At 38.5% G+C, this 72,089-nt stretch overlaps 1 protein-coding gene, 1 long non-coding RNA gene and 1 pseudogene across 2 annotated transcripts; 2 read left to right on the top strand and 1 right to left on the bottom strand.

The window, feature by feature from the left end:
- Positions 1–17,247: 17,247 nt before the first annotated feature.
- On the bottom strand, positions 17,248–23,533 carry LOC129639860 (uncharacterized). The gene is made up of 4 exons (XR_008708637.1): positions 23,435–23,533; positions 22,595–22,705; positions 21,471–21,636; positions 17,248–18,038 (listed from the first exon to the last, which is right to left on the bottom strand). It is a non-coding gene; the product is annotated as an uncharacterized LOC129639860 (long non-coding RNA).
- Positions 23,534–31,419: 7,886 nt separating this feature from the next.
- On the top strand, positions 31,420–34,436 carry SPIN3 (spindlin family member 3). Its single transcript, XM_055564059.1, is given in 3 exon segments — positions 31,420–31,667; positions 31,669–32,126; positions 32,129–34,436. Coding segments are annotated over 3 exon segments (771 nt in total). The 3' UTR covers positions 32,194–34,436.
- A 23,264-nt stretch (positions 34,437–57,700) lies between these two features.
- On the top strand, positions 57,701–61,693 carry LOC129640147 (dnaJ homolog subfamily C member 10-like; annotated as a pseudogene).
- The last annotated feature ends 10,396 nt before the right edge of the window (positions 61,694–72,089 follow it).

The following is a 72,089-nucleotide window of genomic DNA, read 5'->3' as shown; positions in this document are numbered from 1 at the left end:
GGAGTGGCCATCATGGTCAACAAAAGAGTCTGAAATGCAGTACTTGGATGCAATCTCAAAAACGACAGAATGATCTCTGTTCGTTTCCAAGGCAAACCATTCAATATCACAGTAATCCAAGTCTTTGCCCCAACCAGTAACGCTGAAGAAGCTGAAGTTGAACGGTTCTATGAAGACCTACAAGATCTTTTAGAACTAACACACAAAAAAGATGTCCTTTTCATTATAGGGGACTGGAATGCAAAAGTAGGAAGTCAAGAAACACCTGGAGTAACAGGCAAATTTGGCCTTGGAATACAGAATGAAGCAGGGCAAAGACTAATAGAGTTTTGCCAAGAAAATGCACTGGTCATAACAAACACCCTCTTCCAACAACACAAGAGAAGACTCTATACATGGACATGACCAGATGGTCAACACCGAAATCAGATTGATTATATTCTTTGCAGCCAAAGATGGAGAAGCTCTATACAGTCAGCAAAAACAAGACCAGGAGCTGACTGTGGTTCACACCATGAACTCCATATTGCCAAATTCAGACTTAAATTGAAGAAAGTAGGGAAAACCACTAGACCATTCAGGTATGACCTAAATCAAATCCCTTATGATTATACAGTGGAAATAAGAAATAGATTTAAGGGCCTAGATCTGATAGATAGAGTGCCTGATGAACTATGGGATGAGGTTCGTGACATTGTACAGGAGACAGGGATCAAGACCATCCCCATGGAAAAGAAATAACTATCATAGGACCTAGCAATTCCACTCCTAGGTATTTGTCTACATAGAATGAAAATAGTTATTCAAAACTATATATTTACCCTGATATCAGTAGTAGCTTTATTTACAATTGTCAAGATATAGAAGCAACCTAAGCTTCCATCAACATATGAATAGATAAAAGAGATATGATTATATGTATATATAGATGTGTGTGTGTGTGTGTACACACAATGAAATACTGTTCAGCCATAAAAAATAATGAAATTTTGCTATTTCCATCAACATGGATGATTGTGGATGGCATTTTGTTAAGTGAAATAAGTCACTCAGAAAAAGACAAATAGTGTATGCTATTGTTTAACTGTGGAATCTAACATATATAACAAACTAATAAATCTAACATAAAATTAGCAGACTCACAAATGTAGGAAAAAAAACTAGTGCTTACCAATGGCAAGAGGTGGAGAGGGACAATATCATGATAGAGGAATGTGTGGTACCAACTAATGACTGTAAGCTATGCTACAAGGATGTATTTTTCAACAAGGGGAATTTTGCCAATATTTTTCATAACTGTAAATGGTGTATAATCTTTAAAATTATATTTAAAATGCTTAAAAACAAAGATTTTCAGAAGATAGAAGGATAATGTGTCTACAGAAGTAAAGGAAGTCTGTGAACAATGATTAATTACAGATATAAATGAAGTGATACAAACTATTAAAAAAAAAAACAAATTGAAATTCTAGAGCTCAAAAGTACAATAACTGAAAATTAAAATTCACTTAAGGGGCTCAATAACAGACCTGAACAAGACAATGTAAAAGCCAACACACTTGGAAATAAATAAGGTTATTGATTCAAAGGAAAATTTAAAAAAAAAGAAAAGAAAAGAAAAACGAACAGTTTGTCAGAAATCTGTAGAAACAAACATCATTATATGTATAAAGAAAGTCACAGAAAGAAAAGAGGAAGAGGTCAAAAAGTACTTTTAAAAAAGGTCCCAAATCCCAAATCTGGTAAAAAATAATAATAATAATTCACACGTCCAAGAAAATCAAGTAAGTATGATTAATTCAGAAATCTACATTTAGCCAAATAGAAATCAAACTGTTAAAATACAAAACCAAAGAGAAAATTTTGAAAACAACAAGAGTAAGTTTCCATTAGGTACAAGAGATCTTCAATAAGAATACCACTGATTTCCCTTCAGAAAGCATACATGCCAGGAAGCAATTCAATGGCATATACAAAGTTCTGGAAAAAGAACTGTCAAAGACAAATTCTTTCATCAGTAAAGTTGTTCTTCATGTATGTAAAATAGATGACCAGTGCAAGTTCAATGCATGAAGCAGGGCATCCAAAGCCAGTGCTCTGGGACAACACAGAGGGATATGGTGGGGAGGGAGGTGGGGAGGGGGGCGGGTTTTGTATACCTGTGTCCAATTCATGTTGATGTATGGCAAAAACCTTCACAATATTTTAAAGTACTTTTTATCCAATTAAACTTAACTAATTAATTTTAAAAAAAAAGAAAAATAAAGCAAAAGGACAAGTGGGGCATCAAAAATAAATAAAGGAGAAAAGAGTGACATAAACAAATGGCAGACCAATAATCTCCAAGCTCTCATTCTCCCATTGAAAACATCAAGAAAGCAATGAGAAGCTATATGTTCCAAGGTTTACAGCATCCAAGCTACAAACCAAACAAGAAAATGCCACCTTTATAATGCTAGGAAAGTTTTGTGGCATTTTTACATGCACTTGCTCCACCCTTACCTAGTAGCAGTGGACAAGATCTTGAGCAGTCAGCATCTTATTTCCCCATACACCCCTTGAACAAGAAGGACCCTATTTGCAAAGTATTCTATATGTTTGCTCCAACCAGTATGAGGAATGTCTGAAGGATTCTTGCAAGGTACTTGATCAACATAGCTCAAAGTGGAAGCAAGGGAAATAGTGGACAATGACTGTAAAATCCACAAGACAGACTACAAACCTACAGACGCTTGAAGTAAAAGGTTGTAGATGGAGATACATATAGGCTATCAAAAGCCTGAGTAAAAAGTTAGGATGAGGCTCTGGAAAATCAGATAATTTAAAAGTAACGGTGACTATGGTGGAAGTTGGAAATCCATGCATACGTCCAGGCAAGATACATGTTTAGGAAAAATTTCATAAACTCTTTAGCTTTTAACTCAGACTGGTCCTTAAGGCATAAAGCAAGACTTCCTAATCAGTGAAGGACTATTCCAGAACAGAGACAGTTAGCAAATACTGGGATAGGTGCATATTGTATCTGGTTGCTAATTTTTTTTTTGGGTTGGGAGGAGGTGTCTGCTTTTAAGTTTATTTTAGCTCCTGGCACTTAAGAAATTCATGCTTAGTTGCTCAGTCATGTCCGACTCTTTGCAACTCCATGGACTATAGCCAGCCAGTCTCCTCTGTCCATGGAATTTTTCAGGCAAGAATTTAAGAGTGGGTTGCCACTTCCTCCTCTAGGGAATCCTCCCAACAGTGATCTATTGGTTCTCCTGCATTGGCAGGTGGATTCTTTATCACTAGCACCATCTGAGAAGCCTGGCATTTAAGAAAATATTTGCTAATATATTGAGTGCACACTAAAAGGAAATAAACAGCAGTGATCATATACAGTAGTGATCATATACAATAACTAATAGCCCTTGCAAATATAGTTTTAGAAAAGTCTCAAAAGTAATGAAAAACCTGAGTATTTAACAATTAAAAAAATAAAACCTTGGTAAGGGAGAGAGTCTAATTTCCATAGGTATCACATTATAATAAAAAAACAGTGATCCAATTTTCAACAAAGGATTACAATGTATAGAAAGAAATATGAAAATGTGGCCCATACAAGGGAAAAAATAGTGTCAGAAACCATTCCTGAAGAAACTAAAGCATCATATTTAGCAAAAATGCGTTTTAAAAATGTTTAAATGTGTTCAAAAGGAAAGGGAACTCATTAACAAGAACTAAAGATAGGAAACTGATACAGAAATTGGGAAAATGCTATATAATGAGAATGAGAAGATCAACAAAAAGATACAAATTATACAAAGAAAACAAGCATAAATTCTAGAGCTCAAAAGTAAAATAACAAATACAGTAAATACTAGAGGGGATCAGCTTCCTGGTGACTCAGTGATAAATTCACAGGAGACTTGAGTTTGATCCCTGGGTCAGGAAGATCCCCTGAAGTAGGAAATGGCAACTCACTTCAGTATTCCTGCTTAGAAAATCCCATGGACATAGAAGCCTGGCAGGCTATAGTCCATAGGGTCACAAAGATTTGGATATTACCGAGTGACTAAACAACAACAACAGAGGGGATCAACAACACATTTGAAATTTCAAAAGAAAGAATTAAGAAAAATGAAGACAGGAAATTTGAAATTGTTGTTTATAAGTAGAAGGAAGAATAATAATAAATTGCACAGGGCTTAATGAAAGGTGGGAAACCATAAACTGGACAAAAAGACACATTATTGGGGGGGTGGCAGTCACTTAAAGAGAAGAGAAATAGAAAGGGGTAAAAAAAGCTATTTGAATAATTGATAGCTGAAATCTAATCAATTTGATAAATGATACAAATCTACAAATTCAATACGCTAAATAAACATTAAGTATGAAAAACCCAAGGAGACTGTTAGAAGACATATGATAAGCAAACTTCTGAAAGACAAAGATAGAATCTTAACAGCAGCAAAAGTAGCTTGACACATAAAAAGGAGCCTCTAACAGGAATATAAATGGATTTGTTCAGCAGAAATTTTGCTGCACAAGGTAGTGAGGAAAATATTGTCAACTGATAATCCAATATGATCACATGGACCACAGCCTTGTCTAACTCAGTGAAACTATGAGCCAATCCATGTAGGACCAGCCAAGATGGACAGGTCATGGTAGAGAGTTCTGACAAAATATGGTCAGCTGGAGAAGGGAATGGCAAACCACTTCAGTATTCTTGCCTTGAGAACCCCATGAACAGTATGAAAAGGCAAAATGATAGGATACTGAAAGAGGAACTCCCCAGGTCAGTAGGTGCCAATATGCTACTGGAGAACAGTGGAGAAATAACTCCAGAAAGAATTAAGGGATAGAGCCAAAGTGAAACCAATACCCAGTTGTGGATGTGACTGGTGATAGAAGCAAGGTCCGATGCTGTAAAAAACAATATTGCATAGGAACTTGGAATGTTAGGTCCATGAATAAGTGCAAATTGGAAGTGGTCAAACAGGAGATGGCAAGAGTTAACGTCAACATTCTAGGAATCAGTGGACTAAAATGGACTGGAATGGGTGAATTTAACTCAGATGACCATTATATCTACTATTGCAGGCAGGAATCCCTTAGAAGAAACGGAGTAGCCATCATGGTCAACAAAAGAGTCCTAAATGCAGTACTTGGATGCAATCTCAAAAACAACAGAATGATCTCTGTTCGTTTCCAAGGCAAACCATTCAATATCATGGTAATCCAAGTCTATGCCCCTACCAGTAATGCTGAAGAAGCTGAAGTTGAATGGTTCTATGAAGACCTCCAAGACCTTTTAGAACTAACACCCAAAAAAGATATCCTTTTCATTATAGGAGACTGGAATGCAAAAGTAGGAAGTCAAGAAACACCCCAAAACACATATCAATCAAATTAACAAAGATCAAACACAAAGAACAAATGTTAAAAGCTGCAAGGGAAAAACAACAAATGACACACAAGGGGATTCCCATAAGGATAGCAGCTGATCTTTCAATAGAAACTCTTCAGACCAGAAGGGAATGGCAGGGCATACTTAAAGTGATGAAAAAAGATAACCTACAGCTCAGATTACTGTACCTAGCAAGGATCGCATTCACATATGAAGGAGAAATCAAAAGCTTTACAGACAAGCAAAAGCTGAGAGAATTCAGCACCACCAAACCAGCTCTCCAACAAATGCTAAAGGATCTTCTCTAGACAGGAAACACAAAAAGGGTGTATAAACTCGAATCCAAAACAATAAAGTAAATGGCAACGGGATCATGCTTATCAATAATTACCTTAAACATAAATGGGATGAATGCCCCAACCAAAAGACAGAGACTGGCTGAATGGATACAAATAAAAGACCCCTATATATGTTGTCTACAAGAGACCCACCTTGAAACAAGGGACACATACAGACTGAAAGTGAAGGGCTGGAAAAAGATATTCCATGCAAATAGAGACCAAAAGAAAGCAGGAGTAGCAATCTTCATGTCAGATAAAATAGACTTTAAAACAAAGGCTGTGAAAAGAGACAAAGAAGGACACTACATAATGATCAAAGTATCAATCTGAGGAGAAGATATAACAATTATAAATATATATACACCCAACATAGGAGCACCACAATATGTAAACAAATGCTAACAAGTATGAAAGCGGAAATTAACAATAACACAGTAATAGTGGGAGACTTTAATACCCCACTCACATCTATGGATAGATCAACTAAACCAAAAGTTAGCAAGGAAACACAAACTTCAAATGATACAATAGACCAGCTAGACCTAATTGATATCTATAGGACATTTCATCCCAAAACAATGAATTTAACCTTTTTCTCCAGTGCACACGGAAGCTTCTCCAGGATAGATCACATTCTGGGCCATAAATCCAGCCCTGGTAAATTAAAAACAATTGAAATCATTCCAAGCATCTTTTCTGACCAAAATGTATTAAGATTAGATGTCAATTACATGAGAAAAACGGTTAAAACTTCCAACATATGGAGGCTGAACAACACACCGCTGAATAACCAACAAATCACAGGAGAAATAAAAAAAAAACATCAAAATATGCATAAAAATGAATGAAAATGAAAACACAACAACCCAAAACCTGTGGGACACTGTAAAAGCAGTGCTAAGGGGAAGGTTCATAGCAATACAGGCATACCTCACGAAACAAGAAAAAAGTCAAATAAATAACCTAACTCTACACCTAAAACAACTAGAAAAGGAAGAAATGAAGAACCCCAGGGTTAGTAGAAGGAAAGAAATCTTAAAAATTAGGGCAGAAATAAATGCAAAAGAAACAAAAGAGACCATAGCAAAAATCAATAAGGCCAAAAGCAGGTTCTTTGAGAAGATAAGTAAAATTGACAAACCATTAGCCAGACTCATCAAGAAACAAAGGGAGAAAAATCAAATCAACAAAATTAGAAATGAAAATGGAGAGATCACAACAGACAACACAGAAATAGAAAGGATCATAAGAGACTATTATCAACAACTATATGCAAATAAAATGGACAACATGGAAGAAATGGACAAATTCTTAGAAAAGTACAACTTTCCAAAACTGAACCAGGAAGAAATAGAAAATCCTAACAGACCCATCTGAAGCACAAAGACTGAAATTGTAATCAGAAATCTTCCAACAAGCCAAAGTCCAGCACCAGATGGCTTCACAGCTGAATTCTACCAAATATTTAGAGAAGAGATAACACCTATCCTACTCAAACTCTTCCAGAAAATTGCAGAAGAAGGTAAACTGCCAAACTCATTCTATGAGGCCACCATAACCCTGATACCAAAACCTGACAAAGATGCCACAAAAAAGAAAACTACAGGTCAATATCACTGATGAACATAGATGCAAAAATCCTTAACAAAATTCTAGCAAAGAGAATCCAACAACATATTAAAAAGATCATACATCATGACCAAGTGGGCTTTATCCCAGGGATGCAAGGATTCGTCAATATCTGCAAATCAATCAATGTAATACACTACATTAAAAAAATTGAAAGATAAAAAACATATATTATCTCATTAGATGAAAAGAAAGCCTTTGACAAAATTCAACATCCATTTATGATAAAAACCCTCCAGAAAGCAGAAATAGAAGGAACATACCTCAACATAATAAAGCTATATATGACAAACCCACAGCAAATATCATCCTCAATGGTGAAAAATTGAAAGCATTTCCCCTAACGTCAGGAACAACACAAGGGTGCCCACTCTCACCACTACTATTCAACATAGTTTTGGAAGTTTTGGCCACAGCAATCAGAGCAGAAAAGAAATAAAAGGAATCCAAATTGGAAAAGAAGTAAAACTCTCACTGTTTGCAGATGACATGATCCTCTACATAGAAAACCCTAAAGATTTCACCAGAAAATTACTAGAGCTAATCAATGAATATAGTAAAGTTGAAGGATATAAAATCAACACACAGAAATCCATTGCATTCCTATACACTAATAATGAGAAAACAGAAAGAGAAATAAAGGAAACAATTCCATTCACCATTGCAACGAAAAGAATAAAATCATTAGGAATATATCTACCTAAAGAAACTAAAGACGTCTATAGAGAAAACTATAAAACACTGGTGAAAGAAATCAAAGAGGACACAAATAGATGGAGAAGTATACCATGTTTATGAATCGGAAGAATCAGTATAGTGAAAATGAGTATACTACCCAAAGCAATCTATATATTCAATGCAATCCCTATCAAGCTACCAACGGTATTTTTCAGAGAACCAGAACAAATAATTTCACAATTTATATGGAAATACAAAAAACCTCGAATTGTCAAAGCAATCTTGAGAAAGAAGAATGGGACTGGAGGAATCAACCTGCTTGACTTCAGGGTCTACTACAAAGTCATCAAGACAGTATGGTACTGGCACAAGGACAGAAACATAGATCAATGGAACAAAATAGAAAGCCCAGAGATAAATCCACGCACTTATGGACACCTTATCTTTGAAAAAGGAGGCAAGAATATACAATGCAGAAAAGACAATCTCTTTAACAAGTGGTGCTGGGGAAACTGGTAAAAGAATGAAACTAGATCACTTTCTAACACCGTACACAAAAATAAACTCAAAATGGATTAAAGATCTAAACATAATACCAGAAACTATAAAACTCCTAGAGGAAAACAGGTAAAACACTCTCTGACATAAACCACAGTAGGATCCTCTATGACCCACCTCCCAGAGTATTGGAAATAAAAGCAAAAATAAACAAATGGAATCTAATTAAAATTAAAAGCTTCTACACAACAAAGGAAACTCTAAGCAAGGTGAAAAGACAGACTTCAGAATGGGAGAAAATAATAGCAAACGAAGCAACAGGCAAATAATTAATCTCAAAAATATACAAGCAACACCTGCAGCTGAATCTCAGAAAAATAAATGACCCAATCAAAAAGTAGGCCAAAGAACTAAACAGACATTGCTCCACAGAAGACATACAGATAGCTAACAAATATATGAAAAGATGTCAACATCACTCATTATCAGATAAATGCAAATCAAAACCACAATGAGGTACCATTTCACGCCAGTCAGAATGGCTGCTATCCAAAAGTCTACAAGCAATAAATGCTGGAGAGGGTGTGGAGAAAAGGGAACCCTCTTACACTGTTGGTGGGAATGCAAACTAGTACAGCCACTGTGGAGAACAGTGGGGGAGATTCTTTAAAAAACTGGAAATAGAACTTCCATATGACCCAGCAATCCCACTGCTGGGCATACACACTGAGGAAACCAAAATTGAAAGAGACACGTGTACCCCAATGTTCATCGCAGCACTGTTTATAATAGCCAGGAAATGGAAGCAACCTAGATGTCCATCAGCAGACGAATGGATAGGAAAGCTGTGGTACATATACACAATGGAATATTACTCAGCCATTAAAAAGAATACATTTGAATCAGTTCTAATGAGGTGAATGAAATTGGAGCTTATTATACAGAGTGAAGTAAGCCAGAAAAAAAAAAAAAAACCAATACAGTATACTAACACATATATATGGATTTTAGAAAGATGGTAATGATAACGCTTTATGAGTGTCAGCAAAAGAGACACAGATGTATAGAACAGTCTTTTGGACTCTGTGGGAGAGGGCAAGGGCGGGATGATATGGGAGAATGGCACTGAAACATGTAAATTATCACATGTGAAACGAATCTCCAGCCCAGGTTCGATGCATGATACAGGACGCTTGGTGCTGGTGCACTGGGATGACCCAGAGGGATGTGATGGGGAGGGAGGGGGGTTCAGGATGGAGAACACATGTACACCCATGGTGAATTCATGTCAATGTATAGCAAAACCAATACCATATTGTAAAGTAAAAAAATAAATTAATTTAAAAAAAGACTGAATCAGGAAAAAATAAAAACTATAAACAAATTAGCAATAGTAACATTGAATCAGTGATTTAAAAAGTAAGTGAAATACAAAGTCCAGGAAAAAATTAATTCACAGGTAAATTCTACCAAACATTTAAAGAAGAGTTGACACATATCTTTCTTTTGTTTTCAATTTATTTTTTACCTGGCAGAAAAATACTTTACAATGTTGTATTGGTCTCTGAAGTACAACACAAATCAGCCATATTTATACATATATCCCCTCCCTCGTGATCCTCCCTTTGCTTCTTGCATCCCACACCTCTAGGGCACCACAGAGTACCAAGCTGGGTTCCCTGTGTTATATACCAACTTATCACCAGCTATGTGTTTTACACATGATAGTGTGTGTGTATATGTGTGTGTGTATATATATATATATATATATATATATATATATATATATATAACAATGCTACTTTCTCCACTCATCCCAGTCCCTCCTTGCCCCACTGTGTCCATGAGTCCATTCTCCACACCTAAGTTTCCATTCCTTCCCTGCAAATAGGTTCATTAATACCATTGTTTTAGATTTCATATTTAAAACTCAAAAATAAAAAAACTAAGATCATGGCATATGGTCCCACCACTTCATGGCAAATAGATGTGAAAACAATGGAAACAGTGACAGACTTTATTTTCTTGGGCTCCAAAATCACTGCAGATGGTGACTGCAACCATTAAATTAAAAGATGCCTGCTCCTTGGAAGAAAAGCTATGACAAACCTAGACAGCATATTAAAAAGCAGAGACATTACTTTGCCCACAAAATTCTGTATAGTCAAGCTATGGTTTTCCCTTAGTTGTGTATGGATGTGAGAGTTGGACCATAAAGAAAGCTGAATGCTGAAGAATTGATGCTTTTGAACTGTGGTGTTGGAGAAAACTCTTCAGATTTCCTTGGACTGTAAGATCAAACCAGTCAGTCCTAAAGGAAATCAGCCATGAATACTTATTGAAAGGACTGATGCTGAAGCTGAATTTTGCATACTTTGGCCACCTGTTGCAAAGAGCCAACTCACTGGAAAAGACACTGATGCTGGGAAAGATTGAAGGCAGGGGGAGAAGGGGATGACAAGGGATGACATGGTTGAATGTATAGCATCACTGAATCAATGGACATGAGTTTTAGTAAACTCAAGGAGATCGTGAAGGGCAGGGGCACCTGGCATGCTGCAGTTCATGGGGTCACAAAGAGTCACAACTTAGTGAGACAACTTAGCGACAGAACAAAACTTTCTCTTAGATGATTCTGGGGAAAGAAGTTTTTAAAATTCACTGCCTTAAGGGCCTCCCTAAGGCTACTCTGAACTTTCCAAAATCATTATTTAAGTAAATGATTAAATACATAGTTAGCTTTCTTATGACACATCAATAGATTTTGTATAAAACTTTGAAATTTTATGTAATCTTTACTTGCATTATAAGCATTGCCTTGGGTCATGAAAGATTCTGCCTCCTTTAATCTTTTAGTAGATGGGCAGCTCTGATTGGCTGTTAGGATTACTTCACACTATTCAATAATTCTCTTCTGGAGAAGTGTCTTGTGTGGAGTGCATGATAAAAAGCACATTTTGTTTGCGGGATGAATGATGCCAATACATTGTACCCAGAGGGACTCCATACCTTTTGATGTACTAAAGGTTTCTACAGGTTCGTTTTGGTAATGACATCAGAGTTAGAGACCAGTTGTTGTTCACAGGAAATGCCACGTGGACTATAGGTCTGGAGGATGGATAACCGCACTGAAGAGTCAAAACTTTAAAACTTCCCTCATGTTTCTAAGATACTTGTCTCATTATCATTTCAACTCCTTATCCAATGTGTTATTTCCCTGAATTCAGAGGAACTTGGGGATGGTAGGAACAAGGAGAACTTAAGACTCAGAATTACAGGATTGCAAGCAAGAATACCCAGAAGAACTGTGCAAAAAAGATCTTCACGACCCAGATAATCATAATGGTATGATCACTTACCTAGAGCGAGACATACTGGAATGTGAAGTCAAGTGGGCCTTAGAAACCATCAAAACAAACAAAGCTAGTGGAGGTGATGGAATTCCAGTTGAGCTATTCCAAATCCTGAAAGATGATGCTGTGAAAGTGCTGCACTCAATATGCCAGCAAATTTGGAAAACTCAGCAGTGGCCACAGGACTGGAAAAGGTCAGTTTTCATTCCAATCCCAAAGAAAGGCAATGCCAAAGAATGCTCAAATTACCGCACAATTGCACTCATCTCACACGCTAGTAAAGTAATGCTCAAAATTCTCCAAGCCAGGCTTCAGCAATATGTGAACCCTGAACTTTCTGATGTTCAAGCTGGTTTTAGAAAAGGCAGAGGAACCAGAGATCAAATTGCCAACATCAGCTGGATCATTGAAAAAGCGAGAGAGTTCCAGAAAAACATCTATTTCTGCTTTATTGACAATGTCAAAGCCTTTGACTGTGTGGATCACAAAAAATTGTGGAAAATTCTGAAAGACATGGGAATACCAGACCACCTGACCTGCCTCTTGAGAAACCTATATGCAGATCAGAAAGTAACAGTTAGAACTGGACATGGAACAACAGACTGGTTCCAAACAGGAAAAGGAGTATGTCAAGGCAGTATACTGTCACCCTGCTTATTTAACTTATATGCAGAGGACATCATGAGGAAAGCTTGGCTGGAAGAAGCACAAGCTGGAATCAAGATTGCCAGGAGAAATATCAATTACCTCAGATATGCAGATGACACCACCCTTATGGCAGAAAGTGAAGAGGAACTAAAAAGCCTTTTGATGAAAGTGAAAGAGGAGAGTGAAAAAGTTGGCTTAAAGCTCAACATTCAGAAAACGAAGATCATGGCATCCGGTCCCACCACTTCATGGGAAATAGATGGGGAAACTGGAAACAGTGTGAGACTTTATTTTTCTGGGCTCCAAAATCACTCAAGGTGGTGACTGCAGCCATTAAATTAAAAGACGCTTACTCCTTGGAAGCAAAGTTATGACCAACCTAGATAACATATTGAAAAGAAGAGACATTACTTTGCCAACAAAGGTTCGTCTAGTCAAGGCTATGGTTTTTCCAGTGGTCATGTATGGATGTGAGAATTGGACTGTGAAGAAAGCTGAGCACTGAAGAATTGATGCTTTTGAACTGTGGTGTTGGAGAAGACTCTTGAGAGTGCCTTGGACTGCAAGGAGATCCAACCAGTCCCTTCTAAAGGATATCAGCCCTGGGTGTTCTCAGGAAGGAATGATGCTAAAGCTGAAACTCCAGTACTTTGGCCACCTCATGCGAAGAGTTGACTCATTGGCAAAGACTCTGATGCTGGGAGGGATTGGGGGCAGGAGGAGAAGGGGACGACAGACGATGAGATGGCTGGATGGCATCGCTGACTCGATGGATGTTAGTTTGAGTGAACTCCGGAAGTTGGTGATGGACAGGGAGGCCTAGCATGCTGCAATTCATGGGGTCGCAAAGAGTTGGACACGACTGAGTGACTGAACTGAACTGAACTGAAACCCTTTTAAACTCTTATTAAACCAAGAGAGTGACCAGAATCCCAGAGCTCCAACAAGAAAAGCCAGTTAGAGGCATTCTAGATCATCAGATTTCCTCACCTCCTTGATGCTCTGCCTTGCCATTATCAGTGTAACTTCTTATGTCTGCTGTCTTAGTCTCTCTCCACCTAGAATCCAAGGTATTATTGGTTCACTACTTTTATAATGTTGAATCCATTTATGGTTATTGTGTCATTTCAACATTGATTGGGTGTAGCTATGCATAGCTGTTTGGGCATGCTCCTACCCAGGGGTTAATGGTTAATGTTGCATATTCTAGGGTTTTTTCACCTCTAATGCCAACAAACTTCAAGTTCAAGCCTTCCTTACCACTGTGTGAATTTAAAAAAAAAAAAAATCTCATAGTGAATCTTTGTCTGGTTCAGCTCCTAAGGCATTTTCTGCTAGAGAATATCATTACTCTGCACTGAATTTATTTTTCATTATTTAATTTTTTTGCTGAACAATGTGCATATAATATCCTTGTTCCCCAGCCAGAGATAGAACCCATGTCCTCTGAAGTGGACACATGGAGTCTTAACCACTGGACCACCAGGGAAGTTCCCTACACTGAATTGAAAATACAATGTAGTTCAGTTCAGTTCAGTTCAGTTCATGGGGCTCACTCTTTGCGACCCCATGAATCTCAGCACGCCAGGCCTCCCTGTCCATCACCAACTCCCAGAGTTCACTCAGACTCACGTGCATCAAGTCACTGATGCCAACCAGCCATCTCATCGTTTGTTGTCCCCTTCACCTCCTTCCCCCAATCCCTCCCAGCATCAGAGTCTTTGCCAATGAGTCAACTCTTCGCATGAGGTGGCCGAAGTACGGGAGTTTCAGCTTTAGCATCATTCCTTCCAAAGAAATCCCAGGGCTGATCTCCTTCGGAATGGACTGCTTGGATCTCCTTGCAGTCCAAGGAATTCTCAAGAGTCTTCTCCAACACCACAGTTCAAAAGCATCAATTCTTCGGTGCTCAGCTTTCTTCACAGTCCAACTCTCCCACTGGAAAAACCATAGCCTTGACTAGATGAACCTTTGTTGGCAAAGTAATGTCTCTTCTTTTCAATATGTTATCTATGTTGGTCATAACTTTGCTTCCAAGGAGTAAGCGTCTTTTAATTTCATGGCTGCAGTCACCATGTGCAGTGATTTTGGAGCCCCCCAAAATTAAGTTTGACACTGTTTCCACTGTTTTCCGTTCTATTTCCCATGAAATGATGGAAACAGTTGCCATGATCTTAGGTTTCTGAATGTTGAGCTTTAAGCCAACTTTTTCACTCTCCACTTTCACTTGCATCAAGAGGCTTTTTAATTCCTCTTCACTTTCTGCCATAAGGGTGGTGTCATCTGCATATCTGAGGTTATTGATATTTCTCCCGGCAATCTTGATTCCAGCTTGTGCTTCTTCCAGCCCAGAGTTTCTCATGATGTCCTCTGCATGTAAGTTAAATAAGCAGGGTGACAGTATACAGCCTTGACATACTCCTTTTCCTATTTGGAACCAGTCTGTTGTTCCATGTCCAGTTCTAACTGTTATTTCCTGACCTGCATATAGGTTTCTCAAGAGGCAGGTCAAGTGGTCTGGTAGTCCTATCTCTTTCAGAATTTTCCACAGTTTATTGTGATCCACACAGTCAAAGGCTTTGGCATAGTCAATAAAGCAGAAATAGATGTTTTTCTGGAACTCTCTTGCTTTTTCCATGATCCAGCACATGTTGGCAATTTGATCTCTGGTTCCTCTGCCTTTTCTAAAACCAGCTTGAACATCTGGAAGTTTGCGGTTCACGTATTGCTGAAGCCTGGCTTGGAGAATTTTGAGCCTTACTTTACTAGCGTGTGAGATGAGTGCAATTGTGCAGTAGTTTGAGCATTCTTTGGCATTGCCTTTCTTTGGGATCAGAATGAAAACTGACCTTTTCCAGTCCTGTGGCCACTGCTGAGTTTTCCAAATTTGCTGGCATATTGAGTGCAGCACTTTCACAGCATTATCTTTCTGGATTTGGAATAGCTCCACTGGAGTTCCATCACCTGCACTAGCTTTGTTTGTAGTGATGCTTTCTAAGGCCCACTTGACTTCACATTCCAGGATGTCTGTATCTAGGTGAGTGATCACACCATCATGATTATCTTGGTCATTAAGATATTTTTTATACATTTATTTTGTGTATTCTTGCCACCTCTTCTTAACATCTTCTGCTTCTGTTAGGTCCATACCATTTCTGTCCTTTATCGAGCCCATCTTTGCATGAACTGTTCCCTTGGTATCTCTAATTTTCTTGAAGAGATCTCTAGTCTTTCCCTTTCTGTTGTTTTCCTCTATTTCTTTGCATTGATCACTGAGGAATGTAGTTAGATGCATATTTTCAAGTCTGGAGTTCTCTTGCAAAAATTTAAAGATACTACTTTATTTTCTTCTTGCATCAGTTTTCAAAAATCTTCTGATATTAGCCTTTACATGATGATTTGTAAGTGTAATGCTTTTCCCTTTGGAGGGTGTTTTAATTTTTTAATCAAAATTTTATTTTATAAATGTATCAAATAAGCAATACATTTATATGATTAAGACATCTCAAAGTTAAAAAGTGTAACTTCTTTTTTGCCTTCTCTCCCCTTTGCTTTTCTCTCATGTGACTAGTGATCAGCAAACGTTGCTCAGTCGTGTTCAACTCTTTGCGACCCCATGGACTATACAGTCCATGGAATTCTCTAGGCCAGAATACTGGAGTGGGTAATATTTCTCTTCTCCAGGGGATCTTCCCAACCCAGGGATCAAACTCAGTCTCTCGCATAGCAGGCAGATTCTTTACCAGCTGACCAAACCTAATATATATATATATATATATATATATATATATATATATATTATCCCACTTACCCCGGGAGAATAGTTTTCTTTCCTTTGTATGCTCTTAGGCTCCTGATATTTTTCCAAAATTATTTTATAAAGAATTATTATACAAAAAAACCTTCCCTACAGGAGAGGAATTCCTGTGCCTCCTAGTTATACTTGGGTGCTGGTATTCGGTGATGGCTTTTATATTACAATTCCCCTACTTTCCTTACTTGAATTCTGAACCAGAATGGAAGTATGTTCTTGCTGTTTCACTGTTGCGTCTCATCTCCTCTGCAGCATATTTCACCTCACTTCTCCCACATTACTTCTATCTACATATAATCATAAATACACTACAAATATTAATGTTAAGCTTCTCTACACTTGATTCAACAAATACAAGACTAACAACTATGAAATGCTTATGTTCCATCTATTTTAATGTTTACCTGAACCTCTCTCTAAATCTTCTTTTGGAGGTCTCATCATAAATTTACATCTATACTTACTTAGTTGTTTTGATTCTTTTCTACAGGACAAGATTTCCTCACATCCAAACAACACACATGCTGGCCATATGTTTCAGGCTACAGATTGGACTCAAGGTAACTCATGTGATCAAAAAGACAAAATGTGTGAAATCAAGCCTATGTCTGAAAATATGGATACATGCTACAGTCACTGCAGTGTTAAGAAATTCAACAGAGATATCTATACCTAGATTGTGCAAAGGTGAGAACTACATTAGTGGTACAGAAATATTCAACAAATCCAAAATTACAAGAAACATCATATCATCTTGTTAAAATCATAAAAAAATTGACTCTGATTCCATCTTGTTTTTGTTGTTTATGCAAATTATTTATTTATTATTGAAGTATAGTCAATTTAAAATATTGTGTTAGTTTCAGGTGTACAGAAAGCTAACTCAGATATATATGTATATGTATGTATATATATAGTAACATGCTGCAGATTATTACCCATTATAGAGTATTACAAGATATTGAGTACAGTTCCTTCAGCTATCAGAAAACCTTTTTTATGCTTTTCTCTTTTTCATTTTATAATTTATGAAAGTATAATAACATATTACAAAAGACTTGGAAAAATATAGAACAAAGTTACACATGAAAGTGAAAGTGAAGTTGCTTAGTCATGTCCAACTTTTTGCGACCCCATGGACTGTAGCCTACCAAGCTTCTCCATCCATGGGATTTTCCAGGCAAGACTACTTGAGTGGGTTGCCATTTCCTTCTCCAGGAGATCTTCCTGACACAGGGATTGAACCCGGGTTTCCCGCACTGTAGGCAGATGCTTTGCCATCTGAGCCACCAGGGAAGTTACTTATAGTTCCAATATATATTACATTTATTTTTTAAGTACATAAATTAAAATGTTTAGTCAGAGTTTAGATATCAAACTCTCAAAAATTAATAGAATGAATATACATAAAATTAGAAGGATACAGTAGACCTGAAAAGAACTTTGAACCAATTCAACATAATTAAGATTTATATAAATTTTCACACAACAGTGGAATACAAATTATATTCACGTTCCCATAGAATGTGCTCTGAACTGCTGCTGCTGCTGCTAAGTCGCTTCAATCCTGTCCGACTTCAGTCGTGTCCTACCAATCTCCTCTGTCCATGGGATTGTCCAGGCAAGAGTACTGGAGTGGGTTGACATTGCCTTCTCCGTGCTGTGAACTAGGAGACACTGAAATATATCTGGGGGCATAAAATAAAATACAAAAATTTCATGGCCTTAAGGTATTGGTATCATACAGGGTCTTTTCTCTTATCACTATGGATTTATGTTAGAAATCAATATCAAAAGATATTTGAATATAACTGACATATTTTAAAGTGAAATGTGACATTTACCAAGAGAAATCTTGGACTGAGCAATTGAAAGCCTCAATAAAGTTAGAAGATTGAAAAAACACAGAGGGTGATCGCAGAGAAGAAAATATTTAAATGAGAATTTAATATCAAAATGAGAAATTAATATCAAAGATACTTTAAACACCCCATGTATTTGACTACTAAATATCCACTTTTAATTGATGGGTGTAACTCAGAAGCCATAACAAGGAAAATTATAAAATATTTATAACTAAATAAAAATGAAAAGAAAATTTGCCAGAATTTGTTGCAAGTAGCTAAAGCTGCTCAGTGCAACTAAACACAACGTGGAATCTCGAATAAAGCATGCAAACAGACAATATATATTATATAAAATTTTGTGAATTTTAAACAAAATCTGGACTTTAGTTAATAATACTGTATCACATATTAATTTCCAGGGTTTTTTTTTTCTTTTTTTTTTTTTACAACAGGGCATTTCTTTATATTCTCAGAATTGGATTAGAAGCTTCAAACTCCATTCAATTTTTTTTTTTTAAAATCACTAAGAAAATAAACTTTCTAGACTTTTACCAGTAATACTAGATGCCAAAATACATGGAAATACATCAAAGTTTTGAGGGAATATTAATTTGAAATCTAGCATTCTATTCATATTATGTTAAACAATTGGAATCAAAATCAAAGTTTTTATCTTGGCAAAAATTCATAAGTTTTCTAAAATATATATATATATTATACATACTATATATTATATATATGTATATAATATATATTATATTATATACTATATATATAATATATTATATATATAATCAGTTCAGTTCAGTCGCTCAGTCATGTTTGGCTCTTTGCAACCCAATGGAGTGCAGCATGCTGGGCTTCCCTGTCCATCACCAACTCTGAGAGCTCGCTCAAATTACTATCCATCACTTAAGTTGGTGATGCCAACCAACTATCTCATCCTCTGTCGCACCCTTCTCCTCCTGCCTTCAATCTTTCCCAGTATCAGGGTCTTTTCCAATGAGTCAGTTCTTTGCATCAGGTGTTCAAAGTATTGGAGCTTCAGCATCAGTCCTTCCAATGAATATCGGGGACTGATTTCCTTTAGGATTGCCTAATTTGATCTCCTTACAGGCCAAGGGATGTTCAAGAGTCTTGACCAACACCACAGTTCAAAAGCATAAATTATTTGGCACTCAGTTTTCTTTATGGTCCAACTTCACATCCATACATGACTATTAGAAAAAAAATATAGCTTTGACTAGATGGACCATTGTCAGTAAAGAAATGTCTCTGCTTTTTAATATGCTGTGGAGGTTGGTCATAACTTTTCTTCTAAGGAGCAAGTATCTTTTAATTCCATGGCTGCAGTCACCATCTGCAGTGATTTTGGAGCCAAGAAAATAAGGTCTGTCACTGTTTCCATTGTTTCCCCATCTATTTGCCATGAAGTGATGGGGCCAGATGCCGTGATTTTCGTTTTTTTAATTTTGAATTTTAAGCCAGTTTTTTGACTCTCCTCTTTCACTTTTATCAAGAGGCTCTTTAGTTCCTCGTCGCTTTCTGCCATAAGGGTTTCATCTGCATATCTGAGGTTATTGATATTTCTCCTGGCAATCTTGATTCCAGTTTGTGCTTCATCCAGTCCAGCGTTTCTCATGATGTACTCTTCATATAAGTTAAATAAGCAGGGTGACAGTATACAGCCTTGATGTACTGCTTTCCCAATTTGGAACCAGTCCACTGTTCCATGCCCAGTTCTAACTGTTGCTTCTTGACCTGCATACAGATTTCTCAGGAGGCAGGTGAGGGGATCTGGTGCCCATCTCTTGAAGAATTTTCCACAGTTTATTGTGATCCACACAATTCAAAGGATTTTGTGTAGTCAATGAAGAAGTAGGTGTTTTTCTGGAATTGTCTTGCTTTTTCTATGATCCAACAGATATTACCAATTTGATCTCTGATTTCTCTGCCTTTCCTAAATCCAACTTAAACATCTGGAAGTTCTCAGTTCATGTACTGTTGAAGTCTCGTTTGGAGAATTTTGAGCATTATGTTGCTAGCATGAGAGATGAGTGCAATTGTGTGGTAATTTGAACATTCTGTGGTATTGCCTTTCTTTGGTATTTGAAAGAAAACCGATATTTTCCAGTCTCATGGCCATTGCTGACTTTTCCAAATTTGCTAGCATATTGAGTGCAGCACTTTCACAGCATCATCTTTTAAGATTTGAATAGCTCCACTGGAATTCCATCATCTCCACTAGCTTTGTTCATAGTGATGCTTCCTAAGGCCCACTTGACTTCACATTTCAGGATGTCTGGCTCTAGGTGAGTGATCATCAGATCAGATCAGATCAGTCGCTCAGTCGTGTCCGACTCTTTGTGACCCGATGAATCGCAGCACGCCAGGCCTCCCTGTCCATCACCAACTCCCGGAGTTCACTGAAACTCACGTCCATTGAGTCAGTGATGCCATCCAGCCCTCTCATCCTCTGTCGTCCACTTCTCCTCTTGCCCCCAATCCCTCCCAGCATCAGAGTCTTTTCCAATGAGTCAACTCTTTGCATGAAGTGGCCAAAGTACTGGAGTTTCAGCTTTAGCATCATTCCTTCCAAAGAAATCCCAGGGCTGATCTCCTTCAGAATGGACTGCTTGGATCTCCTTGCAGTCCCAGGGACTCTCAAGAGTCTTCTCCAACACCACAGTTCAAAAGCATCAATTCTTCAGCGCTCAGCCTTCTTCACAGTCCAACTCTCACATCCATGATACCATCGTGGTTATCTGGGTCATTAAGATCTTTTTGTATAGTCTTTCAGTGTCTTCTTGTCACCTCTTCTTAATGTCTTCTGCTTCTTTTAGGTCCGTATCATTTCTGTCCTTTATTCTGCCCATCTTTGCATAAAATGTTCCCTTGATATCTCTAATTTTCTTGAAGAGAACTCTAGTTTTACCATTCTATTGTCTTTCTTTATTTCTTTGCATTGATCTCTGAGGAAGGCTTTCTCATCTCTCCTTGCTATTTTTTGGAACTCTGCATTCAAATGGGTATCTCTTTACTTTTCTCCTTTCCCTTCACTTCTCTTCTTTTCTCAGCTATTTGTAAGGCCTCCTCAGATGATCATTTTGCCTTTTTGCATTTTTATTGGGGATGGTTTTGATCACCACCTCCTGTACAATGTTATGAACCTCCATCCATAGTTCTTCAGGCACTCTGTCTATCAAATCTAATGCCTTGAATCTACTTGTCACTACTACGGTATAATCCTAAGGGATTTGATTTAGGTCATACCTGAATGGTCTAGTGGTTTTCCTTACTTTCTTCAATTTCAGTCTGAATTTGGCAATAAGGAGTTCATGATCTGAGCCACAGTCAGCTCCCAGTCTTGATTTTGCTGACTTTATAGAGCTTCTCCACATATGTATACAAAAACTTTTATACTATGCTTTGATAATGGCTTGAGGAAAAAAAAAGAGACAGAAAAATTGGAAAACATAAAATAAATGAAATGGGAACACTGAATATGTAATAGAAAGAGTAGAACAAAGTAATTAAAGATAAAAGGTCATCATATAGTTCAGTTGTTTTTAAACATGGAAGTCCATTAGAAACACATCAGAAACTTTGGATGAAACACACAATACCTGGTAATTTGTACTTCTCAAAAATTTCCACGATAATTCTGACATGTGTCTGGACTTTAAAAAATTATTACAAGTGTTTCTATTGAAAGGTTGTTGCTGAACCACACAGAGACACCAGGATTCTTGGCCTCTGGAGGAGAAGAATTCAATCCGTGGCCAGAGACAAGGCTTGATTACTCAGAGCTTTTGTGTAATAAAATTTTATTAAAGTATAAAGGAGATAGAGAAAGCTTCTGACATAGGCATCAGAAGGGGGGCAGAAAGAGTACGCCCTTGCTAGTGTTAGCCATGGAGTTATATACTCTCTAATTAGTTTTTACAGTGAATCAAAAGAATGTCTGGAGGTTGAAAGACCTCACTAGACCTACTCCCATAATTTACACCTTAAGATAACAGGATTAGCAAGAAGGTTTTTTTTTTTTTTCCGGAGACTATCCTGAAGCAGGATACATTATTGTTATATAATCTTAAGGAATGTAGAGGGACAAAAAAAGTTTGTCTTTTCTTCCCCCTTGAGAATTCCAGACCCCTCTCTCCTTGGGGACGCCTGGACTTCTTATCAATCTGCCCAGGATTTGACTCTCTCACTATTAAATGATAATTTTAGTGATATACAATTCTATTATTTACTGTTGACCAAAGGCTTTCCAGGTGGTGCTAGTGGTAAATATTCCACCTTCCAATTCAGGAGACAAAAGAGTTGTGGGTTCAATCCCTGGATAGAGAAGATCCCCTGGAGTAGGAAATGGCAACCCACTCAAGTGTTCTTACCTGGAAAATTGTGTGGACAGAGGAACCTGACGGGTTACAATCCATGAGACCACAAAGACTGACTGAGCACATACAATCATGATTCACTGGTGTTATGTGAATAACAGTTACCTAATTACAAAAGTAAAAAAAAAAATTAGTTAGTTTTCACAATCAATAGCCAGTCAAAAATAAAAGATAATTACAATTGCATGCCATAAAGGAAGCATGATTAAACTAACAGTATAAAATAGTTACATACAATTTGGGGCATTAAATAGAGTGATATGGTAAGTGGAAGTGAATACATGCACATATATTCATCTGCCAGCAAGTCTATGTCATTTTTTTTAATTCACTTATTTATTTTAATTGGAAGATAGTTACTTTACAATATTGTGATGGTTTTTGTTATACATCAGTATGAATCAGTCATAGGTATACATGTGTCCCCTCCATCCTGAACCTCCCCTCCCACCTTCCTCCGCAACCTATCCCTCCAGGTTGTCAAAGAGCACTGGCTTTGGGTGCACTGTATCATACATCAAACTCTCACTGGTTATCTGTTTTACATATGGTAGCGTGTATGTTTCAATGCTGTTCTCTCAAGTCATATCACCCTCTCCTCCCACTGAGTCCAAAAGTTTGTTCCTTACATCTGTCTCTCCTTTGCTGCCCTATACTTAGGATCGTTGGTACCACCATTTCTAAATTCCATATATATGTGTTAATATACTGTATTTGTCTTTCTCTTTCTGACTTAAATCACACTGTATAATAGGCTCTAGGTTCATCCACCTAATTAGAACTGACTCAAGTGCATTCCTTTTTACAGAGTAATATTCCATTGTGTATATGTACCACAACTTCCTTATCCATTCATCTGTCAATGGACAGTCTGTAAGTATCCCTAGGTCTGAGGTGGTTCTCTTGTAAACAGAATATATACTGGTCTTGTTTTTGTATCTGCCCAGCCTATGTCTTTTAGTTGGTGCATTTAATCCACTTACATTTAAGGTAATTATTGATATGTATGATCCTATTACCATGTTCTTAATTGTTTTGGATTTATTTTGTGTAGATCTTTTCCTTCTCTTGTGTTTCCTGTCAAGAGAATTTCTTTATCATTTGTTGTAAAACTGGTTTGATGGTGCTGTATTCTCTTAACTTCAGCATTTCTGGAAAGCTTTTGATTCCTCCATCAAATCTGAATGAGAGTCCTGCTGGATACACTATTCTTGATTGCAGATTCTTCCCTTTCATCACTTTAAATATAACATGACATTCATTCCCTTTTGGCTTGTAGAGTCTCTGTTGAGAAATCAGCTGATAACCTGATGGGAATTTCCATGTATGCTGTTTGTCATTTTCCCTTGTTGCTTTTAGTATTTTATCTATGTCTAATTTTCTTCAGTTTGATTACTATGTGTCACATTTTGTTCCTCCTTGGGTTTATCCTGCCTAGGACTCTCTGAGCTTCCTGGACTTGATTGACTATTTCCTTTCCCATATTGTGCTGTGCTTAGTTGCTCAGTTGTGTGTGACTCTTTGCGACCCCATGCACTGTAGCCTGCCAGGTTCCTCTGTCCATGGGGATTCTTTAGGCAAGAATACTAGAGTGGGTTCCCATGCTCTCCTCCATGGGATCATCCCAACCCAGGTATCGAACCCAGGCCTGCATTTCAGGCTGATTCTTTACCATATGAGCCACCAGGGAAGCCCAAGAATACTAGAGTGGGTAGCCTATCCATTCTCCAGGGGAACTTCCTGACCCAGGAAACGATCTGGCATCTCCTGCATTGCAGGAGAATTCTTTACCAGCTGAGCTACCCTAGAAGCCCTTCCTATCCCATATTAGAGAAGTTTTCAGCTATTCTCTCTTCAAATATTTTCTCAGGTCTTTTCTCTGTCTCTCTCTCTTCTGCTTTTGGGACCCCCTATAATGGGAATGTTGGTGCATTTAATGTCACAGAGTTCTCTTAGACTGTATTCTTTTTTTTTTTTTTAAATTCTCTTTCTATACTATCTTCTGCAGCAATGATTTCCATCATTCTGTCTTCCAGGTCTAGAGAAGGAAATGGCAACCCGCTCCAGTATTCTTCCCTGGAAAATCCCATGGATGGAGGAGCCTGGTAGCCTACAGTGCATGGGGTTACAAAGAGTCAGACACGACTGAGCGACTTCAATTCACTCACTTCATACTTTCTCACTGGAGAAGGAAATGGCAACCCACTCCAGTATTCTTTCCTGGAGAATCCCATGAACAGAGGAGCCTGGTGGGCCATGATCCATGGGGTCGCAGAGAGTTGGACACGACTGGAGTGACTAAGCACGTACACACATCTTCCAAGTCACTTATCCGTTTTTATTCCCCAGTTATTCTGCTATTGATTCCTTATAGTATATTTTTTGTCTCTCTTTGTTCTTTACTTCTTCTAGGTTTTTGATAAACATTTCTTATATCCCATCCATTCTTTTTCTGAGGTCCTGGATCATCTTCACAGTCATTATTCTGAATTCTTTTTCTGGAAGTTTGCCTATCTCTGCTTCATTTAGTTGCTTTTCTGGGGTTTTATTTTGTCCCTTTATCTGGGAGATAACCCTCTGCATTTTCATTCTGATTAAATTTCTTTCATGTGATTTTTATTCTAGCCACTGTGGGATTGTGGTTCTTTTTCTTCCATGTGGCCTCTTGTAGATGAGGCTAAGAGGCTTGTATAAGCTTCCTGATGGGAGGGATTGGTGGTGGGAAAAACTGGGCCTTGCTCTGGTGGGCAGGGCCATGCTCACTAAAATTGTAATTAAATTATCTGCTGGTGAGTGGGGTTGTGTTAGTTGATTGGCCTGAGGCAACCCAACTCTGAGGTCTACGAGGTCTACAGTAGAGTTAATGGTGAATTCCAAGAGAGCTTACACCAATGGACACCTCCCAAGACTGTTGCTACCATTGTCCCTGTCCCTGCCTTGAGCCACTGCCAAACCATGTCTCCACAGGAGACCCTCCAACATTAACAGATCTGGTTCAGTCTCCTGTGGGGTCATTGTTCCTTTTCTCTGGGTCTTGATGGGTGCAAGATTTTGTTTGTGACCTCCAAGAGTACAGTCTGTTTTCCCCAGTCCTATGGAAGTCTGGTAAGCAAATCCCATTGGCCTTCAAAGTCAGATTCCCTTTGGATTCCCAGCCCCCTTGCCAGCTCCCAGGCTAGTAAGCATGACATGGGGCTCAGAATGTTCATAACAATGGGAGAACTTATTTGATATTATTTTACTCCAGTTTGTGGTTTGCCCACCTGGCAAATACAGGATTTGTTTTTATTGTGATTGCACCCCTCCTATCATCTCATTGAGGCTTCTTCTTTGTCTTTGGATATGGGGTATCTTTTTCTGGTAGCTTCCAGTGTCCTTTTTCCATGGTTGTTTGACAGCTTGTTGTGATTTCTGTACTCTCACAGGAGATGAAGACTTCTACTCTGCCATCTTGAACAAATTTTCACTGCCCAATTTTTGATTGGGTTGCTTGTTATCTACTATTACATTCTATGAGTTGTTTATATATTTTAGAGATTAATCCTTTGTCAGTCATTTCCTTTGCAATTATTTTCTCCCATTCCAAGAGTTGTCTTTTAATCTTGTTTATTGTTTGGCTGTGCAAATATTTTAAGGTTAATTAGGTCCTATTTCTTTTGTTTTTATTTCCCTTCCTCTAGGAGGCAGGTCAATGAGGATCTCACTGTGATTTATGTCAAAGAATGTACTCTCTATTTTATCCTCTAAGAATTTTATAGTTCATGGCCTTAACATTTAAGTTTTTTTAATCACATTTTGAGTTTATTCTTGTATGTGATGTTAAAAAGCATTCTACTCTCATTCTTCCACATGTAGGTGCCCCATTTTTCCAGCATCACTTATTGAAGAGGTTGCTTTTTCTCCATTGTATATTCTTGCCTTCTTTGTCAAAGGTACCCATAGGTGTGTGGGCTTATCTCTGGGCTTTCTATCATATTTCATTGATCTGCATTTCTATTTTTTTTGCCAGTGCTATACTCTCTTGATGACTGTAGCTTTGTAGTATAATCTAAAGTCAGAAAAGTTGATTCCTCCAGCTCAATTCTTCTATCTCAAGATTGCTTTGACTCTTCAGTGTCTTTTGTGTTTCCATACAAATTTTAAAATGTTTTGTTCCAGTTGTGTAAAAAATACCATTGATAGTTTGCTAGAGATTGCATTGAATTTGTAGATTCCTTTTCGCAATATAGTCATTTTACAATATTGATTTTTCCAATCCAAGAACAACATATATCTCTCTGTCTGTCTTTGTCATCTTTGATTTCTTTCATCAGTGTCTTATAGTTTCTGCATACATGTGTTCTGTCTCTTTAGGTAGCTTTATTCCTTTGTATGTTTTTCTTTTCACTCTAATGTTGAAGGGGATTGTTTCTTTAATTTCTCTTTCTGATTTTTCATTGTTAGTGTATAGAGAAATAAGAGATTCTTATGTATTAATTATGTATCCTAAAACATTATTGTATTCATTGATTAATCCTAGTAATTTTCTGGTGGCATCTAAAACATCTACATCTGCTTCATTGACTACACTAAAACCTACACTAAAGCCTTTGACTGTGTGGATCACAACAAACTATGGAAAGTTCTTAAAGGGATGGGAATACCAGACCACCTTTCCTGCCTGCTGAGAATCCTGTATGCAGGTCAAGAAGCAACAATAGAACTGGACATAGAACTGGTTCAAAATTAGGAAAGGAGTATATCAAGGCTGTATATTGTCACCCTGCTTATTTAGCTGATATGCAGAGTATATAATGTGAAATGTTGGGCTGGATGACTCAAAAGCATGAATCAACATTACTGGGAGATAACCTCAGATATGCAGATGACAACACCCTAATGGCAGAAAGTGAAGAGGAACTAAAGAGCCTCTTGAGGAAGCTGAAAGAGAAGAGAGAAAAAACTGGCTTAAAACTCAACGTTCAAATTACTAAGATCATGGCACCTAGTACCAATAACTTCATGGCAAATAGATGTGGAAAAAATGGAAACGGTGATAGACTTTATTTTCTTGGGCTTCATAATCACTGTGGATGGTGACTACAGCCATGAAATTAAAGAATGCTAGCTCCTAGGAAGAAAAGCTATGACAAACCTAGACAAAATAATAAAAAGTAGAGACATCACTGAGCACCAAAGAATTGATGCTTTTGAACTGTGATGTTGGAGAAGACTCAAGAGTTCCTTTGACTGCAAGGAGATCAAGCCAGCCAATCCTAAAGGAAATCAACCCTGAATATTCATTGGAAGGACTGATGCTGAAGCTCCAATAATTTGGCCACCTGATGCGAAGAGCCAACTCACTGGAAAAGACCCTGATGCTGGGAAAGATTGAGGGCAGGAGGAGATGGGAGTGACAGAGGGTGAGATGGTTGGATGGCTTCATTGACTCAATGGACATGAGTTTGGGCAATCTCCGGGGGATAGGGAAGGACAGGGAAACCTGTCATGCTGCAGTCCATGGGGGTCACAAAGAGTTGGACATGACTGAGCAACTGAACAACAGCAATGTATAGTCAACACAATGTATAGTATCATGTAATTTGCAAAGAGTGAGATATTTACTTCTTCTTTTCCAGTATGGATTCCTTTTATTACTTTTTCTCCTCTGATTACCCTAGCTAAGACTTCCATAACTATGCTGAATAATAGTGGCAAGAGTGGCACACTTGTCTTGTTCCTGATCTTAGAGGGAATGCTTTCAGTTTTTCACTGTTAAGAATGTTTTCTGTGGGTTTGTTGTATTTGGCTTTTATTATGTTGAGGTAGGTTCCTTCTATGCCAATTTTCTGGAGACTTTTTTTATCATAAATGGGTGTTGAATTGCTCTGTTTCTATTGAGATGATCATATGGTCTTTATCTTTCAGTTTGTTAATGACACTTATCCTTCTTAATATGTTTTTAAAAATTGAAGAGAAAGGAGTGCTTCCAAACTCATTCTATGGGCCAGTGTTCCCTTGATAATATAACCAGGAAAAGACACCACCAAAAAAATTACATGGCAATATCTCTGATGAAAATAGATGTAATTATACTCAAGAAAATATGTTTTGTGAAAGAATAGTAGCTCCATTTTTAGCTTTTAAGAAACCTCCATACTGTTCTCCATAATGGCTGTGCCAATTTACAATCCACCAATAGTGCAGGAGGGTTCCATTTTCTCCACACCCTCTCCAGCATTTATTGTTTGTAAACTTTTTCATAATGGCCCTTCTGATTGACATGAGGTAATATATTATTTCAGTTTGATTTCCATTTGTTGGATAATTAGTGATTTTGAGCATCTTTTCATGTGCCTCTTTTTTATCTGTATATCTTCTTTAGAGAAATGTCCGTTTAGGTCTTCTGTAATTTGTGCAATGGAATATTACTCAACCATGAAAAAAGAATGAAATTCTGCCATTTGCAGCCACTAGGATGCACCTAGAGAATATTATGCTTTTCTAAATATTTCTTAAGTTTTTAATTGAAGGATAATTCTCCTAGCAATCTTGATTCCAGTTTATGCTTCATCCAGCTTGGCATTTCTCATGATGTACTCTGCATATAAGTTAAATAAGCAGGGTGACAATATATAGCCTTGATGTACTCCTTTTCTGACTTGGAAACAGTCTGTTGTTCCATGTCTGGTTCTAACTGTTGCTTCTTGACCTGTATACAGGTTTCTCAGGAGGCAGGTAAGATGGTCTGGTATTCTCATCTCTTGAAGAATTTTCCACAGTTTGTTGTGATCCACACAGTCAAAGGCTTTAGCATAGTCAGTGAAGCAGATATATTTTCTGGAATTCTTTTGCTTCTTCTATGATCCAATGAATGTTGGCAATTTGATCTCTGGTTTCTCTACATTTTCTAAATCCAGCTTGTACATCTGTAAGTTCTTGGTTCATGTACTGTTGAAGCCTAGCTTGGAGGATTTTGAGTATTACCTTGCTAGTATGTGAAATGAGTGCAATTGTGCGGTCATTTGAACATTAGTCCTTAGCGAAATGCAAATTAAACAACAGTGAAATACTACTTCACACCCACTACCACTGCAGTAATGAAAACAAAAATGGTTGAATATTGCTTAAATAAGTCTTTCTCCATAGGCTTAAGATGTAACAGTGTTGAAATACTACTTGCTATAATTGTAATAATTGTTTTGATTGTAAGTTTGTGTCTTTATTATCATGTTAAAGAGAATAATCAAGTATAATTTTATAAGTATAAATTTTATAATTTTATAAGCATGCAAGTATAATTTTATAAGTACTTTTTAAAACTAAACATCTGAAGGTAGGAGAGAATGGTTAAACTGTGAAAATGTCCTTATGCTAATTTTAGTGAAGCCACTACAAAACATTTCAGACAATATCTAGTAAACTCATTAAATACTCATTTTATATGGAAAAGGACACCCCATGAAAAAGCATATGCAAAAGTATCCCAGCTTTCTAAGAGTTTATTTTATAAAGACAATGGAAAGTGTTAATATTTTGCTATAAGCCTTGGTGCATACGAGATGGATTTATAGTTGATTACTTTCTTCCTGTCGATTTGCTAGGTTGTATACTGTGCCCACGTTTTCCATACAATTTCTCTGTAATCGGTGAAAAAGAAAAAAATATTATCCTCAATAAATCCAGTAATATATCTGGATATATCCATAAAATATATCCAGATATATTTCCAGAAAATATATCCAGAAAATATATCTGCTTCATTGACTACCAGTCAGTAAAAATTACCGAGATACTGAATCAAGATGGCAGACTGAGCACTTGTGCATTTCTCTCCTCCAACCTCAAACTCCCTTAAGTGACAGGAAAAGGCAGGTTTCCTTAATAAAGAGTAACTCCGGAATGGCAGGGGGAAAGGAAAGGGCAAATTCCTGGAGGATGGAAAGCAGATGCAGCAGGAGTACAGAGATGGAGTTACGGATGGGGTTTGGGAATCTGGGAGCCCAGAACTGAAGAAGCGGCGCTAGGCGGTTGGAGAGGGGATTTGTTGGGCAGGCCGGTCCAGATTTTGGAAAGGGGCGGGGCAAGGAACCAAAGAACTACTCCCACGCCCAAGGCAGTGGTGGATGGAGGGTTGCGGGTAGGGGAGGGCGCGGTGCTGGACGAGAAGGAGAGGCCTCTCTCCTGGCAGGAAGCTGAGCTCTACGGAAAAGAGGGAGGAGACTGGCGGCTGCAGTGACTGGTGGGAGTCCGATGTGGCAGAGGGGCCGCCGCTGCCAAAGAGAGGGAGCGGAAGCCCCTCCCCCCCCTCCCCCGCCAAGTAGAGTTACGGAGACATCGCCGCCGTCCTGTCCGCCTATCCAACAGCCCACTTGATACGTTCCTCGCCTAAAGATCCTCCCTCCCAGCTCTTGCAAGCACCTAACTCGCCGTCTGCTGGTCCTCCTTCGACACAGCCTCCCGGCGGAGGCAGCAGCGAGGTGTCCGATTTGGGAACTCGAGGCCCGCTATCCCCAGCTTGGGGTAGTCTCTGCCCTCTGGCCTGGACAGTGTTGGACGCAGGGCGGGAGGAATAAAGGGGTGCCCTGTATTTCTCTGACTACAACCAGAACTCCATAGCGCTAGCATAGCCGGAACTAGCTAGGGAGGAAGGTTACCGCTTGCACGCACGGTGCAGGGTATTTCCAGCTTTTCTGCCTAGCTTTAGAGGAAAACGGGCGTCTTGGCGTGTGTGCATGGAATGCACTCTTTAGGAGATAAAGTTCACCGTGTCATGCATTGAATTTATTTTTTCTTGATTTCCTTTATTGGGCTGCTTTGTTACTCTGCTCCGCGCAGGCATGAAGACCCCGCTCGCAAAAACGGCTTCTGGGCAGCGGTCCAGGACAGGCGCAGGGCATGCCAGTGTGTCTGTTATCATGATGAAGAGAAAAGCTGCACACAAGAAGCATAGGAGCAGACCCATCTCCCAGCCTCCAAGGAATATCGTGGGCTGCAGAATTCGGCATGGATGGAAAGACGGAGATGAACCTCAAAGAGAGTGGAAGCGAACCATTTTGGATCAGGTACCTGTAAATCCCTCTCTGTATCATAAAATATGATGGATTTGACTGTGTTTATAGATTGGAACTTCACAGAGATGAAAGATTGTCATCACTTGAAGTCCTTCCTAATAGAGTTGCATCATCTAGAATCAGAGATACACACTTAACGGAAATTATGATTGGCAAAGCAGTGGAACATATTTTTGAGACAGAGGAAGGTTCCAAAAATGAATGGAGGGGGATGGTCTTAGCTCAGGCACCTGTAATGAATACGTGGTTTTACATTACCTATGAGAAGGATCCTGTATTTTATATGTACCAGCTCTTAGATGATTATAAAGACGGTGACCTACACATCCTTCCAGATTCCAATGATTCTCCTCTCACAGAGAGGGAGCCAGGAGAAGTCATAGACAGCCTAGTAGGCAAACAAGTGGAATATGCCAAGGAGGATGGCTCCAAGAGAATTGGCATGGTCATTCATCAGGTGGAAGCAAAACCCTCTTGTACTTCATCAAATTTGATGATGATTTCCATATCTATGTCTATGATTTGGTAAAAACATCTTAGAGGTCATTTGAAATTTGCCAAATATGTGAGACAGATTGTAGAATCTGAACACACAAAAAGTCTTGATTGCCTTACAATTTGTAAGAACCATCTTCTCCTCTTTTTCACACGTTTTCCTGGCAAAAAATTAAAACTTCCACCCTCCCAGACATGTTTTGAAGAATCCTTCTGCCCTTACCTCTAAGCTTTTTATGTGTTCCTCCCCACATTAGAATGATTGACTTATCTAATTAGAAGGGTAAAGTCTGACATTCATTGACCCATATTTTTACCTTGGGTGATGTTAATAGACTAAAGGTAACTGAAGACTTCTTGCCTCATTCGTTTGGGTATTTAGACAATCTTCACTGAAGTGTGAAGCTTCCTGAGATATTCAATATGGCTGGCTAAGTATCTTGGCAACTTCAACCCACCCCTTAGGTGACTTCAAATGTCTAATTTGGGAAAGGAATGAGAGGCTCATGTTGGTCTTCCTTCCAAGTTGCATTTTAAATTCCAACTGTACTGAAAGTCTTATTCTTGTACTTATTGTTCAACTTGGTTCAAAATCAAGAGGGCAGTTATTTTGTATTTTAGTGCATAGGCTGAGAAATCTTACAAGATTGTTAAGGGGTAAGCATTTAGGAACCAAATGCAACTGAAGAAATCATGGCATTAGGATTAATGGCATTAGGATTTCTGTTGTCTACAATAGCTCTTGATTGTACCGACAGACATGGAGTGGGTTTTTACAGACATAGGCTGTGCAGACAGAATTTAACACAGTTGGGCTTTGCCAGCCCAAGGGAGCATTATGTCAGGCTCTAGCTAGAGTCCTCAGTCACAGGGTAAAGGCTAGGTTTAGCATGGTTGGCAGATCTGTTCAGGACCTTAAAATAAAGGAACAAAAAACTGGAATCAGGCTGAGATACAGATTCCTTTCCCATGCTAGAAGGGATGCTTTGAAAATGTTTAGATTACATTTTCATTAGATTCTTAGAAGACTTCTGAGTCCCAGCATATGAGGTGGGAAAGGCACTTGCTAGAACTAAAAAGACTGAAAATAGACTTTGCTTCCTTGTAGGAATTGGTAAGCTCATTTATTATGGTGTCCTAGCAGGACTATGAAACATATACTAGATGATCAAAAGACAGTGATATTCTAAGTGCTTTAATGTTTTAAACGCTGGCATTAGTAGATAGAAATCTAATAGATATTTGTTAGTGTGTTTTTTCAGCTTTATCCTGTTTTTTGGCTGGGCCTAAGAAACTCATATGCAGATAAGGGTGAACCCTATTTCAGCAAAAAAAAAAAAATGAGTAATGGAATGGGCCTTGTATCTTCCATTATTAAAGGCATTAGGGAAAGTCAACTTTGGGAAAGGTTGAAAAATATGCAAAGTTTTGGAGAGAAGCACCCAGTCAAAACCAATGTGTTCTCATTGGGTTTCTAAGAGAATCTCCATTAGCACTAACAGCCAGGCCATGGACTTCCGCAGATGTGGCGTTGGGACTCATGATGGTACAATCAACCACTTGGGTAGTATCTTCCTAATTAAAGTTCACAGGTCATAGAGTCAAGACTACTGGCACAGAGAGACCACATCCTGCTGAGGATGAAACCAGGAAGATACTCTCTTTTCCCATGTATTCTCTGTCTACTTTCCTTCCTTTTGCTGTCACTAAGTCTCTCCTTAGATATTTGATGACAACTGCAATGTGGGTTGCACATTGTATTACCTCTGTATTACCCTATGTACTAAGTCCCAGAGACATAAATGTGTTTGAGTATCTGTTTTAGAGGCTGAGGGTTAGTGTGCCTTCTAATTTTGGAGATGTGATGCTGATTCTGTGAAGATCTTATGCCCTGTTGACCCCGTGGACTCTTAAACATGCAATTGTGGGGTTAGATTAATTCAACTCCTGAAGTTCTAAAGGAACTACACCAAATCAAGAGGAAGACAGTCCAGGCTACAGCTGCTGAAGGAGCCGCATTATCTGTCAAGACATCTTTGTGAGATCTGTATGGTTGACATCAGAAAAACAAGAAATTTGGGAAGGCAGAATTTTGGACTTTAATTCTTTTGGATTTAAAAAAAAATTTTCATTTGGGGCATTCATTTTTCCCTCGGAGTTTAATAACTGGTATGGCTTTCATACAGTTCAAATTAAGGCATTTTCATTATGTTGTTGACATTGTGTTATTTGGAGTATTTTAATGCTATCTTTGGGGCTTATTGTATAATTTTTATAAGCTGTGTCAGATAATGTGGTTGGACATAATTATAAATTGAGAATAAAATAGTGAATTTTCAGCCAGGGGTGTATGTAGCTTTAGAATTAGTTTAATTACTGTTCTATTCTGACTTATTTAAGTGCCTTCTGGAGCAAAAGTAAAATTGCTCACCAGTCTTACACAAGTGGGAGCAGGACATTCCTAAGATCCTACTGGTCTCCCCCAAAAGGGACAACCAAGCCCTGTTTGTCTTGGGTGTTGGCAATATGGACAGAAATGTCCAAAGTTATGATAGGATCTATCCTCTGCCTCTCTCTATGTTCCTGAACAAGAAAAAGGAATTGTGCCTCTCAAAAATATTATGGAAGAAAATTTCTACCTATCTCTATTAGTGACTCATTCAGTCTCCCAAGTGGGAGGAGAAATAATTTGGTGAAACATGAGAAAAGGGTTACTATGGATATGTAACTTAGGGCCGTGTTGGCTCCTGAGCTCATTTCTCACAGAAAGATATGGAAAAGCAGATAGTCTGTCACTACATGATTGGGTAAACATCTAATCTGCAGACCTCTTTCACCCTCTAGGGTGGGGGATCAATTATCTTTACACCTGGGGTAGAAGTTCATTTCAGGCTTAGGTCCAAAACATGCCCTCCAGTCCAGCTCTATCAGCAATAAAGCCAATATCTATTTTTATTCTCAAAAAATTTTTACTATATGAGTCATTTTGCACAAAAACACATGCTTCTGGTAAAAATCAAACAGTTCAAAAGGATATACGGTATAAGGTAAGTCTCCTTTTTTTCACATCCTTGACCTCAGTTCCACTTTCCAAAGATAAACACTCTTACCAGTTACTATGTATTTTTCCAGAGATAATGCATGTACTTACAAGTATATTATATATGTGTATATCAATTTTTATAAAAATTGTGGCACACTATACATGCTGTTATGAATTTTGCTTTCTTAATATATTAAAGCTGATATTTTAATCCCTCTTTGATTCCTGTGTATATTTTTAGTTGGTTCAGAATCTGGAAGGGAAGGAGGTATGATTGATTCAGACCTTCAGATCCCAGCCTAATTTAATGAAAACTTACAAATCCACATTTACAAGGTGGATTTACAAATGTCACTGCAAATCCACCAATTTTGCCAGGTAAATTTTTCTGACTAGTAGAATATGAAATGTATGTAAACATGATTGATTTTTATGGAAGGAACTCCTTGAGGCCAGTATATTTTTATTGAAGGAAGTTAAAAGGGGAATAAACTATAAATTGAAACTGTGGAAAAAGTTAATTGTAATCAGTTATTCAAAAATGAACTGAACAATCATTTTTTTATTCCAGCTTACACTGACACCTACTGCCAGATGCAAATTTATTTGCCTTTTATAACAGAATGCTTCTCTGTGTGTAACAAGAAACTCCTTTTAAATATCTTTAAACAGTTACCAAGTATTATTGATTCATATAACTAAACTAATTGAGAAGTTAGATAGGCTTCAGGTTTGCTTTGTTGGGGGCTCAGGCTCAGTGTCTGTGATTCATTAAGATTTTCCCTCTTCTGTATGTCAGTTCCATTCTCAGCCTGTCTTTTTTCATGGTGGCAAAATAAGATCAGCAGTTCCAGTCTGCTGGAAATAAAAATAAATAACCTATGTCCTATGGTGAATTCTGAACTGGCTTAGGTTACATACCTAGACCAATCACTGAAGTCCCATGGATGAAATGCACTGATTGGCTTAGGCAGGGCATATGTTCCATTCCTGAACCCTAAAGTATATCTCCCTAGAACTAAATGGATTTCTAGTGAAATGGGCATGAGGAGTGAATGCCATGAACCAATCACAAATGTCTGGTATAGCTTCTTCCTTTGGGTAGTGAGCATCTGTGGACATCTTTATTCCCACGTGTGTGTGTGTGTGTGTGTGTGCGCGCGCGCGTGTGTGTTAGTTGCTCAGTTGTGTCTGACTCTTTGTGATCCCATGGACTGTGGCCCACCAGGTTCCTCTGTCTATGGAATTCTCCAGGCAAGAATACTGGAGTGGGTAGCCATTCTCTTCTCCAGAGGATCTTCCTGACCTGGGGATTGGACCTGGGTTTCCTACATTGCAGGCAGATTCTATACCATCTGAGCCACCAGGGAGGCCCTTATTCCCACATATCCACTTTCAAAAAATGTTCACACCTGCATGTAGTGAATTTATGTTTTCAAAGGAGAAAAACCTAAAGTCTTATCCAGTTATTACATTTAACGTTAAGTTTAGGATCTCTAGTTGATATGCAGACATCTCCAGATCTATCATCTTAGCAGTCTTGTCACCTGTAGTTAAATTATAAACTAACCTTCAGCCCAGTTCAATATATAGTTGTGAAGAAATAGCCACAGAAGTATAATAAAAACTACCATTTGAGAAAAGGGAGGAAATAGGAAGCAATACACAGTACTTTCTGGTTCAAAGTGTTAGTCCCTCAGTTGTGTCCCACTGTTTGCAACCTCCTGGACTGTAGCCAATTGGGTTCCTTTGTCCATGGAATTCTCTAGGCAAGAATCCTGGAGTGGATTGCCATTCCCTTCTCCAGGGGAATCTTCCTGACCCAGGGATCGAAATCTGCATCGCAGGCAGATTCTTTACTCTCTGAGCTGCCTGGGAAGCCCTTGTGGTTCAAAGCATACATCCTAATCTTTTAAATAAGGACTCTGCCCGGGCAGTAAAATGAGTCTTCTAGTCAGCCAGCTTCTTTTTGTTCTCTAAGAGGGTCTCCCTTGGACACATATCTTGGGTCGGTGCAGTTTCTTAGGGATGGACAGTTTTAACTGTCTCAGTTCAGTTGCTCAGTCATGTCTGACTCTTTGTGACCCCATGGACTGCAGCACACCAGGCACCCCTGCACATCATCAACTCCTGGAGCTTGTGCAAACTCCTGTCCATCGAGTCGGTGATGCCATCCAACCCTCTCATCCTCTGTCATCCCCTTCTCCTGCTTTCAATCTTTCCCAGCATCAGGGTCTTTTCCAATGAGTCAGTTCTTCACATCAGGTGGCCAAAGTATTGGAGTTTCAGCTTCAGCATCAGTCCTTCCAATGAATATTCAGGACTGATTTCCTTTAGGATTGACTGGTTTGATCTCCTTGCAGTCCGAGGGACTCTCAAGACTCTTTCCAACACCTTAGGAAGCATCACTATGAACAAAGCTAGTGGAGGTGATGGAATTCCAGTTGAGCTATTCAAATCCTAAAAGATGATGCTGTTAAAGTGATGCACTCAATATGCCAGTATTTAATTGTCTACTTCATCTTATACCATTTCTTGTGTCCAGAAGTTGATCTGGGTTTAAATTATGAGTTTTTGCCATTGTTGGCCAGAATTGGAATCTCTTGAATGTAGTAGTTCTCAAACTGTAGCACATATTAGAACCACCTAAAGAGTGTATTAAACTGCAGATTGCTGGGGCCCAGCAGAAATGCTGATTCAGTTAATGTGGGGGTCCAAGGATTTACATATTCTAACACGTTCACACAGGATACTGAGACTACTGGTCCTGGGATTCCACATGGAGAATTACTGACTTTTAGGTGCCAGTTGAGTGAAGCCAGAATTGTAAAAACCAGAATCAGTGGTACAGAATCCACCTGCTAATGCAGGAGACATGGGCTCAATCCCTGGGTCAGGAAGATCCCTGGAGAAGAAAATGACAACCCACTCCAGCATTCTTGCCTGGAAAATTTCATGGACACAGAAGCCTGGTGGGCTACAATCCAGAGGGCTGCAACAGAGTTGAACATGGCTTAGTGACTAAACAACAATAACAATTGCAGCTAGTAATCCCTACCGTACTCGGTTCTATTGAGAACTAAATGAAAAACTGTATCTTTAGCATATAAAAGTACAGTGAAGATACTTCATAAAAATGAATTCCATTTAGTTTCCAAGAGGGTACAGTTCACATTCTTCTAGTAAACATTTATATTTAGCAATGCCCAGTGACAATTAGTGGAGAAGGCAATGGCACCCCACTCCAGTACTCTTGCCTGGAAAATCCCATGGACGGAGGAGCCTGGTAGGCTGCCGTCCATGGGGTTGCTAAGAGTCGGACACTACTGAAGTGACTTAGCATAGCATAGCATAACATAGTGACATTTAGTTAGTGAATATAGTCCAGAAATTCTGTTACTGAAATGTGAATTTAAATAATTCTTTAGATGTGTAGGGCTTCTCTCATAGCTCAGTTGGTAAAGAATCTGCCTGCAATGTAGGAGACTCTGGTTTGATTCCTGGGTTGGGAAGATTTGCTGGAGAAGGGATAGGCTACCCATTCCAGTATTCTTGGGCTTCCCTTGTGGTTAAGCTGGTAAAGAATCTGCCTACAATGCAGGAGACCTGGATTCGATCCCTGGGTTGGGAAGATCCCCCGGAGAAGGGAAAGGCTACCCACTCCAGTATTCTGGCCTGGAGAATTCCATGGACTATACATTCCATGGGGTCGCAAAGAGTCAGACACGACTGAGTGACTTTCACCTTCACTTTCACTTAGATGTGTATAGTCCCTTACTTTCCTACTAAGAAGTTTCCCAGAGTGCTGATAAATCATAGCATACCTTGGTGGTTGGTAGGGCAGGATGTTATCCTATTTTTCAGATTCAGTCATTTATTTATTCAGCAGCTTTTGTTGGACATGGCTAATAGTAACAAAGGAAACAGATAAGGTCTGTACTTATAGGGAGCTTAGAGTCTCATAGGGGAAGAAAAACAACAAAGATGTAGATAATCTCTATAATTTCTGGGAGTGATAAATTGTATGACGATAACAAAAGTAAGCAATAAGATAGAAAGTAACTGAAATAAGGGAGCTACTTCAGCTATGGTTTGTCAGAAAAAAAGCCTGAGTACATATTTGAACAGATAACTGAATGATGAGAAGCCAGCCCATGCAGTAATTTGAAGGTGGAGTGATCTAGAAAGGAAAAACAAGTTGAAAGGCTAGGATAGCTGAAACCATTTATTCATGGTTATTAATTCAGTCATGTGTTTAATACTTAGACCTATAGTTCATGATTTTTCTCTCCTATATAGCTATGTCACTGTTGTTTTCTGATATTTTTCTCTGTTTATGGAGGTCAAAGAATATTACAGGTAACATGTTTGTGCATAATTTCAATTGTTACCCTAATCCTGAAGATGAAGTGAAGGGACTAAAAAGTCAATGAATAAATAGAAATGGGGCAAATTTCTTCCAAATTGAACCCAAATTCATGGTAGAGGTCTGCAGTACATAGTTAAAGTTGAGGCCCATACATAATGTAGTGAATGTGTATGCTTATTTTTGTGGTCACAGTTACAAATACATACTACAAGGCATTTGAGCCATTTAGTTTATAAGATTCATTTTTGGAAGGTGGTGGAATGGCAAGAAGCATTTAACATCTAGTATGTGCCAGGCACATCTCAATCTTCCCAGGATACTGGGAGCTAAGTGTTATTATTTCCATTTTACAGTTTAGGATACCAGACTTAGAAAAAAGATAAAAGGGTCGCACAGCTATTAAGTGTGGAAATGAACCTAAGTCTCCTGATGGCAAGTGCAATTTTGATCATTATTTTTGCTAAAGAAATAGGAATATGCAAGAGCACCAATGGAGATATCAAAGTGATTTACAGCTGTGGTCTTCTAATTTTTTCATCTCCATCACTTTCTCTCAACACACGTTTTGTTCCAACTGTTTATAAATCTACTTTATTCATTTATGCATCCAAAAAATTTATTTAGTGCCTATTTTGTTCCAGGCACTGATACTAGAAACTTGGAATATTTCAATAAATAAAACAGTCAGTGATCTCTGTTCTTATGGAACTTATGCGCAAATAACCTAGGTCTCCCACATTGCAGGCAGATTCTTTAATGTCTGAACCACCAGGGAAGCCCAAGAGGAAGCTAGCAATAAACAATAAAAATAATAAGTACATAAATTATGTGGGATGTCAGAAAGTGACATTGTGAACAACTTGTTCTGTTTGAACAAAAAGAAAATTAGAAAAAGACCAGTCCATTCTGAAGGAGATCAGCCCTGGGATTTCTTTGGAAGGAATGATGCTAAAGCTGAAACTCCAGTACTTTGGCCACCTCATGTGAAGAGTTGACTCATTGGAAAAGACTCTGATGCTGGAAGGCATTGGGGGCAGGAGGAGAAGGGGATGACAGAGGGTGAGATGGCTGGATGGCATCACTGACTCGATGGACATGAGTCTGAGTGAACTCTGGGAGTTGGTGATGGACAGGGAGGCCTGGCATGCTGCAGTTCATGGGGTCACAAAAAGTCGGACACGACTGAGCGACTGATCTGATCTGAGACCTTAAATCTCTTTCTGACAAATTATTCACATTTCAACTCAAATGTCATCTCCAGATGATTTTTTTTGTTGTTGTTGTTTTCAGCTCCTTTGAATAAAACTGCCTACAGCCAAGAACCCATACATAACATCCTTTTCATTGTTTCAAAGTAATGTATCCACCAGTTTGAGCGCTCTCAACTCACTCCTTCCTAAAATATCACTAAAGCTAGAAAGATTTTGAGGGACATTGTGGTTTCCTGGCACCCACAGCAATATTAGGAATGAGACCAACAGATGTGAAACAAATGCCTAGAAGATGAACAGTTTATTTAGTTAGTTATCTTACTTGGAGGATAATTGCTTTACACTGTCATATTAGTTTCTGTTGTAGAACAGTGTGAATCAGGTATGTTGTTTTTGTTCTTCAGTAACTAAGTCGTGTCTGACTATTTCGACTGCATGGACTGTGGTATCCCAGGCTCCTTCTTTGTCCTCCACTGTCTCCTAGAGTTTGCTCAAATTCATGTCCATTGAGTTGGTGATGCTATCTAACCATCTCATTCTCTACAGCCCTTTTCTCCTTTTGCCTTCAGTCTTTCCCAGAATTAGGGTCTTTTCCAATGAGTCGGCTCTTTGCATCGGGTGTTCAAAGGATTGGAGCTTCAGCAGCAGTCCTTCCAATGAATAGTCAGAGTTGATATCCTTTAGGATTGACTGGTTTGATGTCCTCACAGTCCAAGCGACTCTCAAGAGTCTTCTCCAGCACCACAATATGAAAGCATCAAATCAGCTGTAAGTATATATATATATATATCCCATCCCTTTTGAACCCCCCTCCCATATCCCTCATCTCATTCATATAGGTCATCATAGAGCACTGAGCTGAGTCCCCTGTGCTATACAGTGGCTTTCTGCTAGCTATGTATTTTACACATGATAGTGTATATGGGATTCCCTGGTGGCTCAGAGAGTAGAGTCTTCCTGCAATGAGGGAGACCTGAGTTTAATGCCAGGTCAGGAAGATCCCCTGGGGAAGAAAATGGCAACCCACTCCAGTACTCTTGGCTGGAAAATCCCATGGACAGAGGAGGAACTTGGCGGGCTACAGTCCATAGGGTCCTAAATAGTCAGACATGACTGAGCGGCTTCACTTTCACTTTCACTGTATATATATCAACGCTACTCTCAATTCATCTCATTTTATCCTTTACCACTGTGTCCACAAGTCTGTTTTCTGCATCTGCATCTTTGTTCCTGCCCTACAAATGGGTTCATCAGTATCAGTTTTCTAGGTTCCATGTATATATATATATATATATATATATATATATATATATATATGTATGTGTTAATATAGGACATTGGTTTTTCTCTTTTGGACTTACTTCATTCTGTATGACAGCCTCTAGGTTCATCCACACCACTACAAATGAACAAATTTGACCAGTTTTAATCTTTTTTATGGCTGAGTAATATTCCATTATATATATATACCATATATACCACAACTTTATCCATTCATCTGTCAGTAGATATCTAAGTTGCTTCCATGTCCTGGGTATAGTAAATAGTGCTGCAGTGAACACTGAGGTATGTGTCTTTTTGAATTAATGGTTTTTATCACAATATATAACCAATAATGTGATTACTGGGTCAAATGAGGACATACTTCTTAGTTTCTTAAGGAATCTCCATATTGTTTCCCCTAGTGGCAGTGTACATTTACATTCTCACCAACAGTGTAAGAAGGATCCATTTTCTCCACATCTGCTTTAGTGTTTATTTTGTGTAGATTTTTTTGATGATGGCCATTCTGACTAGTGTTGAGGTGATAACTCATTGTAATTTTTGTTTGTATTTCTTCAATAATAAGTGAAGTCGAGCATCTTTTCATGTGTTTGTTGGCCATCTGTATGTCTTCTTTGGAGAAATGTATGTTTAGGTCTTCTGCCCAATTATTTATTGGATTGTTCGTTTTTCTGGTATTGAGCTGTATGAGCTGCTTATATATTTTGGAGAGTAATCCTTTGTCAGTTGTTTCCTTTGCTATTATTTTTTCCCATTCTGAGGGTTGTCTTTTCATCTTGTTTATAGTTTCCCTTGCTATGCAAAGTTTTTAAGTTTAATTAGGTCCCATTTATTTATTTTTGTTTTTATTTTCATTATTCTAGGATGTGGGTCAAAGAGGATCTTGCTGCAGTTTAGGTCAAAGAGTGTTCTGCCTATGTTTTCCTCTAAGAGTTTTGCAGTGCATTGCTTTACATTTTTTATCCATTTTGAGTTTATTTTTGTGTATGGTGTTAGGAAGTGTTCTACTTTTATTCTTTTACATATAGCTGTCCAGTTTTCTCAACACCATTTCTTGAAGAGGCTGTCTTTTCTCCATTATGTTTTCCTACCTGCTTTGTCAAAACTAAAGTGCCCATGCGTGTGTGGGTTTATCTCTAGGCTTTCTATCTTGTTCCATTGGTCTATGTCTCTGCTTTGTGCCAGTACCATTCTGTCTTGATTACTGCAGTTTTCTCGTGGAGTCCGAAGTTAAGAAGGTTAATTCTTCCAGCTCGGTTTTGCTTTCTAAAGAATATTTTGGTTATTCAGGGTCTTTTGTGTATAATGAAAATTGTAAAATTTTATTCTTCTAATTCTGTGAAAATGCCATTGATAATTTGATGGGTCTTGAATTAAATCCGCATACAGGTCTGCTTCCTTAGGTAAGTTTATCCATAGATATTTTATTATTTTTGTTGTCATGGTGAATGGGGTTGTTTTCTTAATTTCTCTTTCTGATTTTTCATTGTTAGTATACAGGATTTCAGAAGAATTCTCTGTATTAATTTTGTATCCTGAAACTTTATTAAATTCATTGATTAGCTCTAGTAAATTTATGATGGCATCTTTAGGGTTTTCTATGTATAGTATTACGTCATCTGCAAACAGTAAGGTTTTTACCTCTTTTCCCATCTGGGTTCATTTATTTCTTTTTCTTCTCTACTTCTGTGGCTAGGACTTCCTAAACTATGTTGTATAATAGTAGCGAGAGTGGGCACACTTGTCTTATTACTAATCATAGAGGAAATGCTTTCATTTTTTTCACCACTTAGAATAATGTTTGCTGAGAGTTTATTGTGTATGGCCTTCATTATGTTGAGGTAGGCTTCCTCTATGCCCACTTTGTAGAGAATTTTTATCATAAATAGATGTTAAAAAATTTTTATACATCTATTGAGATTATGGCATGATTTTTCATCTCTTTAATTTGTTTATATGATGTATCACATTGATTGATTTGTATATAATGAAAATCCTTGCATCTCTAGGATAAATCCTATATGATCATCATGTATGATCTTTTTAATGTGTTGTTGGATTCTCTTTGTGAGTATTTTGTTGAGAATTTTTGCACCTATGTTCATCAATGATATTTGCCTGTAATTATTATTATTATTTTTTTTGGCTGATAACTTTCTCTGGATTTGGTTTCACGGTGATGGTGGCCTTGTAGAATGAATTTGGAGGTGTTCATCTCTCTACAATTTTGGGGTTGAGACTGAGGAGGATATGAGTTAGTGCGTCTCTAAACATTTGATAGGATTCACCTGTGAAGCCCTCTGGCCCTGGGTTTTTGTTTGTTGGAAGATTTTTTTATTGCAGTTTCAATTTCATTGTTGTGATTGATCTGTTCATTATTTTCTATTTTCTTCCTGGTTCAAGCTTGGAAGGTTGTTCTTTTCTAAGAGTTTGTCCATTTCTTCCAGGTTGTCCATTTGATTGGCATATAGTTACAGTAGTCTCTTGTGATCTTGGTATTTCTGCTATGTTCCTTATTTCATTTCTAATTTTATTGATTTGACTCTTTTCCATTTCTTTCTTAATGAGTATGGCTAACTGGTTATCAATATTGCTCATCTCTTCAAAGAATAAGTTTTTAGTTTTATTGACCTTAGCTATTGTGTTGTTCATTTCTTTTTCACTTATTTATGTTCTGATCTTTATGATTCATTTCCTCCTACTAACTTTTGGGGGTTTTGCTCTTCCTTTTCTAATTGCTTTAGGTGTAAGGTTAGGTTGTTTATTTGATGTGTATCTCATTTCTTGAAGTATGTATTGCTATAAAATTCCCTCTTAGAACTGCCTTTGCTGCATCCCATAGGTTTTGGGTCATTGTGTTTTCTTTGTAATATGTTTTGAGGTATTTGTTGCTTTCCTCCTTGCTTTTTTCAGTGAGTACTTGGCTATTTAGGAACATATTGTTTAGCTTTCATGTGTTTGTGTTTTTACAGTTTTGTTTTTTTTTTTTTCTGTAACTGACATCTAATCTCATAACATTGTTTTCAAAAAAGGTGCTGGATGTGATTTCAGTTTTCTCAAATTTACCAAGGCTTGATTTGTGACCCAAGATATGATCAATTCTGGAGACCATTCTATTCCCACTTTAGTAAAAAGTGTATTCTGCTCCTTTTGGATGGAATGTTCTGTAAATATCATTTAAGCTCATCTGCTCTAATATATCGTTTAAGGTTTGCCTTTCATTATTAATTTTCTGTCTTTTATGACCTGCCCATTGGTTTAAGCGGGATCTTAAAATCCCCCACTATTACTGTGTTACGTTCAATTTCCCCTTTTGATAATGCTTGTTATCATTTCCATATGCATTGAGGTGCTCCAATGTTTGGTGCATAAATATTTACAATTGTTATGCCTTCTTCTTGGATTGATACTTTGATCATTATGTAGGGTCCTTCCTTATTTTGTCTCTTGCTACTGACTTTAAAGTCTACTTTTTCTTTTATGAGAATTGCTACTCCAGCATTCTTTGATTTCCATTTGCATGAAATATCTCTTTCCATCCCTTCACTTTCAATCTGTATGTGTCAGTTCAGTTCAGTTCAGTCACTCAGTTGTGTCTGACTCTGTGACCCCATGAATTGCAGCACGCCAGGCCTCCCTGTCCATCACCAATTCCCAGAGCTTACCCAAACTCATGTCCATCGAGTCGGTGATGCCATCCAACCATCTCATCCTCTGTCGTCCCCTTCTCCCCCTGCCCCCAATCCCTCCCAGCATCAGAGTCTTTTCCAATGAGTCAACTCTTCGCATGAGGTGGCCAAAGTATTGGAGTTTCAGCTTCAGCATCAGTCCTTCCAATGAACACCCAGGACTGATCTCCTTTAGGATGGGCTGGTTGGAACTCCTTGCAGTCCAAGGGACTCTCAAGAGTCTTCTCCAACACCACAGTTCAAAAGCATCAATTCTTCGGTGCTCAGCTTTCTTCACAGTCCAACTCTCACATCCATACATAACCACTGGAAAAACCATAGCCTTGACTAGACAGACCTTTGTTGACAAAGTAATGTTTCTGCTTTTTAATATGCTATCTAGATTGGTCATAACTTTCCTTCCAAGGAGCAAGCGTCTTTTAATTTAATGGCTGCAGTGATTATGGAGCTCCCAAAAATAAAGTCTTTCACTGTTTCCATTGTTTCCCCATCTGTTTGCCATGAAGTGATGGGACCAGATGCCATAATCTTTGTTTTTTGACTGATACTGAAGGTCCAATACTTTGGCCACCTGATGTGAAGGGATAATGCATTAGAAAAGGCCCTGATGCTGGTAATATTGAAAGCAGGAGAAGGGGAGGACAGAAGATGGATGGTTGGATGGCATCGGTGACTCAATGGACATGAGTTTGTGCAAGCTCCAGAAGGTGGTGAAGGACAGGGAAGCCCGGCATACTGCAGTCCATGGGGATGCAAAGAGTTGGACATAACTGAGCAATTGAACAACAACAAACCATCTAAATTCAGGGTTCCAAAGAATAGCAAGGGGAGATAAGACAGCCTTCCTAAGTGAACAATGCAAAGATATAGAGAAAAACAATAGAATGGGAAAGACTAGAGATCTGTTCAACGAAATTGGAAATACCAACTTAACATTTCATGCAAAGATAGGCACAATGAAGGACAAAAACATCAAGGACCTAACAGACGCAGAAGATACCAAGAAGATGTGGCAAGAATACACAGAAGAACTGTGCAAAAAAAGGTCTTAATGACCTGAATAACTACTATGGTGTGATCAGTCACCCAGCACCAGACATCCTGGAGTGTGAGCTCAAGCAAGCTTTAGGAAGCATTACTAGGAGCGAAGTTAGTGGAGGTGATGGAATTCCAGGTGAGATATTTAAGATGCTAAAATGATGCTATTAAACTGCTGCATTCAATATGGCATCAAATTTGAAAAACTCAGCAGTGGCCACAGGACTGGAAAAGGCCAGTTTTAATTCCAATCCCAAAGAAGGGCAATGCCAAAGAATGTTCAAACTGCTGCACAATTACACTCATTTCACCTGCTAGCAAGGTAAGCTCAAAATCCTTCATGCTAGGCTGCAACAATATGTGCACTGAGAACTTACAGATGAACAAGCTGGATTTAGAAAAGCAGAGCAACCAGAGGTCAAATTGCCAACATTTGTTGAATCATAGAAAAACAAAAGAATTCCAGAAATAAACATCTACTTCTGCTTCATTGACTAAACCAAAGCCTTTGACTCTGTGGATCATGACAAACTGTGGAAAATTCTTAAAGAGATTGGAAAAGCAGACCACCTCACCTGCCTCCTGAGAAACCTGTATGCAGGTAAAGAAGCAACGGTTAGAACTGGACATGGAACAATAGACTGGTTCAAAATTGGGAAAGGAATGTGTCAAGGCTGTATATTCTCACCTTGCTTACTCAACTATGTGCAGAGTACACCATGCAAAATGCCAGGCTGGATGAAGCTCAAGCTGGAATCAAGATTTCCAGGAGAAATATCAATAACCTCAGATATACAGATGGCACCACCCTTATGGCAGAAAGTGAAGAGGAACTAAAGAGCCTCTTGATGAAAGTGAAAGAGGAGAGTGAAAAAGCTGGCTTAAAACTCAATATTCAAAAAACTAAGATCATGGCATCTGGTTCCATCATACCATGGCAAATAGATGGAGAAACAATGAAAACAGTGGGAGACTTTATTTTCTTAGGCTCCAATATCACTGTAGACATTGACTGGAATCATGAAATTAAAAGATGCTTGCTCCTTGGAAGAAAAGCTATGACCAACCTAGACAGTGTATTGAAAAGTAGAAACAAGACGTTGCTAACAGAAGTCTGTATAGTCAAAACTATGGTTTTTCCAGTAATCATGTATAGATGTGAGAGAGTTGGACCATAAAGAAGGCTGACCGCTGAATAATTGATGCTTTTGAACTTTGGTGCTGGAGAAGGCTCTTGAGAGTCCCTTGTACAGCAGGAAGATAAAACCAGTCAATCCTAAAGGAAATCAACCCTGAATATTCAATGGAAGACTGATGCTGAAGCTGAAGCTCCAGTATTTGCATGTGACTCAGCAGTAGCGCCCTGCATCCATAGCAGTCCAGTTTTCTTCCAAAGGCATTCCCTTTTGAGGAGTTCCTCCTTGTTCCCTCAGGTCATCTCCTCACAGTCAACATTAGTCCTCACCCTGGGATTTCTCTGCAATCCCCACTCTCCACCTCCCAGACCCTAAGTACTTTAGTGGATATGCATCCCACTCTGGTTGTGTAGGGCCACAGCATGAATTCTCTGTGGTTCTCATTCTATCCAGACTGTCACAGATCAGCTGCTTCACCCTCCTCTGACAACCTCAAATGGTTCCCTTCTGCCTAAATCAATTTCCCCAGATTAGGGAATTTCTTCCCTGCTTCAACTCTGCCTGCCTGGGTTGTAGAACCAGTTCTGCTTGGTTTCCTCCTCCTTTTCCCTTCTTTATTTTCTCCTACACAGTTATGTATGGATTTGTATGGTCTTCTCTGGTGATCAAGAACTCCTGTTAGTCAATGTTCTGTGAGAACTGTTTCATCTGTAGATGCATTCCTGATGCATTCTTGGAAAGAGATACACTCCATGTCCACCTTCTCCTCAACCATGCTGGAACCCCCAATGTTTATTTTTAACATCTCTTTTTAGGGACTTACCTGGTGGTCCGGTGGCTAAGACTCTGCTCCCAATACAGTGGGCCTGGGTTCTATCCCTGGTAAAGGACCTAGTAGAGTGGGTGGCCTATACCTTCTCCAGTTGATCTTCCTGACCCAGGAATCAAACCCGGGTCTTCTGCATTGCATGTGGATTCTTTACTAACTGAGCTATCAAGGAAGCTCATCTAGAGCCCACATTCTACAGCAAAAAGATATCACATGCTGAAAAAAAAAAGGTCCCATGTGCAGCAACTAAGACCTGGTGTAGCCAAATAAATATATAAATAAAATAAATATAAAAAGTACTCCTCTCCTTAAAAAAAAAAAAAAAAAAGTAAAATCTCTTTTTATCCTACAACACAGCAAAAAGCAAATGAAGTATATGGAGTGATTGTCACAGAAGAGAGTGTTTTAGTCAAAGGTAGATAGGGAAAGTAGGCAGTTAAAGCCTAGTTCAAAGCTCAGTTAACTAACCACAAATAAGGAAGTCAGGTCCAGTGAAAAAGAGCCCTTGTTCATCTGAGACCCTGTTAGTCCTTTGTGTTATATACACACAGTGAAACCCTACCCAGATTCTATAATTCAATGATTTGCCTGTTTGTATCAACGTTTAGTATGGAACACAAAATATTTTTTATGAAGATGGCCTCGTCAGGTTTCTCAGTAGTTACCCCTCACACTGGCATAGTCCTCACCTTGCGGAGCCCTCACCCATTCCACTCACTCAGGTCTACTTAAACTGTTGATTTTCATAGATATTTGCTGATTCTTATGGACATATACCTTGGCTATAGGATCTCCCTTGCTTAAACACTGAAGAAGTTCAATGTGTACTGAACATTGTGCACACACTATCAGACTCAACCTGTTTAAAACCTCATAAAAGTGAAATGCATCAGTTCGTCTGAGTGAGATTGTTACTACTGATGAAATTTAATTCCATGTATGAAGAAAGGGAGGAATTGAGGAATAGCAGGATAGTTGAGGGAAGAAGACAGAGCCTCACAGTCTTCCAATCCTCATATCTCTTCTCTCTTGCCCTCCTTCTTCCCTTTGTTCACTAAAATATGAATGACCTGTACACATGAGTACCACCAACTGTGGAGTGGGAAAAGAACAGATGTCCCAATGTTTACTGTTTTGAAAATTATTACCTGGACAAAGAAAGACAAGTATTATAATGAATTTTACTGGATCAGTATTCCATCTGAAATTGATAATGCATCAAAGAAAATGGTTTCAAAGAATGAAAGAAAAACAGCTTATAATTTTTCATGACAAATGGGACCACTGAATTGCATGACAGTACTACATAATTCATTTGGAATGAAGACTCTCAGCTTGGCATCCAAGTCCCTTCATGACCTGACTCCTATATCTCTTTCCAACTTGACTGCTACTTTTGCATTTTTGAATATTACTTCCTGCTCAGAACATTTCTCTCAACATTTCAAGCTGTTCCAAGTCTCTTGAACTGACTTGCTGTTCCTCCTGCCCGGAATGCACCTCCACTGCTGGATGAAAATATGCTCAATTGTTCAAGACTTACTTAAACATCTGAAGTCTTTCCTTTAATGTCCCAGCATAGTACATTGCTCTCTCCTTTGTACTCATATAGCCTCCATCCTTCTGTTAGAGTATTTATCACAACCTGTTCTTGACCTAGACCAACATATTCTCTGTGAACATTTCAGGAGCAACAGCTCTCTGGTCTAATTCCTCTTCTTTTTAAAAAACGTTTGTTGGACTATAGTTGCTTGACAATATTGTGTTAGTTAATGCTGTATGGCAAAGTGAATCACATATACTTTTATCTATATCCCCTCTTTTTTGGATTTCCTTCCCATTTAGATCACCATGGAGAATTGAGTTGATTTTACTAATTGCTAAATAGTAGGTTCTCATTAGTTATCTGTTTTATATATAGTAGTGTATATATGTCACTCCCAATCTTACAATTCATCCTACCTCCCCTTCCCCCTTGGTGTGCATATGTTTGTTCTCTACATGTCTGCCTCTGTTTCTACATTGCACATAGGTTCATCTTTAACATTTTCTAGATTCCATATATATACATTAATATATGATATCTGTTTTCCTGACTTACTTCACTCTGTATGTAGTCTCTAGGTCCATTTGTGTATCTGAAAATGGCACAATTTCACTCCTTTTTTTACCTGCATAGTATTCCATTATATATGTGCAGCATCTTCTTTATTCATTCCTCTATTGATAGACATTTAGGTTGCTTCCTTGTCGTGGCTATTGAAAATATTGCTGCAATGAGAACGTGGTGCATATATCTTTTTGAATTTTGGTTTTCTCTGCATGTATACCCAGTAGTGGGATTGCTGCATCATACTGTAGTGCTATTTTTAGCTCTTTAAGGAACCTCCTTACTATTCTCCAGAGCAGGTGCATCAATTTACATTCCCACTGTCAGTATTAAGGGCTTCCCTTTTGTCCACACTCTGCAACATTTGTTGTTGGTAGACTTTTTTGATGATGGTCATTCTGAACAGTATGAAGTAATACATTATTGTAGTTTTTATTTACATTTCTCTTATACATAGTGATGTTGAGCATCTTTTTATCTTCTTCTTGGCCATCTGTATGTCTTCTTTGGAGAGATGTCTATTTAGGGCTTCTGCATATTTTTAATTGTGTTGTTTATTTGACATTGAACTGCATGAGCTATTTCTGTTTTGAGATTAATCTTTGACAGTTGCTTCATTTGAAATATTTTCTCCCATTCTGGAGGTTATCTTTTCCTCTTGTTTATGGTTTCACTTGCTCTTCAAAAGTTTCATTTAATTAGGTACCGTTTGTTTGTATTTTCATTACTCTAGGAGGTGGGTCAGAAAAAGATCTTGGAGTGATTTGTGTCAAAGAATGTTCTGCTTATGTTTTGTTCTGAGAGTTTTACAGTTTCTGGCCTTACATTTAAGTCTTTAATGCATTTTGAGTTTATTTTAGTGTATGGTGTTATGGAGTGTTCTAACTACATTCTTTTACACAGAACTATCCAGATCTCCTAGCAGCACTTCTGGAAGAGACTTTCTTTCCTCCACTTAAAATTTTTGACACCTTTATTATAGATTAGGTGGCCATAGATGTGTGGGTTTGCCTCTGGGCTTTCTATCCTTTCCCAATGATCTATACTTCTGTTTTTTCCTGTAGTTGATATCTAATCTTACAGCATTGTGATCAGAAAAAGATGCTTGAGAAAAAGGTGAAATACATTGTTTTAGGGTGAAATGCCTAGTAGATAGCAATTAGGTCTAACTGGTACAATGTATCATTTAAAGATTGTGTTTCCTTTATAATTTCCTGTCTGGATGATCTGCCCATCGATATGAATGGGGTATCAAAGTCCCATACTATTATTATGTTACTGTTAATTTCCTCATTAATAGTTGTTAGCATTTGCCTTATATATTGAGGTGCTCCTATGTTGGGTGCATATATTTTATAACTATTATATCTTCTTCTTGACTTGATATTATGTAGTGTCCTTCTTTGTATCTTATAAAGGTCTTTATTTTAAAGTCTGTTTTATCTTATACAAGTGTTGCTACTTCCACTTGTTTTGGTCTCTATTTGCATGAAATACCTTTTTCCAGGCCCTCACTTTCAGTCTGTATGTGTCCCTAGGTTTGAGGTGGGTCTCTTGTAGACAATATATATAGCAGTCTTTTTTTGTATCCATTCGGCCAGTCTTATTCTTTTGGTTGGAACATTTAATCCATTTACTTTTAAGGTAATTATTGATAAGTATGATCTTGTTATCATTTACTTTATTGTTTTGGGTTAATTTTTATAAACCTTTTCTATATTTCCTGTCTAGAGAAGATTCTTTAGCATTTGCTAAAGAGCTGATTTGTTGGTTCTGAATTCTGTTAGCTTTTGCTTGTCTGTACATCTTTTGATTTCTCCTTCGAATCTGAATGAAATCCTTACTGGGTAGAGTAATCTTGGTTGTAGGACTTTCCCTTTCATCACTTCAAGTATATCCTGCCATTCCTTTCTGGCCTGCAGGGTTTCTGTTGAAAGATCAGCTGTTATCCTTATGGGGATCCCTTTGTATGTTATTTGTTACTTTTCCCTTGCTGCTTTTAATATTTGCTGTTTGTGTTTAATTTTTTAAATTCCATCAATACTTGTCTTCACGTGTTTCACCTTGGGTTTATCCTGTATGGGACTCTCTTGGCTTCTTGGACTTGGGTGGCTATTTCCTTCCCCATTTTAGGAAAGTTTTTGACTATTATCTCCTCAAATATGTTCTCATGCCCTTTCCTTTTGTCTTCTTCTGGGACACCTGTAATTTGAATGTTGGGGTGTTTAACATTGTTTTGGAGGTCTCTGAGGCTGTCCTCATTTATTTTTATTATTTTTTTCTTTTTTCTATTAAGTTTCATTTATTTCCACATTCTATCTTCCAGCTCACTTGTCCTTTCTTCTGCCTCAGTTACTATACTGTTGCTTCCCTCAAGAGTGTTTTTAATCTCAGTTATTGCATTGTTCATTACTTATTGACTATTTTTTACTTCTAGGTTCTTGTTAAACATTTCTTGCATTTTCTCAATCTGTGTCTCTAGTCTGCTGCTGCTGCTGCTAAGTCACTTCAGTCGTGTCCGACTCTGTGCAACCCCATAGACGGCAGCCCACCAGGCTCCCCGTCCCTGGGATTCTCCAGGCAAGAACACTGGAGTGGGTTGCCATTTCCTTCTCCAATGCATGAAAGTGAAAAGTGAAAGTGAAGTCACTCAGTCGTGTCCAACTCCTAGCTACCCCATGGACTGCAGCCTACGAGGCCCCTCCATCCATGAGATTTTCCAGGCAAGAGTACTGGAGTGGGTTGCCATTGCCTTCTCTCTAGTCTATTTATCTGTAACTCCATTCTGATTTCAAGATTTTGGATCACGTTTACTATCATTATTATGAATTATTTTTTAGGTAGACTCCTTATGTCCTCTTTTGTTGGGTTTTTAATCATGTTCCTTCACTGCTGGATATTTCTCTTCCTTTTCATTTTATTTGGCTTGCTGTGTTTGGGGTCTCCTTTCTGCAGGCTGTAGGGTCATAGTTCCTCTTAATTGTGGAGTCAGCTCCTTGTGGGTTAGGTTGGACCAGTGTCTTGTGAAGGTTTCCTGGCTGAGGGAACTTGTGTCTGTATTCTGTTAGATGAAGCTGGATCTCATCTTTCTGGAGGGCAGTCAGTGTCCAGTGGTGAGTTTTGGGTGTATCTGTGGGTTTGGTATGGCTTTAGGCAACCCGTATTTTAATGTTCAAGATTGTATTCCTGTTTTGCTGGAGGACTGCATGGGATGTCTTGTACTGGAGCTTGCCGCCTCTTGGGTGGAGCTTAGTCTCAGTGTAGGTTTGGAGGGTCTTGGGTGGACTCTCGTCTATTAATGTTCCCTGGTGTCGGGACTTCTGTGATGCTCCAAAGTTCTGCAGTTGAGTCTCCTGTCTCTGGATTTTCATCCCAACCTCTTACAGTAGAATCTAGACTTCTCCGTCAACACAGCACAGAAGACCAAATGCCTAGGTTAATGGTGAAACAGCTCTCCAGAGCCAGGAATACCCAAGGAGATTCACAGAGTTATATAGTGAAGAGGAAGGAGGGTGATAGAGGTGACCAGGAGGAGAAAAGGGAGAATCAAAAGGGAATAGAGCAATCAAGCCAGTAATCAAATCCCTATGTTAAAATGGATATGAAATGTCAGACTGTTAAAGGTGCAAAATTAATAACAAATATCAAAAAGAAATATTAAAAAACTAGAATAGATATTAGATTCTCAAAAGTACAATATAAAAAGAATAAAACAAAATTGAACACAAAAATAAAAATAAAATATTGTGGGATCAAATCAGTGTCAGATAATACCTTGTTCCGGCTTGTACTTGTTCTTAAAGTCTACAGTTGCCCCTCAGATGCAGAGTCTCAGCTTAGTTGCAGGATTTTAATCTGTTGTTCTTGCCACTTCTGGGCTGTTCTCCCTTCTTTGCTTCAGTTGGCCTCCTCTGCTTGCAAGTCTCTTCAGTATCTAATCTCTGCCCTGGCACAAGGGGGCAATAAGTGGCCACTTACTCAGGCTCACTTGTTCAGTTGTGCTGTGGAGAGGCAGGGACACTGCAAACACTGTTGGCATGTTTGGGTAGCATTTGGCTAGCATTGGGTTTGGGTAGCACTCACTGTGGATGGACCACACAGGGGTTGCCACAGCCCAAAGCAACATGCTCTTCCCAGGTCCAAGTTGCTCAGGCTTCCAGGTGCTCCACGAGGGCACAGTTCTGGGTGGGCTCTTTGTCTCTTACACTTCCCAGATCCAAGCCACTCAAGCTCTCAGGGGCACCATGAGTGCACAGTCCCAGGTGGGCCATGCATCTCCTCAGGGGAGCTGGTCTCAGGCTGTGACAGTCCTGGCAGATATAAACCATCCAGGATGCCAGGAATACATGGCTAGTGACTGGCAGCCTGCTCACAGCTTGGAAGGAGATGCGGTCTCTGGGGCCAAGATTGAAGTGGCCCTTTGCCTTCTGCCTCTGGCTGTCACACACCTTCCTCTCTGCCTCTGGGGAGGGCCTTGAAGGGCAGCCAGCTTGCTCTCCTTTGTTATTCGCTAGGGCATGATACTTTGTTCTGTGAGCACCAGGGATCACAGTGAGGCGTTTGAGCCTTCCTATGGGAAAGGTTCTTTGTTTTTCTTTGTCTCTCTGGCATTCCTATGGTTTGGGTTTCTATGTCATTTTATTTCCCTCAGAATATCTTCATGGCATTCAACACCAGTCCTTACCCTAACGACTGACAATGCAGCCGCACCTCCACACCCAGTCCCCACTTGCTAAGGGTGGATGCGAGCATATGAAGCTGCATCTCCACTGGTAACTGCCATTCAGCATGAATTCTGTGGTGATTTTTTTTTTTTCCGGTTATGCTGTCCTCTGAGATTCCAAAGCTCCCCACTGACCCTGACTGTGAGGTTTCCTATTGTATGAAAACTTCTCCTTCATAGCACCCTCCCCATGATGGGTCTCCATCCCTAAATCCTTTGTCTCTCTTTTCATCTGTATCTTTTCTCCTACCTCTTTTCAAAGAGATTGGTTTGTCCTCATGGGTATCTGGGGTTTTCCACCAGAATTCAGAGGTCGTTTTGTGGAAGTTATTCCCTGTGAAGATGGTCTTTTAGTGTGTTTGTGGGAGAGAAAGTGGTCTCCCCATCCTATTCCTCTGCCATCTTGGGACTGCCCCCCAGAAGCTTACTTTTAAATTCATTTACTCAATTAAATTTATTGTAAACTCAGTCAAAACTGACTGCATGAAACTAATTTTTTCAGAGTCAACTTTCCACAAGCATTTTTTTAAAAAATCATTTTCTGTATCAGTATTTTTGTTTCCCACTGACTTGTAGCACAAAAAGTGCACACAATACCACAAATAAACAAAACAGCTATTGAATTGGGTAGACTTACCCTGCAAACAAAATTGAGTCCATTGACTCAGAAGTTTTATTGGTTCCTTGTCTCAGCTGTCAAGCACTGGGGCAGCTGGTGCCATTTCTGGGAATTCTGAAGGAAAGATCCTCAGACAAAATAGTTCTAGGAGTTGTTTAAGATCTTACTGAAACATTCCCTGACCAGAATCAGCTAGCCACAAGCAGCAAGGATCATAGCTGGCTAAGACAAATTTGTTCCTGAGTCGAAACTCACTCTACTCACTGCACAAGAGGACAGTGAATCCAAAAGATGAGGTGCTGAGGCAATGAATACGGTTTTACTCAGAAGACCGACCGAGCAAGAAGATGGCAGACTAACGTCTCAAAATAACCATCTTTTTGAGGTATAGATGCAGGTTTTTTTTTAATGGATGGAGATGGGGAGGTGAAGAATGAAAGTAAAGAAGTTCATTAATCTCGCAAATATCTCCTAGGTTGGCAAGCCTCGGCAGGGAATGTGTTAATTTCTTCCTTCCTGCAATCTTCAAGTGGATAGTGTTATGAACAAAGGCACTTAAGCTTGTCAGGCAGAAGGACAGGATTCTCTGATGCAGGCCATTATTTATGATTATAATAACAAAAGCAATGGAAAGCAAGTCAAAAAGAAACAGTTGACTTCTGTCTACAACAGAGGGAAAGGCAGAGTCAGTGCTAGTGGACTTTTTAGTTCTGATATAGTTTCAATCAATATCTTCTTGTTTTCCTGCAAAGAAGTTACTCTATTGTTTCTTGCTTTAGAAACTTCTAGACATCAATCAAAGTAAGCATTCCATTCAGTCTGTTTGATCTTACTGCTGGCCTTTTCTAACTCTGCATACAAAAATATCAATTTGGGAATATCAAAAGAACCCCAATTTGGCCATTTTAGGTTGAGATCTCCTTAGTATAATTTCCACAATTAAGTAGGTATTTGCAAGTGCAATTTTGTACATACATAACCCTGGCTGGACTGTTAGAGGATACTTTCTGATGCCCCTCATTTCTGTGTTTGAGAGGCTCTATCTCCCATTTGAAGTTGAATTTGTCATTGATAAAATTCATTATTGAAATGGCATTGAAACAGGAAGGAAGTGGGCAGGGCACAGCCTTTGAAAGAATGAAATAGCCTGAGGATACAACATAACCTGATTAGAATCAAGTGAGTCCAAGATGGCAGACAGGTGAACTTCAACTATACTTTGATCCTCAGTATATGCTTATTGTGGGCTTCCCAGGTAGTTCAGTGGATAAATAATCTTCCTGCAATGCAGTAGACTTGGGTCCGATTCCTAGGTCAGGAAGATCCCCTGGAGGAGGGCATGGTAACCTACTCCAGTATTCTTGCTTTGAGAATCCCCATGGACAGAGGAGCCTGGCAGACTACAGTCCATAGGATCACAAAGAGTCGGACACAACTTAAGTGACTGAGCATGCATTCATCGTAACACATCAACAAGCTGAATGACACACCCAGAGGCACCATGACAGTTCCAAGGTTGACCATCAAAGAGGTAATTTTATTAGCCTATGAAATTACGCAGCCCATAAAAGCTAACCACGCCACATTTCAAGGCTACACTCTCCCTCTACATTGGCCCACACTGCCTGTGGAATGTGTTTCTCTCTAAATAAATACACTTCTAACCTATCATTTTGTCTCTCACTTAATTCTTTCTGTGATAAGACATCAAGAACCAGGGCTTCATTAGGTCTTGAAACCAGATCTGTGATCTCAGTTAGTTGGAAGACTGTGGGTTTTGGTTGAATTTGATTCCCAGCCACGTGGTTGTGAGTCCCAAACTGGGTTTTGGCTTGATTAGATTCTGACACATGGATTCAAGTCTCAATCTGGGGTGGACAGTTTCGGTGTGGTGGGCAAGTGTGATGCTTGTGAGCTTAACTCCTCCAGGAATCACCCCCAAAGTCATTTCAGCCCTCTTACATGTCTCAGTAACTCTCTTTGGCAGTCTAAGACCACCACAGGTGCTCAGATCACTGAATGGACAATTCTAATCTGAGCTCCCAGATGAGTAGGTGTTTTAATTAATTAGTGAATTTCCCTATGGGACCACTGCACAATAAGAGGACTTGGCCTTCACCACTCCTATAAATTTCTCGGTCATCTTGCCTCTTCTTTGAAATAAAGCTCTCATGTGATATCTTCACTTTTATCCTGAAAAATTCTATAAGGGCAGCCAAATTGACGAAAAGCAATAGATCAGCCTCTTACCTAACTACTCAGCACAGATCACTCAGTCTCCTACAACTGTTAAACCTCAATATATTTCATCTGAGTCCCACTTAATGTCTAAACACTGAGTGGGAATGCCCCTGTATATTTCAACTGACCCCCCCCATATCTTTCAACTGGGAAGGGGTAGGTAACCTGGTCCACCATCAAATAAACCTCTGGACTCTCTGAGGATGTATAGGCCACTGCTGGTACTAAATCTGCTGTTCCTCAAACTGTTCAGGTGAAGGAGAGAAATCCACACTGGGTCACTTCATAGTCACCATAACTGTTGACTAAAAAAGGATGCACAACATGAGAGTTGTGAGTTAAATTTCACTTGGGGCAAAATTAGGACTGCAGCCTGGGAGATGGCACTTCAGATAGCTCCGAGAAACTGTTCCAAAGAGGTAGTGAGAGAATATCAATATATAAGATTTTGGTGGAGTGGAAGCTCAATGCAATCAAGCACTTGTCTTACAAAAAGTTTTCTGCTAGTCACCAGGAATTGATGTCTCCATGAAGGGGTTTAGGACAAGATACTATTTAATGCTTTTCTAGACATGAGGAGATGCAAGGATTGAGATCATGAAATCAATTCCTGAAAATATCTGTCTAAAGACCTTTCTTCTAGTTTCCATGGAGTAAAAAATGCCTCATTCTCCAGCCTGAACTCTCTTCACAGTGTGTTGAAGGTCAACAGCTGCAGCAGCACATGATTCAGTCTCCGCAGAGGCAGTTGGCAAATGCCCTTGACAAGCATCAATTGGTAGTTGACATAACCAAAAAACACCCACAGATTAATATTTTTGGGAGACAATTTGTGCTCCCTGTTTCACCTTTGGATTAATGTGTGCAGTTCTCAAATTTGCATTTAGCATCAACTGGAATGAGTGACATTATCTTAATGTTCATTTAAGTCAGAACTTATACAAGAACAACAATGGTTGGATGAAGATGACTGTTTCAGAGACTCAATAATGTTCATGCTGTTTTCTAATAGTGTATACAGCCATTTTAGTGGGTACAGATCAGAGTTTTTACAGTTTACTTGGAGTATTTAAAACGGAAGCAGTAGAGAAATAAGACAAGCTTTCAAGAAACTGGTATTTAAACTACATCTTGATAAAAACCTGAGTAACTCAAATGTACATAATGATTTTTTAAAAATACAGGATATGATCTACTCAAAGATGAAGATCTGTGGAAAAAGTATGACATATATATAGAGGGGACTTACTGATAATAAAGGAGACTACTATGAAAGCTAGAATTGTTATCCTTATGGTTTTAGTATTTATGATGATGATCCTGAAATCATAGCATTGGATAGAAGATAATTTGATACTGCTGTTAATTCTGGAGATCTGTGGCTTGTGAACTTTTACTCCCCAGGGTGTTCACATTGCCATAATTTGCCTCTCACATGGAAAGACTTTGCTAAAGAAGTAGATGGGTTGCTTCTAATTAGAGCTGTTAACTGTGGTGATGACAGAATGCTTTGCTGAATGAAAAGAGTCAACAGTTATCCCAGCCTCTTCGATTTTAGATGTAGAATGGCTGTAGTGAAATATCACAGGCATAGATAAAAAAGAAAGTTTAGTGAATTTTGCCATGCAGCATGTTAGAAGCACAGTGACAGAATTATGGACAAGAAATTGTGTTAGCTTCATACAAACTGTGTTTTCTACTGGTATTAGCTAGCTGATCACTTTTTGTTCCAAAAGAGATTGTGTGACTTCACAAACAGGTCTCAGGTTAAGTGGTGTGTTGGATGGTCTTGCTAATGTAGAATGGATAGACTGTGCCACCCAGGACAATCTTTGTAAAAGTTTGGATATACAAGTACTACTGCTTATTTTCCTTCTAGAGCCACTTTAAATATCAATGAGAAAAGCAGTGTCTTGTTTCTTAATTAATTGGATGCTAAAGAAATATATTTGGAAATAATATATTTGGAATATATTTGGAAATATTGGAAATAATCTTCCATATTTTAAACTACTTTCAGCAAACACAGTAGAGGGTCATTTGGCTCATCATCAATCAATGGCTCTTATTTTTTAATTTTGGAAAAAATGAAAATTTAATTGATCTTGAGTTGAAAAAACTAAAGCCTCTACTTAAAAATGAATGTATTCAACCATGTCTAGCAATATTTAAAGGACAAGTAATCAAATAATTTGGAATTCATCATGGAAAGAAGATTCTATATGATATGCTTGCGTTTGCCAAAGAAAGTGTTAATTCTCATCTTACCACACTTGAATTTCAACATTTTCCTGCCAATTACAAAGAACCATGGCTAGCTGATTTTTTTGCCCCTTGGTGTCCACCATGTAGAGCTTTATTGCCAGAGTTATGAAAAGCATCAAAGCATCTTTATGGTCAGCTTAAGTTTGGTACATTAGATTGTACAGTTCAGGAAGGACACTGTAACATGTATAACATTCAGGCTTATCCAACAGCAGTGGTATTCAACAAATCTAGAATACATGAATATGAAGGACATCACTTTGCTGAACAGATCTTGGAGATCATAGAGGACCTTATAAATTCTTCAGTGATTTCCTTGACACTCACCACTTTCAATGATCTAGTTAAACATAGAAAATGGAAAGTCTGGATTATTGATTTCTAGTCTCCATGATGTTATCCATGTGAAATCTTAATGCTAGAATGGCCTAGACATTAACTGAACTGATCAATGTGGGCAATATAGACTGCCAACAGTATCATTCCTTTTGTGCCCAAGAAAATGTTCAGAGACAAGCTGAAATAAAATTTTTTCTCAAAAATCAAATAAAGCTAATAAATATCATAGTTACAATAGTTGGAATAGAGATGTTTATTCCCTAGGACTATGGGGTGTAGGATTTTAACCTAAATATCTACAGATCTAACACCTCAGACTTTCAGTGAAAAAGTTTTACAAAGGGAAAAACTATTGGGTGGTTGATTTCTATGCTCCTTGCTGTGAATCTTGTGAAAACTTTGCTCCAGAGTTAGAGTTCTTGGCTAAGATGATTAAAGAAAAAGTGAAAGCTGGAAAAGTAGACAGGCTTATGCTCAAACCTGCCAGAAAGCTTATCCAACTGTTAAATTGTATCCCTATGAAAGGGCAAAGAGAAATACTTGGGGAGAGCAAATAGATTCCAGAAATGCAAAAGATATTAATACCTTAATATATGAAAATCTGCAAAGCCACCAAAATCATGGAAAGAGAAATATTAATGAAATTTAATGATGTTAAAAACGAAGAAAAATTGAAAAGAAATTGACAGGTGACATCAGAAGACATGTTTTCAGAATGTTACTATATAGGTGATGGGAATAAATGAACATTATCTTGGACTTCAAACTGCACTGCCTGAATTCTGTACAACATTGATATAAATGAAGGGTCTGCAGCTGTTTTCTGTAAAGGACCTGATTATGAATATTTTAGGCTTTGTAGACCATATATAGTTATTTGTCACATATTCTGTTTTTGTTTTGTTTGAAAACCTTTAAAAATGTAAAAATCATTCTCAGATCCAGGTTGTACACAAATACATCATTAGCCATATTTCACTCATGAGCCACAGATTGCTGACCCCCAGAAAAATATTTAGGTTGGCTGTGTCAAACATGATACTGCTCTATGGTAAGTTATACAAAGTGCACTTTATTATTTAAAATTTTGTGGCTGACTTGAAAAGAGAATTTCGTTTTCAGTCACCTGTTCTCCAAAAAATTCTCTGAAATTGATTCTTTGACCATGTATTTCATTTAAAAACAGACTCAAATGTGGGGAAATAAACAAGTCCCATATATTCATGCTAAAAAATGTGAATCAGCTACATGTAAACATATATTCCTTCCCTCTTGGGCCTCCTTACAACTACTCCATTCCACCCCTCTAGGTCATCACTGAGCACTGAGCTGAGCTACCTGTTTATACAGCAACTTCCCACTAGCTATCTGTTTTACATATGGTAGTGTATATATATCACTGCCACGCTCTCACTTCATCCCACCCTCCTCTTCCCTCCCTGTGTCCACGACCCCATTCTTTATATCTGTATCATAGCAAATAGGTTCATCAATACCATGTTTCTATAATCTATTAAATATGCATTAATATAGGATATTTGCCTTTCTTTTTTTGACTTACTTAACTTTTATCACAGACTCTATGTTCATCTACATCACTACAAATGACACAATTTTGTTCTTTTTTTATGGCTGAGCAATATTCTTTATACATATGCACCACAACTTCATCATCCATTCATCTGTAGGTGGGCATTTAAGTTGTTTCCATGTCCTGGCTATTGTAAATAGTGCTGCAGTGAACACTGGAGTTGTACTCCTTTTGAATTTTGGTTTTCTCAGAGTATGTGCCCAGGAGTGGGATTTCTGGGTGGAATAGTAGTTTTAATTATAGTTTTTTATGGAAGCTCCATACTGTTCTCCATAGTTTGTATGTCAATTTACATGTCCACCAACAGTGTCAGAGGGTTCCCTCACCTCCACACCCTCTCTAGTAGTTACAGTCTGTAGATTTTTGATGGTGGTAATTCCAACTTGTGTGAGGTGATACCTCACTGTAGTTTTGACTTGCATTATCCCAATAATTAGAGATGTTGAGCATCTTTTCACGTGTTTCTTGGCCATCTATATATCTTCTTTGGATAAATGTCTTGTTTATTTATTTATTGGTTGCATTGTAGTCTATGGGCTTCTCATTGCAGTGGCTTCTCTTGATCCAGAGCATGGGCTCTAAGAAAATGAGCTTCAGTAGTTGCAGCTCACATGCTCAGTTGTTGTGGCTTGTGGGCCTGAGTGCAGGCTCAGTAGTTATGGTACACTGGCTTTACTTGCTTCTCAGCTTGTGGACTCTTTCTGGACCAGCAATTGAGCCCATGTCTCCTGCATTAGCAGGCAGATTCCTATTCACTGTGCCATGAGGGAGGTCTGAGAAATGTCTATTTAGGTATTCCACCTATGTTTTGATTGGGGTGTTTTCTGTTTTCATGTTGAGCTGCTTGAATGTTTTAGAAATTAATCCTTTGTCAGTTGTTTCATTTGCAATTATTTTATCCCATTCTGATGTTTGTCTTTTTGTCGGGTTTAGGTTGCCTTTGCTGTGTAAAAACTTTGATATTTAGTTAGTCCCATTTGTTTATTTTTGTTTTCATTTTCATTACTCCAAGAGGTGGGTCAAAGAGGACCTTGCTGCAATCTATGTCCAACAGTGTTCTGCCTATGTTTTCCTCTTAAGAGTTTTATAGTGTCTGTCCTTACATTTAGGTCTTTAATCCATTTCGGGTTTCTTTTTGTGAATGATATTAAGAAGTGTTCTAATTTCATTATTTTACATGTAGCTGTACAGTTTTCGCAGTACCATTACTGAAAAAGCTGTCTTTTCTCCACTGTATGTTCTTGCCTTCTTTGTGATGATAGGGATAGCTTATGGAGAACAGTGCCAATGTTCATGGTCTCTGAAGGAGAAAATTTCACTCCAGGACCCAAAAGACACTGTCTCAGTCACTCAGGGCTTTGTGTAGCAGTTTTATTAGAGTGAAAAGGATAGAGAAAGCCTCCAGCAAAAGGCACTGGAAGGGGGTAAGAGAGTACCTGCCTCACTAGTTTAAGCAGGGCATTATATCCTTTTCAACTGACTGTTAAGAATAGATAAGAACAGTTCAAGGCTGTACAAGTTCCATTAGACCCTTTCCCAAGGCATAGGTCCTGAGATAACTTCAGTAAAAGATTAGCCAGCCAGAAGGAACATGTTCCAGGCACTGTGTTTCTGGACCAGATGTACTATTGCTGATAAACAGGCTCTCCGGCAAGATTTGTTACAATTATAATTATTAACATAGAATCTAAGAAAAGCATTTCCATGAGTAAGACACTCTGTGCTGTGTGGTCATTAGATACTAAAGAAAGACAAGTTCTTGGGTAAGATACATTGTTGCACAAGGCTTGAGGAAAGCATGAGTGAGAATGTTCACCTGCTCCTTAATGGGCCCCAGACTGCCTAAGCTTTAACCCTCTCAGTTAAAGGTGGCTTTAACCATAGGTGTGTGAGTTTATTTCTGGACTTTCTATCCTGTTCAACTGAGCTGTGTTTCTCTTTTTGTGGCAGTGCCATACTATCTTGATTACTGTAGCTTTGTAGTATAAGCTGAAGTCAGGGAGCCTGATTACTCCAGCTCTATTTTTCTTTCTCAAGATTGCTTTGGCTATTTGGGGTGTTTAGTGTTTCATGACAAACTATAAATTTTTTTGTTCCAGTTCTGTGAAAAATGTCATTAGTAATTTGATACAGCTTGCATTGAATCTGTAGATTGCTTTGAGTACTATAGTCATTTTCACAATGATGATATATCTCTCCATCTGTTGTTAGTGTTGTCTTTGATTCCTTTCATCAGTCTTACAGCTTACTTTCCGTCTTTTCATAGGTTTATTCCTAGGTATATTATTCTCTTGGTTGCAAAGATAAAAGGAATTGTTTCATTAACTTCTGATCTTTCATTGTTAGTGTATAGGAAAATAAGAGATTGCTGTACATTAATTTTGTATCCTACAACTTTACTGAATTCATTCATGACTTCTAGTAGTTTTCTAGTAGCATCTTTAGGATTTTCAATGTATAGTATCATCATCTGCAAACAGTGACAGTTTTACTTATTCTTTCCCAATATCAGTTCAATTCAGTTCAGTCACTCAGTCGTGTCTGACTCTTTGCGACCCCATGTATCACAGCACGCCAGGCCTCCCTGTCCATCACCAACTCCTGGAGTTCACTCAAACTCATGTCCATCGAGTAAGTGATGCCACCCAGCCATCTCATCCTCTGTCGTCCCCTTCTCCTCCTGCCCCCAATCCCTCCCAGCACGAGAGTCTTTTCCAATGAGTCAACTCTTCACATGAGGTGGCCAAAGTATTGGAGTTTCAGCTTTAGCATCATTCCTTCCAATGAATACCTAGGACTAATCTTTAGGATGGACTGGTTGGATCTCCTTGCAGTCCAAGGGACTCTCAAGTCTTCTCCAACACCACAGTTCAAAAGCATCAATTCTTCGGCGCTCAGCTTTCTTCACAGTCCAACTCTCACATCCATACATGACCACTGGAAAAACCATAGCCTTGACTAGACGGACCTTTGCTGGCAAAGTAATGTCTCTGCTTTTGAATATGCTATCTAGGTTGGTCATAACTTTCCTTCCAAGGAGTTAGCGTCTTTTAATTTCATGGCTGCAGTCACCATCTGCAGTGATTTTGGAGCCCAGAAAAATAAAGTCTGACACTGTTTCCACTGTTTCCCCATCTATTTCCCATGAAGTGATGGGACCGGATTCCATGATCTTCATTTTCTGAATGTTGAGCTTTACACCAACTTTTTCACTCTCCACTTTCACTTTCATCAAGAGGCTTTTTAGTTCCTCTTCACTTTCTGCCATAAAGGTGGTGTCATCTGCATATCCGAGGTTATTGATATTTCTCCCAGCAATCTTGACTCCAGCTTGTGCTTCTTCCAATATAGATCCATTTTATTTCTTTTTCTGCTCTGATTGCTTTGGCAAGAACAACCAAAATTATGTTGAATAATAGTGGTGAAAGTGGGCAGTCTTGTCTTGATCCTGATATTAGAGGAAATGCTTTCAGTTTTTCACCCATTGAGAATAGTGTTTGTTGTGGGTTTCTCATATATGACCTTTATTAGACTGTGATACATTCCCCTCTCTCCCCATTTTCTGGAGAGGTTTTTTTTTGTTTGTTTGTTTGTTTGTTTTAAATCATAAATGGGTGTTGAATTTTTTTAAAGCATTCCCTGCATCTATTGAGATGATCATATAGCTTTTATCCTTCAATTTGTTAATATGGTGTATTACAGTGATTAATTTGCATGTATTAAAGAATCCTGGATCCCTGTGATGAACCCTACTTGATAATGTTTATGTTATCTTAATATCTTATTGGATCCTACTTGCTAGTATTTGTTAAGAATTTTTGCATCCATGTTCATCAGTGATATTGGCCTGTGTGATTTTTTTTTTTTCTGATATCTTTTTCTGGTTTTGGTATTAGCATGATCAAAGCCTTGTAGAATGAGCTTGGGAGTGTTCCTTTCTTTTTTTTTGGATGATTTTGAGAAGGACAGGTGACAGCTCTTCACTAATTGTTTAATAGAATTCACCTGTGAAGCCATCTGGCTCTTAGCTTGTTTTTTCTGGAAAATTTTAAATTCCAGTATCAATTTCAGTAAATCTGATTTGTCTGTTCATAATTTCTTTTCCTTCCTGGTTTAGTCTTGAAATGTACTTTTCTAAGAATTTGTCCATTTATTCGTGGATTAGCATATAGGTGTTTGTAATACCCTCTTATAATCCTTTGCATTTCTGTGTTGTTGTAACTTCTCCTTTTTCATTTCTAATTTTATTGATTTGAGTCTTCTCCCTGTTTTTTGATGAGTCTGGCTAATTGTTTATCAATTTTTTTCTCTTCTCTAAGAACCAGCATTTAGTTTTATTGATCTTTGCTACTGTTTCTTATTTCTTTTTCATTTATTTATGCTCTGATCTTTATGATTTCTTTCCTTCTACTGACTTTGGGTTTTGCTTGTTCTTGTTTTCCTAATTGCTTTAGGTTGTAAGGTTAGGTTGATTACTTGAGATTTGGGGATTTTTTTTTTTGAGGTAAAACTGTATTGCTATAAACTTCCCTCTTAAAACTGCTTTTGTTGCATTGCACAGGATTTGCATGGCTGAGTTTTCATTGTCATTTGTTTTTATGTAGTTTTTATTTCCTCTTTGATTTCTTCAGTAATTTCTTGGTTATTTAGTATTGTATTGGTTATTCTCCACGTGTTTGTATTTTTTACATTATTTTACCTGTAATTGATATCTAATTTCATAGCACTGTAGTTGGAAAAGAATGCCTGATATGATTTAAATTTTCTTAAACTTATCGAGCTTTGATTTGTAACCCAAGATGTGGTCCCTCCTGGAGAATGTTCAGTGTGCACTTAAGAAAATGTATTTGCTGCTTTTGGATGGAATGTTCTATAAATATCAGTTAAGTCCATCTGGTATAATGTGCTTTAAGGTTGAGTTTCTTTATTAATTTTCTGTCTGGATGATCACTCCATTGGTGTAAGTGGGGGTTTTAATGTCCCCCACTATTACTGTGTTAGTATCAATTTCCCCTTTTATGGCAGTTAGCCTTTGCCTATGTATTGATATGCACTTATGTTGGGTGCATAAATATTTATAATTGTTATGTTTTCTTGAATTGATCCCTTGATTATTAGGTAATGTTCTTTCTTGTCTCTTGTAATAGACTTTATTTTAAAGTCTATTTTCTCTGATATGAGAATATCTACACTGGCTTTTATTGATTTCCATTTACATGGAATATCTCATTCCATCCCCTCACTTTCAGTCTGTTTGTGTCCCTAGATCTGAAATGGGTCTGTTATGGACAGGATATATATGGGTCTTACTTTTGTATCCAAAAATAAGATACAAATTTGTATCTTCTTATTTGTATCTTCTCCTTGTGTTTATTCTTATTCTGTTTATTCTGAATGGGATTCTCTGTGCTTCCTGGACTGGATCTACTATTTCCTTTCCTATGTTAAGGAAGTTTTTGGCTATAATCTCTTCAATTATTTTCTCAGACACTTTATCTTCTTCTTGTTAGACCCCTATAATTCAAATGCTGGTGAGTTTAATTTTGTCCCAGAGGTCTCTAAGTCTATCCTCAATTTTTCTCACCTTTCTTTTTTATTCTCCTCCTCAACAGTTATTTCCACCATTCCCCACCTCGTTTACCCATTCTTCTGCCTCAAGTATTTTGCTATTGATTCCTACTAGTATCTTTTTTATTTAAATTATTGTGTTGTTCAGCACTACATATTATTTAGTTTTTCTAGGTCCTTTTAAACCATTTCTTTATTTTTTCATTCTATTTTTGAGGTTTTTGATCATCTTTACTATCATTACCATGAATTCTTTTTCACATAGATTGCCTATTTACTTTTCATTTATCTGGTCTTGTAGGGTTTTACCTTGCTCCTTTGTCTGTGAGATATTTCTTTGTCTTCTCATTTTGTCTAGCTTACTGTGTTTGAAGTTTCCTTTTCCCAGGCTGCAGGGTCAAAATTCCTCTTGCTTGTTGTCCCTACCCTCAGTGGGTGAGGTTGGTCAAGTGATTTGTGGAGGCTTCATGGTAGTAGGCACTGGTGCCTGTGTTGTGGTGGGTGGAGCTCTTTTCCTTCTGATGGGCAGGGCCAACTCAGGCGGTGCATTTTGGGATGTCTGTGATCTTTGTTCTATAGGCAGCCTATTTGCTTATGGGTGAGGTGTGTTCCTGTCTTTCTTATTGTTTGGCATGAGGTGTCCAGCACTGGGCCTGCAGGCAGTTTGGTAGAGCCAAGTCATGGATACAGATGGAAGCCTCTGTGAAAACTGTTGCTGATTAAATTCTCTGAGTCTGGGAATTTCCTAGCAGTCCAGCATCCTCAACTTGATTCTCCCACAGCAGAGGCTCAGGCCTGACTTCCACTTTGGTAACAAGACCCCACAAGTCTCTCATCACAGCAATAAAGGGGATTAAAGAGGAAAAAGAAAAGGCAAACAAAACCCCAAATAGTAAAATCAAAATCAAACAAACAAAAACAAAACCACAGAAACACATACACACACAAGAAACAAAACAGAACCAAAGGAGGAAAACAAGAGAACAATCAACCAGACAAAAGAAGCTGAAAATAATATCATACCATTGAAAACAAAACTAGCAAAAGCAGAAAACAAAGTCAAAGCAAAGTAAAAATTGAAGAATAAAGCAAAGAAAACAAATCAGACAAAAATTATTTTTAAAAGGGAGAAAAACAAAGAAAAGCAGAAAGCAAACAAAAATGGAAATATAAAGAAATTAAAAACAAAGAAATACTTCACAGAACAACAGAAAGGTAAAGTAAAAGTAGAAATATTAAAAAAAAAAACTTTTTTAAACCCCAAAAGACTGAATAAAAATAATAAACAACAAAAAGAAACAAAACAGAACCAACAACAGAATGAATCAAAGCTTAATAAAAGCAACAGTAATAATGTTTTCCTAGTGTCTCAGTTCTCAGTTTCTTTGCCCCCACCATGAGTCACAGCTTTGCCTTCAGAGGAGGCCCTCCAGTGCCTCTAGGCTCCACCATGAGTCACAGCTTTGCCTTCAGAGGAGGCCCTCCAGTGCCTCTAGGCTGGTCTCTGGACCTGCTGTGGGACCTGTAGGGACAGTCCAGATTCTGGTCTGGCCCAACTCTCACATGTGCTTGCCCTCAAGGTCCACAATTGCCATAACTAGACTATTTCATTTTTTGGATTACTCATTGTCCATTCAGATATTCCATAGATGCAGGGTCTACTGACTGACTACAGAGATTTAATATGCAGCTTGTGCAGCTGATGGAAAGACTTTCTATCCTCTTCCTTAATCACCTCACCACTAGGGCTAAGCTGTGATTTTATCCCCACCTCTGTATTTGGGCCATCCATGAGACTCTGCTCCTGAGGCTGCCCTGGAGTAATTGGGTCTGCCCTGGTGAGGACAGGGTTCAGAGGTGGCATGGCTGCTTAAATTGCAAGATCCCTTGTGTGCTAGGTGTGCAGGGAAGCCAGTGGCCACAGGTGCAAGAGATATGGTCCTACTGGGAGCATTTTCTAGCACCATATGGCAGGCGCATGAGGGCCAGCCCTGGCCAGCCTTTTTCTATTGCTCAGCAGCAGGTGCTGGCATATGAGGAAAGAAGGCTACAAATGCAGGTGGCTCCACTCCCTGCATGTTACTCAGCAGTAGGGCCCTGCTTCCATGGCAGTCTGGCTTTCCTCCATAGACATTCCCCATTGCGAATTTCCTCCCTCATGTCCCTTCAGGTTGCCACAACCAAAAGTAGTCTTTGCCCTGGCTGTGGTCTCTAATTCCCACAATCCAGCTCCCAACCCCTGTGTGCTCTGGTAGACACACACCCCAGTCCAGGGCACATAGGGCCACAACATGGTCCATCTGTATAGTTCTCACTCTGTTGCCTCTGCCACAGATCAGCCACTTCACCATCCTCCAACAACTTCAAAAGCTTTTTTTTTTTTTTTTTTTTTTCTGTCCTGATCAACTGATTTCCACCTTCATGAGGGGGCTTCCCCTGATATGGGAATCTCCCTTCTCCTTCAGCATGCCCCTCCACAGAATCCAGGTTTTGTTACACTTCTTCTCCTCTTCTCTTCTTTCTTCCTACCAAGTTATGCAAGAATCATTATAGTTCCTACTGGTGACCAAAGTCTTCTGCTAGTGTTCAGCTGGTGTTTTGTGAGAGCTGTTGCACCTGTAGATGTATTCCTGATGCATCCGTGGAGAGAGATAAATTCCATGTCCTTCTATTTCTCTGCCACCTTGATTTTCCACAACAATGTAGTTTTATTCTTAACTAGCATGATTTCTTCTTCCAGAATAAGAAAATATAGGGGGAAAACACAACAGATATTTTTTAATTGTACAAAGCTTGTGGAAAAAGGAAACTTGGTTATGGAATTTTATGTGTGTGCGGTTTTAATATTTGAATGCATTGATTTATATGCTTTTAAATGAGCCTTAATATCAAAAGTGTACTGATACAAAAGTAGAATGACTCTTTTTTTTTTTTTTTCCGAAATCTTTCTTGGCCCCTTCTCCTTTCCATTTGTTGGTATTTTTTAAATTCTTTTTTTTAATTTTATTTTATTTTTTAAATTTACAATACTGTATTGGTTTTGCCATATATTGAAATGAATCCACCACAGGTTTACATGTGTTCCCCATCCTGAACCCTCCTCCCTACTCCCTCCCCATACCACCCCTCTGGGTGGTCCCAGTGCACCAGCCCGCCACTATGGAGAACAGTGTGGAGATTCCTTAAAAAACTGGAAATAGAACTGCCTTATGACCCACCAATCCCACTGCTGGGCATACACACTGAGGAAACCAGAAGGGAAAGAGACACGTGTACCCCAATGTTCATCGCAGCGCTGTTTATAATAGCCAGGACATGGAAGCAACCTAGATGTCCATCAGCAGATGAATGGATAAGAAAGCTGTGGTACATACACACAATGGAGTATTACTCAGCAATTAAAAAGAATACATTTGAATCACTTCTAATGAGGTGGATGAAACTGGAGCCTATTATACAGAGTGAAGTAAGCCAGAAAGAAAAACACCAATACAGTATACTAATGTATATATATGGAATTTAGAAAGATGGTAACAATAACCCTGTGTACGAGACAGCAAAAGAGACACTGATGTATAGTACAGTCTTTTGGACTCTGTGGGAGAGGGAGAGGGTGGGATGATTTGGGAGAATGGCATTGAAATATGTATAATATCATATATGAAACGAGTCGCCAGTCCAGGTTCGATGCACGATACTAGAATGACTCTTTTATTGGATTATTGATCTTTCCTTAATAAGAGATTGTAAAAGGTTTTTCTTTACCTTTTAAATAAACTGCTTAGGAAATATTCTTAATTTTAACAGAATAATTTCCTCCACCTTATGCTAACATTTATCATGTTCTAGATTTCTTAACAGAGTGGAACTTTTGTTTCACAGTGAT

This window comes from Bubalus kerabau, chromosome X, assembly GCF_029407905.1.
Source record: "Bubalus kerabau isolate K-KA32 ecotype Philippines breed swamp buffalo chromosome X, PCC_UOA_SB_1v2, whole genome shotgun sequence".
Taxonomy (NCBI): Eukaryota; Metazoa; Chordata; class Mammalia; order Artiodactyla; family Bovidae; genus Bubalus; species Bubalus kerabau.
Note: the sequence above shows the minus strand (reverse complement) of the source record. Positions and strands in the feature narration are given on the sequence as shown.